We start from the raw sequence: 72,089 nt of genomic DNA on the forward strand, positions 1-72,089 counted from the left end.
CCTTAAGCCTTCACGTGAAGTTTCATAGCAAGAAGTCTGGTTTTATATTTTTCAGGATTTTTGAAACTTTTTGCGCTTCGAGATTTTTTAAAATTTTTTCGGAAGGAGTTTTTGCCCCAAACTTGGTAGACGTGATCCTTTTATTTTTTTTGGCATGCACAAAAACATTTAGCTAAAAACTCAAAGTGTACAAGATTTTGTGACTATTTGAAAAAAGTGTCCCCATTTCAGACACTTTAATGGCTACTGGTAGCAAACCTGTAAAATCTCAAATGCTCTTTAAGGGGGTGTGAGTTTTCAAGGTTTGATGATGGATAGAGGGCCAATATAAGGGCCAAGCACCAGCACCCATCGCACACCATGTGCGCACACCCCCCGGCCCCCCGATCGTCGGAACCTTAATACCACCGGTCAGGTTCTCCGGTGATGCTCCAGCGATGGTGCCCCGACAAAGAAAAAAGTGGTACCAGCACATGCCCGAGCCCAGCATGTGCTGCCGCAACCCTCAATCCAGTCCAATCATAGACTGGGAATGAACTCCGTATGCTTAGACTGGGAAAGAACTCCATATGCCTAAGTGAACCCACGAAACGAGGGTGAGGGCGTTCAGTCGGCCAGAGGGGCGGGGTGCGCAAGCCGAGGATCGGTCGGGTCCCCCTTTGCGTGCTGTCGATCCTGCTACTATAACCCTCGGTCTGATCTGATCTTAGACTGGGAATGAACTTCGTATGCCTAAGCCAACCGACAAAATGAGCGGGCGGGCGGGCGAGTGGGCACCTCACCGGCCAGAGAGACGGGATGCGCAAGCCATGGATCGATAGGGTGGTAGGTGGGTTTAGGCACATCTTTATATTTCTGCGTGCAAATTCCATTTTGATGGCTTGTAAATTCATACAATGGTCCTCTAAGCCTTCACGTGAAGTTTCATGGCAGGACGACTTGTTTTTTATTTTTCACGATTTTCGAAAGTTTTTGCGATTCGGGATTTTTTTAAAATTTTTTCAGAAGGAGTTTTTTTCCCCAAACATGGTGGACGTGATCTTTGTATTTTTATTGGCATGCATAAAAAAATTCAGCTAAAAACTTGAAGTGTACAAGATTTTGTGACCATTTGAAAAAAGTGTCTCCATTTCAGACACTTTAACGGCTTCTGGAAGCAAACCTGTAAAATCTCAAATGCTCTTTAAGGGGGTGTGAGTTCTCTAGGTTTGATGAGGGATAGGGGGCCAATATAAGGGCCAAGTACCAGCACCCATCGCACATCATGTCCGCACACCCCCCCGATCGTCGGAACCCTAATGCCGCCGGTCAGGTTCTCGGTGATGCTCCGACGATGGTGCCCCGGCGAAGAAAAATGCGGGACCAGCACATGCTCAAGCCCAGGATGTGCTGTCGCAACCCTCGGTCTGGTCGATCTTAGACTGGGAAAGAACATCGTATGCTTAGACGGGAATGAACTCTGTATGCCTAAGTCAACCCATGAAACGAGCGTGCGGGCACTCAGCCGGCCAGAGGGACGGGATGCGCAAGTCGAGGATCGGCCGGGTCCCCCTCTGTGTGCTACTGATCCAGCTACCATAACCCTCAGTCCGATCTGATCATAGACTGGGAATAAACTCCGTATGCCTAAACCAGCTGACGAAATGAGCGGGCAGGCAGGCGAGCGTCCACTACGCTGGCCAGAGAGACGGGATGCGCAAGTCGTGGATCGATAGGGTGGTAGGTGGGTTTAGGCACATCTTCATATTTCTGTGCACCAATGCCATTTTTATGGCTTGTAAATTCATAAAATGGTCCCTTAAGCCATCACGTGAATTTTTATGGCAAGATGACTCGTTTTTTATTTTTCACAATTTTTGAAACTTTTTACGCTTCGGGATTTTTTAAAATTTTTTCGGAAGGAGTTTTTGCCCCAAACTTGGTATACGTGATCGTGGTTTTTTTGTTGGCATGAATAAAAAACTTCAGCTAAAAATTCAAACTGTACAAGATTTTGTGACCATTTGAAAAAAGTGTCACCATTTTAGACACTTTAATGGCTACTGGCAGCAAACCTGTAAAATCTCAAATGCTCTTTAACGGGGTGTGAGTTCTCGAGGTTTGATGAGGGATAGGGGGCCAATATAAGGGCCATGTACCAGCACCCATCGCAAATCATGTGCGGACAACCCCCCAGCCCCCCGATCACCGGAACCCTAATGCCGTCGGTCAGGTTCTCCGGCGATGCTCCGACGATGATGCCCCGACGAAGAAAAATGCGGCACCAGCACATGCCCGAGCCCAGCATGTGCCATCGCAACCCTCGGTCTGATCGATCTTAGACTAGGAATGAACTCCGTATGCTTAGACTGGGAATGAACTCCGTATGCCTAAGTCAACCCATGAAACGAGTGTGCGGGCGCTCAGCTGGCCAGAGGGGCAGGATGCACAAGCCGGGGATCGGTCGGGTCACCCTCTGCATGCTGTCGATCTTTCTGCCACAACCCTCGGTCTGATCTAATCTTAGACTGGGAATGAACTACGTATGCCTAAGCCAACTGACGAAACGAGCGGGCGGGCGGGCACTACGTCGGCCAGAGAGACGGGTTGCGCAAGCTGTGGATCGATAGGGTGGTAGGTGGGTTTAGGCACATCTTCATATTTCTATGTGCTAATGCCATTTTTATGGCTTGTAAATTCATACAATGGTCCCTTAAGCCTTCACGTGAAGTTTCATGGCAAGATGACTCATTTTCTATTTTTCACGATTTTTGAAACTTTTTACGGTTCGGGATTTTTTAAAATTTTTTCGAAAAGATTTTTGGCCCCAAACCTTTTAGACGTGATCCTTGTATTTTTTTTTGCATGCACAAAAAAATTCAGCTAAAAACTTGAAGTGTACAAGATTTTGTGACCATTTGAAAAAAGTGTCCCCATTTCAAACACTTTAATTGCTACTGGCAGCAAACCTGTAAAATCTCAAATGCTCTTTAAGGGAGTGTGAGTTGTCGAGGTTTGATGAGGGATAGGGGGCCAATATAAGGGCCAAGTACCAGCACCCATCATGCATCATGTGCGTACACCCCCAGCCCCCCGATCATCGGAACCCCAATGTTGCCGGTCAGGTTCTCCGGGGATGGTGCCCCGACGAAGAAAAATGTGGCACCAGCACATGCCCAAGCCCAGCATGTGCTGCTGCAACCCTCGGTTCAGTCTGATCTTAGACTGGGAATGAACTCTGTATGCCTAAGTCAACCCACGAAACTAGCGTGCGGGAGCTCAGCCGGCCAGGGGGGCGTGATACGCAAGTCGGGGATCGACCAGGTCCCCCTCTACGTGCTATCGATCCTACCGCCACAGCCTTTAGTCTGGTCTGATCTTAGACTGGGAATGAACTCCGTATGCCTAAGCCAACCGACAAAACGAGCGGGCGGGCGGACGGGCACTACGCTGGCCAGAGAAATGGGATGCGCAAGCTGTGGATCGATAGGGTGGTACGTGGGTTTTGGCACATTTTCATATTTCTATGTGCCAATGCCATTTTTATGGCTTGTAAATTCATATAATGGTCCCTTAAGCCTTCACGTGAAGTTTCATGGCAAGACGACTCGTTTTCTATTTTTCATGATTTTTGAAACTTTTTACGGTTCGGGATTTTTCAAAATTTTTTCAGAAGGAGTTTTGGCCCCAAACTTGGTAGACATGATCCTTTTATTTTTGTTGGCATGCACAAAAACATTTGGCTAAAAACTCGAAGTGTACAAGATTTTGTGACATTTGAAAAAAGTGTCCCCATTCCGGACACTTTAATGGCTACTAGCAGCAAACCTGTAAAATCTAAAATGCTCTTTAAGGGAGTGTGAGTTCTCGAGGTTTGATGAGGGATAGGGGGCCAATATAAGGGCAGTACTAGCACCCATCACATATCATGTGCGCACACACCCCCGCCCCCCCCCGATCACCGAAAACTTGTTGCTGCCGGTCAGGTTCTCCAGGGATGCTGCCCCGACGAAGAGAAATGCGACACCAACACATGCCCAAGCCCAGCATGTGCTGCCGCAACCCTCGGTCCGGTCTGATCTTAGACTGGGAATGAACTCCGTATGCTTAGACAGGGAATGAACTCTGTATGCCTAAGTTAACTAGGGAAACAAGCGTGCGGGCGCTCAGCTGGCCAGAGGGGCGGGATGCGCAAGCTGGGGATCGGTCGGGTCCCCCTCTGCGTGCTATCGATCCTGCTACCGCAACCCTCGGTCTGGTTCGATCTTAGACTGGGAATGAACTTCGTACGCCTAAGCCAACCGACGAAACGAGCGGGCGGGCGGGCGGGCACTACGTCGGCTAGAGAGACGGGATGCGCAAGCCGTGGATCGATAGGGTGGTAGGTGGGTTTAGGCACATCTTCATATTTCTACATTCTGATGCCATTTTTATGGCTTGTAAATTCATACAATGGTCCCTTAAGCCTTCACAATAAGTTTCCTCACAATGCGACTCGTTTTCTATTTTTCACGATTTTTGAAACTTTTTACGTTGCGGGATTTTTTAAAATTTTTTTGGAAGGAGTTTTGGTCCCAAACCTGGTAGATGTGATCCTTGTATTTTTGTTGGCATGCACAAAATATTTCAGCTAAAAACTCGAAGTGTACAAGATTTTGTGACCATTTAAATAAGTGTCCCCATTTAAAATACTTTAATGGCGACTTGCAGCAAACCTATAAAATCTCAATTGCTCTTGGGGGTGGAGTTCTCGAGGTTTGATGAGGGATAAGGGGCCAATATAAGGGCCAAGTACCAGCACCCATCACACATCATGAGCGCACACCCCCCGGCCCCCCCGATTGCCGAAACCTCAATGCCACCGATCAGGTTCTCCGGCGATGCTCCGGTGATGGTGCCCCGACGAAGAAAAATACGGCACCAGCACATGCCCGAGCTCGGCATGTGCTGTTGTAAACCTCTGTTCGATGCGATCTTAGACTGGGAATGAACTCCGTATGCCTAAGTCAACCCACGAAAGGAATGTGCGGGTGCTCAGCCAGCCAGAGGGGTGGGATGCGCAAGCCGGGGATCGGCCGGGTCCCCTTCTACGTACTACCAATCCTGTTGCCACAACCCTTGGTCTGGTCCGATCTTAGACTGGGAATGAACTCCGTATGCCTAAGCCAACTTACGAAACAAGCGGGCGGGCACTACGTCGGCCAGAGAGACAGGATGCGCAAGCTGTGGATCGATAGGGTGGTAGGTGGGTTTAGGCACATCTTCATATTTCTGTGTTCTAATGCCATTTTTATGGCTTGTAAATTCATACAATGGTCCCTTAAGCCTTCACGTTAAGTTTCCTGGCAAGACGACTCGTTTTCCATTTTTCACGATTTTTGAAACTTTTTGCTTTGCGAGATTTTTTAAAATTTTTTCAGAAGGAGTTTTGGTCCCAAACCTAGTAGACGTGATCCTTGTATTTTTGTTGGCATGCACAAAAAAATTCAGCTAAAAATCGAAGTGTACAAGATTTTGTGACCATTTAAAAAAGTGTCCCCATTTAAGATACTTTAATGGCGACTGGCAGTAAACCTGTAAAATCTTAAATGCTCTTTAAGGGGGTGGAGTTCTCGAGGTTTGATGAGGGATAGGGGGCCAATATTAGGGCCAAGTACCAGCACCCATCGCACATCATGAGAGCACACCCCCCGGTCCCCCGATCGCCGGAACCTGAATGCCGCCGGTCAAGTTCTCCGACGATGCTCCGGCGGTGATGCCTCGATGAAGAAAAATACGGCACCAGCACATGCCCGAGCCCAGCATGTGCTATCGTAAACCTCTGTCTGATCCGATCTTAGACTGGGAATGAACTCCGTATGCCTAAGCCAACCCATGAAATGAGCGTGCGGGCGCTCAGCCAGCCAGAGGGCCGGGATGCGCAAGCCAGGGATCAGCCGGGTCCCCCTCTACGTACTACCAATCCTGTTGCCGCAACCCTTGGTCTGGTTCGATCTTAGACTGGGAATGAACTCCGTATGCCTAAGCCAACCGACGAAACGAGCGGGCGGGCGGGCGGGCACTACGCCGGCCAGAGAAATGGGATGCGCAAGCCCTGGATCGATAGGGTGGCAAGTGGGTTTAGGCACATCTTCATATTTCTGCGAGCCAATGTCCTTTTTTTGGCTTGTAAATTCATACAATGGTCCCTTAAGCCTTCACGTGAAGTTTCATGGCAAGACGACTCGTTTTCTATTTTTCACGATTTTCAAAACTTTTTATGGTTCAGGATTTTTTTAAATTTTTTCGGAAGGAGTTTTGGGCCCAAACCTGGTAGACGTGATCCTTGTATTTTTGTTGGCATGGACAAAAAAATTCAGCGAAAAACTCGAAGTGTACAAGATTTTGTGACCATTTGAAAAAAGTGTCCCCATTTTAGACACTTTAATGGCTACTGGCAGCAAACCTGTAAAATCTCAAATGCTCTTTAAGGGCATGTGAGTTGTCAAGGTTTGATGAGGGATAGGGGGCCAATATAAGGGCCAAGTACCAGCACGCATCGCACATCATGTGCGCACACCCCCCGGCCCCCCCGATCGCCAGAACCCCAATGCCGCCGGTCAGGTTCTCCAACGATGTTGCCCCGACAAAGAAAAATAAGGCACCGGCACATGCCCGATCCCAGTGTGTGCTACCGCAACCCTAGGTCCGATCTGATCTTAGACTGGGAATGAACTCCATATGCTTAGACTGGGAATGAACTCCGTATGCCTAAGTCAACCCACGTAACGAGCATGCGGGCGCTCAGCCGGACAGAGGGGTGGGATGCGCAAGCCAGGGATCGACCGAGTTTGCCTCTGCGTACTGCCGATCCTGCTATCGCAACCCTCGATCTAGTCCGATCTTAGACTGGGAATGAACTCCATTTGCCTAAGCCAACCGATGAAATGAACGGGATGGCGGGCGGGCACTATGCCGGCCAGAGAGACAGGATGCGCAATCCGTGTATCGATAGGGTGGTAGGTGGGTTTAGGCACATCATCATATTTCTGCATGCCAATGCCATTTTTATGGCTTGTAAATTCTTACAATGGTCCTTTAAGCCTTCACGTGAAGTTTCATGGCAAGATGACTCGTTTTCTATTTTTCACGATTTTCAAAACTTTTTACGGTTCGGGATTTTTTAAAATTTTTTTGGAAGGAGTTTTGGTCCCAAACTTGGCAGACGTGATCCATGAATTTTTGTTGGCATGCACAAAAAAATTCAGCTAAAAACTCGAAGTGTACAAGATTTTGTGACCATTTCAAAAAGTGTCCCCATTTCAGACACTTTAATGGGTACTAGCAGCAAACCTATAAAATCTCAAATGCTCTTTAAGGGGGTGTGAGTTCTTGAGGTTTGATGAGGGATAGGGGGCCAATATAAGGGCCAAGTACCAGCACCCATCTCACATCATGTGCGCCCACCCCCCCGGCCCCCCTGATCGTCGGAACCCCAATGCCGTCGGTCAAGTTCTCCGGGGATGGTGCCCCGATGAAGAAAAATGCGGCACCAGCACATGCCCGAGCCTAGCATGTGCTCTCGCAACCCTCGATCTGGTCCTATCTTATACTGGGAATGAACTCCGTATGCTTAGACTGGGAATGAACTCCGTATGCCTAAGTTAACCCGCGAAACGAGCATGCGGGCGCTCAGTCGGCCAGAGGGGCAGGATGAGCAAGCCGGGGATCGGTCGGGTCCCCCTCTGCGTGGTACCGATCCTGCTACCGCAACCCTCAGTCTGGTCCAATCTTAGACTGGTAACGAACTCCGTATGCCTAAGCCAACCGACCAAACGAACGGACGGGCGGGCGGCCACTATGCTGGGTAGAGAGACGGGATGCGCAGGCCGTGTGTCACGGACTAAGCTTTCTCTCAACAAGCACTAGCCCGCGAGGCACTTGAATGGACGCTTCCACCCAAGTCAGCCCTCAATAGATCGAGATCTGAACAAATAACCATAAACCATGGTTAGTCTCAAGCATTCACAGCAAGGCACAATATATCAATATCAATCTCATCCATACACACAACAAGGCACATTCACATCGAGAAAGAAAAGAAACACATCGAGGCAACAATCGGGCATTCAATCGAGGCGAATTTCATTAAAATCGAGAATCATACATCGGGACCTTCCACCATCACCAGGGCCAAGGGGGCAGCCCATGGTGGGTGGCCTAAGCTCGCATAGCACCCGGTGAGACAGCCCAACAATACCCTACCGGCTCACCCCCCCTAAAGAGCCTTAGAGATTTTAGAGCTATGCTACCAGTAACCGTTATAATGTTTGAAATGGGGACACTTTTCCTAACACAAGGGGTCTACCCAGCCATGGCCCTATACATGGGTGGCTTATGGCAACCTAAGTCCCGATCATGGCCTTATACAAGGTTGGCTCATGACATCCTCCCCCACCTATTCTAACGACGTCCTCGTCGACTTGCTGGCTTGAAATTCTTCGATCTTCCTTTGAAATCTCTGGAGGTCGTGCTCTCTCTCCCAGCTGGTTTCTTCTAGGCCTAGTCCCTCCCACTTTACTAAGTACTCCCGAACTAGTCTTCGAGATATCTTAGTTTCCTTGTCAGCTAAGATCTCTTGGACTCGACGCTCTGAGGGTGGTTTCATGGTGATGGCGGCTCTGGTTGGCTCTCTTCGACTAGCATCTGTAGGATCTGCATGGAATGGCTTCAAGTTGCTCACATGAAATACTGGGTGCACCTTCATCCACTTTGGAGGGTCGATTTTGTAGGAAGCATTCCCCACCTTGGAAAGGACCCTTACTGGACCTTCGTACTTGCGCACCAATCTACGATCTCTCTTCCTCAAGAACCTGGTTTGTTCAGGGACTAATCGAACAAGAACCAAATCCCCAACTTGAAATTGTTGAGCTTTACGACCCTTGTCTGCCCATTTCTTCATCTGTTTTGACGCTTTCTCTAAGTAGGCTTGTGCAATCTCCATGTTTTGTTTCCACTCCTTGCTGAGGTTGAATGCTCTGGGATTCTTTCCTCCATATTGTTCCAAGGAAGTGTGGGGTAGCCTTGGTAATTGTCCGGTGATCACCTCAAATGGGCTCTTGTTGGTGGAAGAGCTTTTGTTGGAATTAAAACAGAGTTGAGCAACGTCCAATAATGAGGGCCAGTTCTTTTGGTTGGCGTGGACAAAATACCTCAAGTATTCCTCTAACAATCCATTGAACCGCTCTGTTTGGCCATCAGTTTGAGGGTGATAGCTTGAGGAGATGTTGAGTTGGGACCCCAAAATCTTGAAAAGTTCTCTCCAAAAGGACCCCGTGAATCTAGGATCTCTATCGCTGACAATGTTTTGGGGGAGGCCCCAATACTTGACCACATGTTTGAACAATAGTCGAGCTGTGTCCTCCGCTGTACAGTACTTGAGAGCAGGAATGAATGTGGCATACTTCGAGAACCGATCAATCACTACCAAGATAGCTCCAAGATCGCCAACCTTGGGTAGGCTCGAGATGAAATCGAGGGAGATGCTTTCCCACAGTTTGGTAGGTACCGATAAAGGTTCAAGCATACCAGCAGGTTTCCTCTTCTTGACTTTGTCTTGTTGGCAAATGAGGCAAGTCTTCGTATATTCCATCACATCTTGTCGCATTTGAGGCCAATAATATCCTTGTTTCAATAACGCCAACGTGCGCTGCCAGCCCGGATGTCCCGCCCATGGGGTGTCATGACACTCCCTCATCAGTATCTGTCTCAGACCTCCTGCTCTTGGCACAAAGACTCGAGGTCCCTTGGTCCACAAGACCCCATTTTCTTTCCAGAAATGTTTGGACTTCCCTTCTTCCACTAGCTTCAAAATGGCACAGGCTTGCGGGTCTTTCCCTAAATGATCTCCAATCAACTTATGGATGTCTGTAGTGGCTCTGCTAGCCACCATTGGGGCCATTCTTCTGAGGGCCGCTAACTCTGGCCGCCTGCTCAAGGCATCCGCCACTTGATTAGTCTTTCCCGCGGTATGCTCAAAATAAAAGTCGAACTCAGCTAAAAATTCCTGCCACCTAGCTTGTTTCACCGTGAGTCTTGGTTGGGTGAGGAAGTGGCTAACGGCTGTGTTGTCTGTCTTCACGACAAAGTGCGCACCCAACAAGTAATGCCGCCAAGTCCTTAAGCAATGAACCACCGCAAGGAGCTCTTTCTCCTGGGCTGTGTATTTCCTTTCGGCTTCACTCAGCTTCCTACTTTTGAATGCTACTGGGTGATGTTGTTGTAAAAGCACACCTCCAATAGCAAAATTTGACGCATCCGTCTGGACTTCAAAAGGCTTTCCAATATCGGGAAGAGCTAAGATGGGATCTTTCATAATAGCATCCTTCAATCCCTCAAAGGCCTCTTGGCACTCGTTCGTCCAACACCATTTATGTTCCTTCTTCAGTAGCTCCGTGAGGGTCGTGGTCTTACGAGAGTACCCTTCCACAAACCTTCTATAATAGTTGGCTAGTCCCAAAAAGGAGCGGAGCTCACTAACATTCTTCGGTATCGTCCACTCTTTGATGGCCCTGACCTTTTTCATGTCCATTCGGATGTGGCCACGTTCGACAATGTGACCGAGAAAATGGATTTGGGTCTGAGCGAATGCACACTTCTCCCTTTTTACATATAACTGGTGGTCCTGTAACCTTTGAAATACCTGGCGCAGGTGTTCTTGATGTTCTTCCAACGTGGAGCTATACACCACTATATCGTCTAAATAAATGACTACAAACTTGTCCAGGTAGTCATGAAACACCTGATTCATCAATGTACAAAATGTGGCAGGAGCATTGGTTAGTCCAAAAGGCATAACAAGGAATTCAAATGCACCATACCATGTTACACAGGTGGTCTTCGGTTCATCTCCCTCGAGGATTCTGACCTGATGGTACCCCGATCTCAGGTCCAGTTTGGAGAAGTACTTGGCCCCGCTCAATTGATCAAACAAGTCTGCTATGAGCGGGATAGGATATTTGTTTCTTACAGTGACTTTGTTCAAAGCCCTGTAGTCGACACATAAGCGCAAGCTCCCATCATGCTTTTTCTGGAATAGCACTGGCGCTCCGAAAGGAGCCTTTGATGGTCGGATGAACTCGGCTTGTAGAAGCTCATCCAACTGTTTTCTCAGCTCGGCCAACTCTGGCGGGGCCATGCGATAGGGAGCTCTAGCAGGGGGTTTTGCCCCTGGGAGGAGTTCAATTTCGTGGTCCACTGCTCGTCGAGGGGGTAGAACCTTGGGCAACATCTCTGGCATCACCTCTCTGAATTCTTCTAACACTTTCTTCACGCCATTGGGTATTGGTTCTACTTTCGACCCTTCTTTGTAGATCGGCATGGCCACAAAAGAGGGTTCCCCTCTCTTTACCCCTTTCTTGAATTGCAAAGCTGAAATCATTTTCTTCCCACTCTTTGGCAAGATATTGGTTGGCACCACACATGGGTGTTCTCCTAAGAACAACAAGCAGCTAGCAGCGGGGATAGGGATCACCTGAGCCAACGTCATGAAGTCCAATCCTAGAACGACATCAAAGTCATCCATGGGGGAGACTGTGAAGTCTACCTTCCCTTCCCATGGCCCCAATTGGGTTGTCACACTTTTCGAGCTTCCACTGATTGCAAAGGCTGGCGAATTGACCGCCTTCATTCGCCCACACTCTTTACTAATCTGAAGACCACACCTTTTTGCCTCTTCTGGTGTGATGAAAGTGTCAGTTGCACCTGTATCCACCATGGCCTTGGTGGCTTTCCCATTGATCGTCAAGTTCACGTACATCAAGCCTCTGCTTTGCTCTTTCTTTATAGTGTTCAATTGGGTGCGAAGGGCACTGAGGAACCTTATTGAGCCCATCCTGGCTGGCTCCTCTTCAGCTTCTTCAATGCTCTCGGGCGCTTTTGCAGACTCTTGGGATGAGGTCCTTAAGGCATTAAGGGCTCCTCGGTGCGGGCACTCAGCCACTCGATGTGGCCCCTTGCAAAGGAAGCAAGCAAGCGGTTGCCTAGGCTTGAAAATCCTTGCGTTGTTTGTCCTAGGCTGGGTGCTATCTCACCCAAAGGATCTCCTGTCTGATCCCCAACTGAAGGGTCGGTCCAACCTAGTTATCTTTCCCCCACTCCCAAGATTAGAGCTACTGCCAGTTGGTGGAGGGTTCTTCCGTTTTAACGAACCATCATTAAAATCATGAAGACGTTCCGCTGCAGCCATGGCCGTCGTCACATCTTGCACTCTTTGCCTCTGTAGCTCTGTCCTCGCCCACGGCTTGAGGCCCTCAATAAAATGGAATAACTTGTCCTTTTCGGACATGTCCCTAATATCCAGCATCAGGGTAGAAAAGTTCCTCACGAACTCTTGCACCGTTCCGGTTTGCACCAACTCTCGAAGTCTCCTTCGAGCCATATAATCCACATTCTCCGGAAAAAACTGGTTTTTCAGTTCACGCTTCAGATCCGTCCAGGTCTTAATCGGGCACTCGTCATCGACAAACTTGGAGCGCCACCACAACTTGGCATCCCCTACGAGGTACATCGATGCCATTGTCACCTTGTCTTCCTCTGAACTTGTGTGTACAGCTCGGAAGTATTGTTCCATGTCGAACAGGAAATTCTCAAGTTCCTTAGCATCCCTTGCCCCCTCATAGCACCGAGGCTCCGGCACTTTGGGCCTTTATCCCCTGTCTGTCGAGCTTGAACTCGAACTGGCCACCGCCATTTGTAGGATGCTCATCTGGGCCCTGAGCTCCTCAAACTCCTTGTGGAGAATGTTCAAGGCATCTCTAGCCTCTTCGCTCACATTGTGGAGAGTATCGGACAACTCCCGCTGGGTTGTCTCGATCTCCCTCACTCGATCTTTTGTTACCATATGAGTTTTCATTGCGGCCATCGCGGCCTCAAGTTCCTCAATTCTCTGCTGATGATCCGGTCCACCACTTGTGGCCATCTCATCCATTTCTCTAGCACTTCTCAACCGTGCTCTGATACCACGTGTCACAGACTAAGCTTTCTCTCAACAAGCACTAGCTCGCGAGGCACTTGAATGGACGCTTCCACTCAAGTCAGCCCTCAATAGATTGAGATCTGAACAAATAACCATAAACCATGGTTAGTCTCAAGCATTCACAGCAAGGCACAATATATCAATATCAATCTCATCCATACACACAACAAGGCACATTCACATCGAGAAAGAAAAGAAACACATCGAGGCAACAATCGGGCATTCAATCGAGGCGAATTTTATTAAAATCGGGAATCATACATCGGGACCTCCCACCATCACCAGGGCCAGGGGGGCAGCCCATGGTGGGTGGCCTAAGCTCGCATAGCACCCGGTGAGACAGCCCAACAATACCCTGCCGGCTCACCCCCCCTAAAGAGCCTTAGAGATTTTAGAGCTATGCTACCAGTAACCGTTATAATGTTTGAAATGGGGACACTTTTCCTAACACAAGGGGTCTACCCGGCCATGGCCCTATACATGGGTGGCTCATGGCAACCTAAGTCCCGGTCATGGCCTTATACAAGGTTGGCTCATGACACCGTGCATCGATAAGGTGGTAGGTGGGTTTAGGCACATCTTCATATTTCTGCGTGCCAATGCCATTTTTATGGCTTGTAAATTCATACAATGGTCCCTTAAGCCTTCACGTGAAGTTTCATGGCAAGACGACTCATTTTCTATTTTTCATGATTTTCAAAACTTTTTACGGTTCGGGATTTTTTAAAATTTTTTCGGAAGGAGTTTTGGCCCAAAACTTGGTAGACATGATCCTTGTATTTTTGTTGGCATGCACAAAAGAATTCAGCTAAAAACTTGAGGTGTACAAGATTTTGTGACCATCTGAAAAAAGTGTCCCATTTCAGACTATTTAATGGCTACAGGTAGCAAACCTGTAAAATCTCGAATGCTCTTTAAGGGGGTGTGAGTTCTCGAGGTTTGATGAGGGATGGGGGGCCAATGTAATGGCCAAGTACCAATACCCATCACACCTCATGTGCGCACACCCCCCGGCCCCCCGATTGTCGGAACCCCAATGCCGCCGGTCAGGTTCTCCGATGATGCTCCGAGGATGGTGCCCCGGCGAAGAAAAATACGACACCAGCACATGCCCGAGCCTAGCATGTGCTCTCGCAATCCTCAGTCTGGTCCTATCTTAGACTGGGAATGAACTTCGTATGCTTAGACTGGGAATGAACTCCGTAAGCCTAAGTCAACCGACGAAATGAGGGGGTGGGAAGGCGGGCGAGCACTACGCCGACAAAAGAGACGGGATGCGGAAGCTGTGGATCGATAGAGTGGTTGTTGCGTTTAGGCACATCTTCATATTTCTGTGTGCCAATGCCATTTTTATGGCTTGTAAATTCATACAATGGTCCTTTAAGCCTTCACGTGAAGTTTCATGGCAAGACGACTCGTTTTCTATTTTTCATGATTTTCAAAACTTTTTACGGTTCGAGATTTTTTAAAATTTTTTCAGAAGAAGTTTTGGCCCCAAACTTGGAAGACGTGATCCTTGTATTTTTGTTGGCATGCACAAAAAAATTCAGCTAAAAACTTGAAGTGTACAAGATTTTGTGACCATGCAGCACCAGCACATGCCCGAGCCCAGCATGTGCTGCTGCAACCCTCGATCTGGTGTGATCTTACACTGGGAATGAACTCCGTATGCCTAAGTCAACCCACAAAATAAGCGTGCGGGCGCTCAGCCGGCCAGAGGGGCAGGATGCGTAAGCCGGGGATCGACCAGGTCCCCCTCTACGTGCTGCTGATCCCGCTGCCGATCCTGCTGCCGCAACCCTCGATCCGGTTCGATCTTAGACTGGCAATGAACTCCGTATCCCTAAGCCAACCGACGAAATGAGCAGGAGGGCGGGCGGGCAGGCACTACGTCGGCCAGAGAGACAGGATGCGCAAGCCGTGGATCAGTAGGGTGGTAGGTGGTTTACGCACGTCTTCATATTTCTGCATGCCAATGCCATTTTTATCACTTGTAAATTCATACAATGCTCTCTTAAGCCTTCACGTGAAGTTTCATGCCAAGACGACTAGTTTTTTATTTTTCATGATTTTTGAAACTTTTTACGGTTCGGGATTTTTTTAAATTTTTTCGAAAGGAGTTTTGGCCCCAAACTTGGTAGACGTGATCCTTGTATTTTTTTTGGCATGCCCAAAAAAATTCAGCTAAAAACTCGAAGTGTACAAGATTTTGTTACCATTTGAAAAAAATGTCCCCATTTCAGACACTTTAATGGCTACTGGCAGCAATCCTGTAAAATCTCAAATTCTCTTCAAGGGGGTGTGAGTTCTCGAGGTTTGATGAGTGATAGGGGCCAATATAAGGGCCAAGTACCAGCACCCATCACATATCATATGCGCACACCCCCCGGCCCCTCCGATCGTCAGAACCCCAATACCATCGATCAGGTTCTCCGGCGTTGATCTGACGATGGTGCCCCGACGAAGAAAAATGCGGCACCAGCACATGCCCGAGCCTAGCATGTGCTGCCATAACCCTCGGTCTGGTCCGATCTTAGACTGGGAATGAACTCTGCATGCTTAGACTGGTAATGAACTCTGTATGCTTAGACTGGTAATGAACTCTGTATGCCTAAGTCAACCCACGAAATGAGCGTACGGGCGCTCAGCCTGCCAGAGGGACGAGTTGCACAAGCCGAGGATCGATTGGGTCCCCCTCTCCATGCTGTCGATCCGGTTGCTGCAACCCTTGATCCGGTCTGATCTTAGATTGGGAATGAACTCCGTATGCCTAAGCCAACCGACGAAACGAATGGGCAGGCGAGCACTACGCCGGCCAGAGAGACGGGATGCACAAGCCGTGGATGGATAGGGTGGTACGTGGGTTTAGGTACATCTTCATATTTCTACATGCCAATGCCATTTTTATGGCTTGTAAATTCACACAATGGTCTCTTAAGCCTTCACGTGAAGTTTCATGGCAAGACGACTCGTTTTCTATTTTTCATGATTTTTGAAACTTTTTACTGTTCGGGATTTTTTAAAATTTTTTTGGAAGGAGTTTTGGCCCCAAACTTGGTAGACGTGATCCTTGTATTTTTGTTGGCATGCACAAAAAAATTCAGCTAAAAACTCGAAGTGTAAAAGATTTTGTGACAATATGAAAAAAGTGTCCCCATTTCAGGCACTTTAATGGCTACTGGCAGCAAACCTGTAAAATCCCAATGCTCTTTAAGGTGTGTGAGTTCTCGAGGTTTGATCAGGGATAGGGGGCCAATGTAATGGCCAAGTACCAATACCCATCACACCTCATGTGCGCACACCCCCCGGCCCCCCCGATTGTCGGAACCCCAATGCCGCCGGTCAGGTTCTCCGATGATGCTCCGAGGATAGTGCCCCGACGAAGAAAAATGCGGCACCAGCACATGCCCGAGCCTAGCATGTGCTGCCGCAACCCTCGGTCCAGTTCGATCTTAGACTGGGAATGAACTCCATATGCCTAAGTCAACCCACGAAATGAACGTGCAGGCTTTCAGCCGGCCAGAGGGGCAGGATGCGCAAGCCGGGGATTGGCCAGGTCCCCCTCTGCGTGCTGTGGATCCTGCTGCCACAACCCTCGGTTGGGTTCGATCTTAGATTGGGAATGAACTCCGTATGCCTAAGCCAACCGACGAAAAGAGCGAGCGGGCGGGCGGGCACTACGTCGACTAGTGAGACGGGATGCGCAAGCCGTGGATCGATAGGGTGGTAGGTGGGTTTAGGCACATCTTCATATTTCTACGTGCCAATGCCATTTTTATGGCTTGTAAATTCAAACAATGGTCCCTTAGGCCTTCACGTCATGTTTCATGGCAAGACGACTCGTTTGTTATTTTTCACGATTTTTGAAACTTTCTGCGGTTTGAGATTTTTTAAAATTTTTTTGGAAGGAGTTTTGGCCCTAAAGTTGGTAGACGTGATCCTTGCATTTTTTTTGGCATGCACAAAAATATTCAGCTAAAAACTCGAAGTGTACAAGATTTTGTGACCATTTGAAAAAAGTGTCCCCATTTCAGACACTTTACTGTCTACTGGCAGCAAACCTGTAAATTCTCAAATGCTCTTTAAGGGGGTGTGAGTTCTAGAGGTTTGATGAGGGATAGGGGGCCAATATAAGGGCCAAGCACCAGCACCCATCGCACATCATGTGCGCACACCCCCCGGCCCCCCGATTGTCGGAACCCCAATGCCACCGGTTAGGTTCTCCGGCGATGGTGCCCCGACGAAGAAAAATGCGGCACCAACACATGCCCGAGCCTAGCATGTGCTACCGCAACCCTCGGTCTGGTCCGATCTTAGACTGGGAATGAATTTCGTATGCTTAGACTGGGAATGAACTCCGTATGCCTATGTCAACCCACGAAACAAGCGTGCGGGCGCTCAGCAAGCTAGAAGGGTAGGATGCACAAGCCGGGGATCGACCAGGTCCCCCTTTACGTGCTGCCGATCCTGCTGCCACAACCGTCAGTTCTGCTCAATCTTAGACTGGGAATGAACTCCGTATGCCTAAGCCAACCGACGAAATGAGCGGGCGGGCGGACGGGCAGGCACTACGTCGGCCAGTGAGACGGGATGCGCAAGCCGTGGATCGATAGGGTGGTAGGTGGGTTTAGGCACATCTTCATATTTTTGAGAGCCAATGCCATTTTTATGGCTTGTAAATTCATACAATGGTCCCTTAAGCCTTCACGTGAAGTTTCATGGCAAGATGACTCGTTTTCTATTTTTCATGATTTTCAAAATTTTTACGGTTCGGGATTTTTTAAAATTTTTTCGGAAGGAGTTGTGGCCCCAAACTTGGTAGACATGATCGTTGTATTTTTGTTGGCATGCCCAAAAAAATTCAGCTAAAAACTCGAAGTGTACAAGATTTTGTGACCAATTGAAAAAAGTGTCCCCATTTCAGACACTTTAATGGCTACTAGCAGCAAACCTGTAAAATCTCAAATTCTCTTTAAGGGGTTGTGAGCTCTTGAGGTTTGATGAGGGATAGGGGGGCCAATATCAGGGTGAAGTACCAGCACGCATCGCACATCATGTGCGCACACCCCCACCCCCGGCCCCCCGATCGCCGGAACCCCAATGCCGTCGATCAGGTTCTCCGACGATGCTTCGACGATGGTGCCCCGACGAAGAAAAATGTGGCACCAGCACATGCCCAAGCCCAGCATGTCCTATCGCAACCCTCAGTCTGGTCCGATATTAGACTCGGAATGAACTCCGTATGCTTAGACTGGGAATGAACTCCGTATGCCTAAGTCAACCCACGAAACGAGCGTGTGGGCGGTCAGCCGACCAGAGGGGCAGGATGCGTAAGCTGGGGATCAGCCGGGTCCCCCTCTGCGTGCTGCCGATCCTACTACTGTAACCCTCAGTCCGGTCTGATCTTATACTGGGAATGAACTTCGTATGCCTAAGCCAACCGACGAAACGAGCGGGCGGGCGGGCACTACGTCGGCCAGAGAGACGGGATGCGCAATCCGTGGATTGATAGGGTGGTCGGTGGGTTTAGGGACATCTTCATATTTTTGCATGCCAATGCCATTTTTATGGCTTGTAAATTCATACAATGGTCCCTTAAGCCATCACGTGAAGCTTCATGGCAAGACGACTCATTTTTAATTTTTCTCGATTTTTGAAACTTTTTACGGTTCAGGATTTTTTTAAATTTTTTCAGAAGGTGTTTTGGCCCCAAACTTGGTAGACGTGTTCCTTTTATTTTTGTTGGCATTCACAAAAAAATTCAGCTAAAAACCCAAAGTGCACAGGATTTTGTGACCATTTGAAAAAAGTGTTCCCATTTCAGACACTTTAATGGCTATTGGTAGCAAACCTGTAAAATCTAAAATGCTCTTTAAGGAGGTGTGAGTTCTCGAGGTTTGATGAGGGATAGAGGGCCAATAAAAGGGCCAAGTATAAGCACCCATCGCACATCATGTGTGCACACCCCCCGGCCCCCCGATCGCCAGAACCTCAATGCCGTCGGTTGGGTTCTCCTGGGATGCTCCGACGATGGTGCCCCGACGAACAAAAATGCGGCACCAGCAGATGCCCAACCCAGCATGTGCTGTTGCAACCCTCGATCGAATCTGATCTTAGACTGGGAATGAACTTCGTATGCTTAGATTGGGAATGAGCTCTGTATGCCTAAGTCAACCGACGAAATGAGCGTGCAAGCGCTCAGTCGGCCAGAGGGGCAGGATGCGTAAGCCGAGGATCAGTCGGGTCCCCCTCTATGTGCTACCGATCCTACTACCACAACCCTCGGTCCGATCTAATCTTAGACTGGGAATGAACTTCGTATACCTAAGCCAACCGACGAAACGAGCGGGCGGGCGGGCGGGCACTACGCCAGCCAGAGAGATGAGATGCGCAAGCCGTGGATCGATTGGGTGGTAGGTGGGTTTAGGCACATCTTCATATTTCTGCATGCCAATACAATTTTTATGGCTTGTAAATTCATACAATGGTCCCTTAAGCCTTCACGTGAAGTTTCATGGCAAGATGACTCGTTTTCTATTTTTCACTATTCTCAAAACTTTTTGTGGTTCGGGATTTTTTAAAATTTCTTTGGAAGGAGTTTTGGCCCCAAACCTGGTAGACATGATCCTTGTATTTTTGTTGGCATGCATAAAAAAATTCAGCTAAAAAGTTTAAGTGTACAAGATTTTGTGACCATTTGAAAAAAGTGTCCCCATTTCAGACACTTTAATGGCTAGTGGCAGCAAACCTGTAAAATCTCAAATGCTCTTTAAGGGGGTGTGAGTTCTCGAGGTTTGATGAGGGATAGGGGGCCAATATAAGGGCCAAGTACCAGGACCCATCGCACATCATGTGCGCACACCCCCCGGCCCCCCCGATCGCCGGAACCCCAATACCGTCGGTCAGGTTCTCCGGCTATGCTCCGGTGATGGTGCCCCGACGAAGAAAAATGCGGCACCACCACATGCCCAAGCCTAGCATGTGCCGCCGTAACCCTCTGTATGCAGTCCCTTAAGCCTTCACGTGAAGTTTCATGGCAAGACGACTCATTTTCTATTTTTCATGATTTTTAAAACTTTATATGATTCGGGATTTTTTAAAATTTTTTTGAAAGGAGTTTTGGCCCCAAACTTGGTAGACGTGATCCTTGTATTTTTTTTGCATGCACAAAAAAATTCAGCTAAAAACTCAAACTGTACAAGATTTTGTAACCATTTGAAAAAAATGTCCCCATTTCAGATACTTTAATGGCTACTGGCAGCAAACCTGTAAAATCTCAAATGCTCTTTAAGGGGGTGTGAGTTCTCGAGGTTTGATCAGGGATAGGGGGCCAATATAGGGGCCAAGTACCAGCACCCATCACACATCATGTGCGCACACCCCCCGGCCCTCCGATCGCCGAAACCCCAATGCCGCCGGTCAGGTTCTCCAGTGATACTCCGGAGATTGTGCCACGACGAAGAAAAATGCGGCACCAGCACATGCTCGAGCCCAGCATGTGCTGTCACAACCCTTGGTCTGATTCGATCTTAGACTGGGAATGAACTTCGTATGCTTAGACTGGGAATGAACTCGTATGCCCAAGTCAACCCATGAAACGAGCGTGCGTGCGCTCAGCCGGCCAGAGGGGCGGGATAAGCAAGCCGGGGATCGGCCGGGTCCCCCTCTGTGTACTGCCAATTCTGCTACCACAACCCTCGGTTTGGTCTGATCTTAGACTGGGAATGAACTCTGTATGCCTAAGCCAACCGACGTAATGAGCGGGTGGGCTGGCGGGCGGGCAGTACACCGGCCGGAGAGACGGGATGCACATGCCATGGATCGATTGGGTGGTAGCTGGGTTTAGGCACATCATCATATTTCTGCATGCCAATGCCATTTTTATGGCTTGTAAACTCATACAATGGTCGCTTAAGCCTTCACGTGAAGTTTCGTGGCAAGACGACTCGTTTTTTATTTTTCATGATTTTTGAAACTTTTTACTGTTCTGAATTTTTTAAAATTTTTTCTGAAGGAGTTTTGGCCCCAACTTGTTAGACATGATCCTTGCATTCTTTTTGGCATGCACAAAAAACTTCAGCTAAAAACTCGAAGTGTACAAGATTTTGTGACCATTTGAAAAAAATGTCCCCATTTCAGATATTTTAATTAATATTGGCAGCAAACCTGTAAAATCTGAAATGCTCTTTAACGGGGTGTGAGTTTTTGAGGTTTGATGAGGGATAGGGGGCCAATATAAGGGCCAAGTACCAGCACCCATTACACATCATGTGCGCACACCCCCCGGCCCCCCGATCGTCGGAACCCCAATGCCGCAGGTCAGGTTCTCCGACGATGCTCTGACGATGGTGCCCCGGCGAAGAAAAATGCGACACCAGCGCATGCCCGAGCCTAGCAAGTGCTGCCTCAACCCTCGGTCTGATCCGATCTTAGACTGAGAATGAACTCCATATGCTTAGACTAGAAATAAACTCCATATGCCTAAGTCAACCCACGAAACGAGCGTGCAGGTGCTCAGCCAGCCAGAGGGGTGGGATGCGTAAGCCGAGGATCGATCGAGTCCCACTCTGCGTGCTACTGATCCTACTACCGCAACCTTCGGTCTGATCTGATCTTAGACTGGGAATGAACTCCGTATGCCTAAACCAATGGACGAAACGAGCGGGTGGGCGAGCGGGCAGGCACTATGCCAGCCAGAGAAACGGGATGCGCAAGCCGTGGATCGATAGGGTGGTAGGTGGGTTTAGGCACATCTTCATATTTCTGCATGCCAATGCCATTTTTATGCCTTGTAAATTCATACAATGGTCCCTTAAGCCTTCACGTGAAGTTTTATGGCAAGATGACTCGTTTTCTATTTTTCATGATTTTTGAAACTTTTTACGGTTCAGGATTTTTTAAAATTTTTTCGGAATGTGTTTTGGCCCCAAACATGGTAGACGTGATCCTTGTATTTTTTTTGGCATGCACAAAAATATTTAGTGAAAAACTCAAAGTGTACAAGATTTTGTGACCATTTGAAAAAAGTGTCCCCATTTCAGACACTTTAATGGCTACTAGCAGCAAACCGGTAAAATCTCAAATGCTCTTTAAGCGGGTGTGAGTTCTTGAGGTTTGATGAAGGATAGGTGGCCAATAAAAGTGCCAAGTACCGGCACCCATCGCACATCATGTGAGCACACCCCCCGGCCCCCCCGATCATCGGAACCCTAATGCTGCCGGTCAAGTTCTCTGACGATGCTCCGGTGATGGTGCCTTGATGAAGAAAAATGCGGCACCAGCACATGCCAGAGCCTAGCATGTCCTGTCGTAACCCTCGGTCCGATCCGATCTTAGACTGGGAATGAACTCCATATGCTTAGACTGGGAATGAACTCCGTAGGCCTAAGTCAACCCATGAAACGAGCGTGCGGGCACTGAGCCGACCAGAGGGGCGGGATACGCAAGCTAGGGATTGGCTGGCTCCCCCTCAGCGTGCTGCCGATCCTACTACTGCAACCCTTGGTCTGTCTGATCTTAGACTGGGAATGAACTCCGTATGCCTAAGCCAACCGACAAAACGAGCAGGCGGGTACTACGCCGGCCAGAGAGACGGGATGGGCAAGCCGTGGATCGATAGGGTGGTAGATGGGTTTAGGCACATCTTCATATTTCTGCGTGCCAATGCCATTTTTGTGGCTTGTAAATTCATACAACGGTCCCTTAAGCCTTCACGTGAAGTTTCATGGCAAGACGACTCATTTTCTATTTTTCATGATTTTTGAAACTTTTAGCTGTTCAGGATTTTTTAAAATTTTTTGGAAGGAGTTTTGGCCCCAAACTTGGTAGACGTGATACTTGTATTTTTGTTGGCAAGCATAAAGAAATTCAGCTAAAAACTCAAAGTGTACAAACCTGTAAAAAATTCAGACACTTTAATGGCTACTGGCAGCAAACTTGTAAAATCTCAAATGCTCTTTAAGGGGGTGTGAGTTCTCTAGGTTTGATGACGGATAGGTGGAAAATATAAGGGCCAAGTACCAGTACCCATCGCACATCATGTGTGCACACCCCCCCTCAGTTCCCTCGATCGCCGAAACTCCAATACCGTCGGTCAGGTTCTCCGGTGATGCTCCGACGATGGTGCCCCGGTGAAGAAAAATACGGCACCAGCACATGCTCAAGCCCAGCATGTGCTATCGCAACCCTTGGCCTGGTCTGATCTTTGACTGGGAATGAACTCCGTATGCTTAGACTGGGAATGAACTTCGTATGCCTAAGTCAACCCACAAAACGAGCGTACAGGCGCTCAGCCGGGCCAGATGGGCGGGATGCGCAAGCCGGGGATCGATCGGGTCCCCCTCTACGTGCTATCGATCCTGCTGCTGCAACCCTCGATTCGGTCTGATCTTACACTAGGAATGAACTCCGTATGCCTAAGCCAATCGACGAAACGAGTGGGCGGGCGGGCGGGCACTACGCCGGCCAGAAAGACAGGATGCGCAAGCCGTCGGTCGATAGGTTAGTAGGTGTGTTTAGGCACATCATCATATTTCTGCATGCCAATGCCATTTTTATGGCTTGTAAATTCATACAATGGTCTCTTAAGCCTTCACGTGAAGTTTCATGGCAAGATGACTTGTTTTCTATTTTTCATGATTTTTGAAACTTTTTACGATTCGAGATTTGTAAAAATTTTTTCGGAAGTAATTTTGGCTCTAAACTTGGTAGACGTGATCCTTGTATTTTTGTTGGCATGCACAAAAACATTCAGCTAAAAACTCGATGTGTACAAGATTTTGTGACCATTTGAAAAAAGTGTCCCCATTTCAGACACTTTAATGGCTACTGGCAGCAAACCTATAAAATCTCAAATGCTCTATATGGGGGTGTGAGTTCTCGAGGTTTGATGAGGGATAGGGAGCGAATATAAGGGCCAAGTACCAGCACCCATCGCACATCATTTGCGCACACCCCCCGGCCCCCCCGATCGTCGGAACCCCAATGCCGTCGGTCAGGTTCTCCGACGATGCTCTGGTGATGGTGCCCCGATGAAGAAAAATGCGGCACTAGCAAATGCTCGAGCCCAGCATGTGCTGCCGTAACCCTCGGTCTGGTCCGATCTTAGACTGGGAAGAACTCCGTATGCTTAGACTGGGAATGAACTCCATATACCTAAGTCAACCCACGAAACGAGCATGCAGGCGCTCAGCCGGCCAGAGGGGCGGGATGCACAAGCCGGGGATCGACTAGGTCCCCCTCTACGTACTGTCGATCCTACTACCGCAACCCTCAATCCAGTCTGATCTTAGACTGAGAATGAACTCCGTATGCCTAAGCCAATCGACGAATTGAGCGGGCAGGCGGTCGAGCGGGCACTACGTCGGCCAGAGAGACGGGATGCGCATGCCGTGGATCGATAGGTTGGTAGGTGAGTTTGGGCACATCATCATATTTCTGCACGCCAATGCCATTTTTATTGCTTGTAAATTCATACATTGGTCCCTTAAGCCTTCACGTGAAGTTTCATGGCAAGACGACTCGTTTTTTATTTTTCATGATTTTTGAAACTTTTTGCGGTTCGGGATTTTTTAAAATTTTTTCAGAAGGTGTTTTGGCCCCAAACTTGGTAGACGTGATCCTTGTATTTTTTTTGGCATGCACAAAACAATTCAGTGAAAAACTCAAAGTGTACAAGATTTTGTGACCATTTGAAAAAAGTGTCCCCATTCCAGACACTTTAATGGCTACTGGCAGCAAACCTGTAAAATCTCAAATGCTCTTTAAGCGGGTGTGAGTTCTCGAGGTTTGATGAGGGATAGGTGGCCAATAAAAGTGCCAAGTACCAGCACCCATCGCACATCATGCTACTGATCTTGCTTTCACAACCGTCGATTTGGTCCCATCTTAGACTGGGAATGAACTCCGTATGCCTAAGCCAACCGACGAAATGAGTGGGTGGGCGAGCGGGCATTACGCCGGCCAGAGAGACGGGATGCGCAAGCCGTGGATCCATAGGATGGTAGGTGGGTTTAGGCACATCTTCATATTTCTACGTGCCAATGCCATTTTCTATGGCTTGTAATATGGCTTGTAAACTCGTACAATGGTCCCTTAAGCCTTCTCGTGAAGTTTCATGGCAAGACGACTCGTTTTCCATTTTTCATGATTTTTGAAACTTTTTGCGGTTTGAGATTTTTTAAAATTTTTTCAGAAGGAAGTTTGGCCCCAAACTTGGTAGACATGATCCTTCTATTTTTGTTGGCATGCACAAAAAAATTCAGCTAAAAACTCGAAGTGTACAAGATTTTGTGACCATTTGAAAAAAGTGTCCCCATTTCAGACACTTTAATGGCTACTGGCAGCAAACCTGTAAAATCTCAAATGCTCTTTATGGGGGTGTGAGTTCTCAAGGTTTGATGAGGGATAGGGGGCAAATATAAGGGCCAAGTACCAGCACCCATCGCACATCATTAGCGCACACCCCCCGGCCCCCCCCGATCGTCGGAACCCCAATGCCGTCGGTCAGGTTCTCCGACGAAGCTCCGGTGATGGTGCCCCGATGAGGAAAAATGTGGTACCAGACATGCCCGAGCCCAGCATGTGCTGTTGGAACCCTCGATCCGGTCTGATTTTAGACTGGGAATGAATTTCGTATGCTTAGACTGGGAATGAACTCCGTCTGCCTAAGTCAACCCATGAAACGAGCGTGCTAGCGCTCAGCCGGCCAGAGGGGCGGGATGAGCAAGCCAGGGATCGGTCGGGTCCCCCTCGACGTGCTATCGATCCTTCCACCACAACCCTTGGTCTGGTCTGATCTTAGACTGGGAATGAACTCTATATGCCTAGGCCAACCGATGAAACGTGCGGGCGGGCGGGCACTACGTCATCCAGGGAGACGGGATGCGCAAGCCGTAGATCGATAGGGTGGCAGGTGGGTTAAGGCACATCTTCATATTTCTATGTGCCAATACCATTTTTATGGCTTGTAAATTCATACAATGGTCCCTTAAGCCTTCACGTGAAGTTTCATGGCAAGACGACTCATTTTCTATTTTTCATGATTTTTGAAACTTTTTGCGGTTTGGGATTTTTTAAAATTTTTTCGGGGGGAGTTTTGGCCCCAAACTTGGTAGACATGATCCTTGTATTTTTTTGGCATGCACAAAAAATTTCAGCTAAAAAATTGAAGTGTGCAGGATTTTGTGACCATTTGAAAAAAGTGTTCCCATTTTAGACACTTTAACGGCTACTGGCAGCAAACCTGTAAAATCTCAAATGCTCTTTAAGGGGGTGTGAGTTCTTGAGGTTTGATGAGGGATAGGGGGCCAATATAAGGGCCAAGTACCAGCACCCGTTGCACATCATGTGCGCACACCCCCCTCGATCGTCGAAACCCCAATGCCGCTGGTCAGGTTCTCCGACGATGCTCCAGTGATGGTGCCCCGGCAAAGAAAAACGCGGCACCAGCACATGTTTGAGCCCAGCATCTGCTGCCGCAACCCTCGATCTGGTTTGATCTTAGATTGGGAATGAACTCTGTATGCTTAGACTGGGAATGAACTCTGTATGCTTAGACTGGGAATGAACTCCGTATACTTAGGTCAACCCACGAAACGAGCGTGCAGGTGCTCAGCCAGCCAGAGGGGCGGGATTCGCATGCCAAGGATCGACCGAGTCCCCTCTACGTGCTGCCAATCCTGCTGCCACAACCCTCGGTCCGGTCCGATCTTAGACTTGGAATGAACTCTGTATGCCTAAGCCAACCGACGAAACGAGCGGGTAGCCAGAGAGACGGGATGAGCAAGCCGTCGATCGATAGGGTGGTAGGTGGGTTTAGGCACATCTTCATATTTCTATGTGCCAATGCCATTTTTAGGGCTTGTAAATTTATACAATGGTCCCTTAAGCCTTCACGTCAAGTTTCATGGCGAGATGACTCATTTTCTATTTTTCGTGATTTTTGAAACTTTTTACGGTTCGAGATTTTTTAAAATTTTTTCAGAAGGAGTTTTCGCCCAAACTTGGTAGACGTGATCCTTGTATTTTTATTGGCATGCACAAAGCAATTCAGCTATAAACTTGAAGTGTACAAGATTTTGTGACCATTTGAAAAAAGTGCCCCCATTTCAGACACTTTAATTGCTACTGGCAGCAAACCTGTAAAATCTGAAATGCTCTTTAAGGGGCTGTGAGTTCTCGAGATTTGATGAGGGATAGGGGGCCAATATAAGGGACAAGTGCCAGCACCCATCGCACATCATGTGCGTACACCCCCCCGGCCCCCCCGGTCGCTGAAACCCTAATGCCGTCGATCAGGTTCTTCAACGATGCTCCGACGATGGTGCCCCGACAAGAAAAATGCGGCACCAGCACATGCCCGAGCCCAGCATGTGCTGCCATAACCCTCGGTTCGATCTGATCTTAGACTGGGAATCAACTCCGTATGCCTAAGTTAACCCATGAAATGAACGTATGGGCGCTCAGTCAGCCTGAGGGGCGGGATGCGCAAGCCGGGGATCGGTCGGGTCCACCTCTACGTGCTACCGATCCGACTGCTGCAACACTCGGTCTGGTTCGATCTTAGACTGGGAATGAACTTCGTATCCGTAAGCCAACCGATGAAATGAACGGGCGGGCGGGTGGGCGGGCAAGCACTAGGCCGGCCAGAGAGACGGGATACGGAAGCCGTGGATCGATAGGGTGGTAGGTGGATTTAGGCACATCTTCATATTTCTACGTGCCAATGCCATTTTTATGGCTTGTAAATTCATACAATGGTCCCTTAAGCCTTCACATGAAGTTTCATGGCAAGACGACTCGTTTTATATTTTTCACGATTTTTAAAACTTTTTGTAGTTCGAGATTTTGCAAAATTTTTTCGAAAGGATTTCTCGCCCCAAACTTGGTAGACGTGATCCTTGTATTTTTGTTGGCATGCACAAAAAAATTTAGCTAAAAACTCGAAGTGTACAAGATTTTGTGACCATTTGAAAAAAGTGTCTGCATTTCAAACACTTTAATGGCTACTGGCAGCAAACCTATAAAATCTCAAATGCTCTTTAAGGGGGTGTTTGTTCTCTAGGTTTGGTGAGGGATAGAAGGCCAATATAAGGGCCAAGTACCAACACCCATCACACATCACGTGCGCACACCCTCCCCGGCCCCCCGATCGTCGGAACCCCGAAGCCACCGATCGAGTTCTTCGGTGATGCTCCAGCGATGGTGCCCCGGTGAAGAAAAATACGGCACCAGCACATGCCCGAGCCCAGCATGTGCTGCCGTAACCCTCGGTCCGGTCCGATCTTAGACTGGGAATAAACTCCATATGCTTAGACTGGATATAAACTCCGTATGCTTAGACTGGGAATGAACTTCGTATGCCTAAGTCAACCCACGAAACGAGCGTGCGGGCGCTCAGCCGGCCAGAGGGGCGGGATGCGCAAGCCGGGTATCGACCGGGTCCCCTTCTATGTGCTGTCGATCCTACTACCACAACCCTCAGCTCGGTCCAATCTTAGACTGGGAATGAACTCCGTAAGCCTAAGACAACCGACGAAACGAACGGGCGGGCGGGTGGGCACTACGTCGACCAGAGAGACGGGATGTCCAAGTCGTGGATCGATAGGGTGGTAGGTAGGTTTAGGCACATCTTCATATTTCTGTGTGCCAATGCCATTTTTATTTCTTGTAAATTCATACGATGGTCCCTTAAGCTTTCACGTGAAGTTTCATGGCAAGACGACTCGTTTTCTATTTTTCACGATTTTCAAAACTTTTTACGGTTCAGGATTTTTTAAAATTTTTTTGAAAGGAGTTTTGGCCCCAAACTTGGTAGACGTGATCCTTGTACTTTTGTTGGCATGCACAAAAAAATTCAGCAAGAAAATCAAAGTGTACAAGATTTTGTGACCATTTGAAAAAAGTGTCCCCATTTCAGACACTTTAATGGCTACTACTGGCAGCAAACCTGTAAAATCTCAAATGCTCTTTAAGGGGGTGTGAGTTCTCGAGGTTTGATGAGGGATAGGGGACCAATATAAGGGTGAAGTGCCAGCACCCATCGCACATCATGTGCACAGACCCCTCCGGCCCCCCCGATCGCCGAAACCCCAATACCGTCGGTCAGGTTCTCCGATGATGCTCCGGCGATGGTGCACCAGGAAGAAAAATGCGACACCAACACATGCCCGAGCCCAGCATCTGCTGTCGTAACCCTTGGATCGGTCGGATCTTAGACTGGGTATGAACTCCGTATGCTTAGACTGGGATTGAACTCCATTTGCCTAAGTCAACCCATGTAACTAGTGTGCGCGCGCACAGTCGGCCAGAGGGGCGGGATAAGCAAGTCGGGGATTGGTCGGGTCCCCCTCTGCGTGCTTTCCATCCTGCTGCCACAACCCTCAGTCCGGTCCGATCTTAGATTAGGAATGAACTCCGTAAGCCTAAGCCAACTGACGAAACGAGCGGGCGGGTGGGCACTACGCTGGCTAGAGAGACGAGATGCGCAAGCCGTGGATCGATAGGGTGGTAGGTGGGTTTAGGCACATCTTCATATTTCTGCATGCCAATGCCATTTTTATGGCTTGTAAATTCATACAATGGTCCCTTAAGCCTTCACGTGAAGTTTCATGGCAAGACGACTCGTTTTCTATTTTTCACGATTTTCGAAACTTTTTGCCGTTTGAGATTTTTTTAAAATTTTTTCGAAAAGAGTTTTGGCCCCAAACTTGGTAGACATGATCCTTGTATTTTTTTTGGCATGCACAAAAAAATTCAGCTAAAAAATTGAAGTGTACAAGATTTTGTAACGATTTGAAAAAAGTGTCCCCATTTCAGACACTCAAATGGCTACTACTGGCAGCAAACCTGTAAAATCTCAAATGCTCTTTAAGGGGGTGTGAGTTCTCAAGGTTTGATGAGGGATAGGGGGCCAATATAAGGGCGAAGTGCTAGCACCCATCACACATCATGTGCACAGACCCCCCGGCCCCCCGATCGCCGGAACCCCAATACCACCGATCAGGTTCTCCGGCGATACTCCGACGATGGTGCCCCAGAAAGAAAAATGCAGCACCAACACATGCCCGAGCCCAGCATGTGCTGCTGTAACCCTCGGTCCGGTCCGATCTTAGACTGGGTATGAACTCCGTATGCTTAGACTGGGAATGAACTCCGTTTGCCTAAGTAAACCCACGTAACGAGCGTGCAGGCGCACAGTCGACCAGAGGGGCGCGATAAGCAAGTCGGGGATCGGCCGGGTCCCCCTCTACGTGCTGTCGATCCTACTACCACAACCCTCAGTCTGGTCCCATCTTAGATTGGGAGAGAACTCCGTATGCCTAAGCCAACCGACGAAACGAGCGGGCGGGCGAGCGGGCGGGCGGGCACTACGCTGGCTAGAGAGACGGGATGCGCAAGCCGTGGATCGATAGGGTGATACGTGGGTTTAAGAACATCTTCATATTTCTGCATGCCAATGCCATTTTTATGGCTTGTAAATTCATACAATTGTTCCCTTAAGCCTTCACGTGAAGTTTCATGGCAAGACGACTCGTTTTCTATTTTTCACGATTTTCGAAACTTTTTGCGGTTCGAGATTTTTTAAAAGTTTTTTTGGAAAGAGTTTTAGCCCTAAACTTGGTAGACGTGATCCTTGTATTTTTATTGGCATGCACAAAAAAATTCAGCTAAAAACTCGAAGTGTCCTCATTTTAGACACTTTAATGGCTATTGGTAGCAAACCTATAAAAACTCAGATGCTGTTTAAGGGGGTGTGAGTTCTCGAGTCTTGATGAGGGATAGGGGGCCAATAAAAGGGCCAAGTACCAGCACCCATCGCACATCATGTGCGCACACTCTCCGGCCCCCTCGATCGCTAGAACCCCAATGCCGTCGGTCAGGTTCTCCGGCGATGGTGCCCCGGCGAAGAAAAATATGACACTAGCACATGCTCGAGCCAAGCATGTGCTGTCGCAACCCTCAGTCTGGTCTGATCTTAGACTGGGAATGAACTCCATATGCCTAAGCCAACCGATGAAACGAGCGGGTGGGTGGGCGGGCACTATGCCGACTAGAGAGATGGGATGCACAAGCCGTAGATCGATAGCGTGCTAGGTGGGTTTAGGCACATCTTCTTATTTCTGCATGCCAATGCCATTTTTATCGCTTGTAAATTCAAACAATGGTCCCTTAAGCCTTCACGTGAAGTTTAATGGCAAGACGACTCATTTTCTATTTTTCATGATTTTTGAAACTTTTTACGGTTTGGGATTTTTTAATATTTTTTTGAAAATGAGTTTCGGCCCCAAACTTGGTAGACGTGATCCTTGTATTTTTGTTGGCATGAATAAAAAATTCAGCCAAAAACTCGAAGTGTACAAGATTTTGTGACCATTTGAAAAAAGTGTCCCCATTTCGGACACATTAATGGCTACTGGCAGCAAACCTATAAAATCTCAAATGCTCTTTAAGGGGGTGTGAGTTCTCGAGGTTTGATGAGGGATAGGGGGCCAATATAAGGGCCAAGTACCAGCACCCATCGTACATCATGTGCGCACAACCCCCCCGGCCCCCCGATCGCCGGAACCATAATGCCACCGATCAGGTTCTCCGACAATGCTCTGGCGATAGTGCCCTGACGAAGAAAAATGTGGCACCAGCACATGCTCGAGCCCAGCATGTGCTGCCGCAACCCTCGGTTCGGTCTGATCTTAGACTGGGAATGAACTCCGTATGCTTAGACTGGGAATGAACTCCGTATGCCTAAGTCAACCCACGAAACGAGCGTGCGGGTGCTCAGCCAGCCAGAGGGGCGGGATGCGCAAGCTAGGGATCAGTTGGGTCCCGCTCTACGTGCTGTCGTTCTTGCTATCACAACCCTCGGTCTAGTCTGATCTTAGATTGGGAATGAACTCTGTATGCCTAAGCTAACTGATGAAATGAGCGGGCGGGCAGGCACTACGTCGGCCAGAGAGACGGGATCTGCAAGCTGTGGATCGATAGGGTGGTGGGTGGGTTTAGGGACATCTTCATATTTCTACATGCCAATGCCATTTTTATGGCTTGTAAATTCATACAATGGTCTCTTAAGCCTTCACGTGAAGTTTCATGGCAAGATGACTCGTTTTCTATTTTTCATGATTTTTGAAACTTTTTGTGGTTCGGGATTTTTTTAAATTTTTTTGGATGGTGTTTTGGCCCCAAACTTGGTAGACGTAATCCTTGTATTTTTTTTGGCATGCAGAAAAAAATTCAGCTAAAAACCTGAAGTGTACAAGATTTTGTGACCATTTGAAAAAAGTGTCCCCATTTCAGATACTTTAATGGCTACTGGCAGCAAACCTGTAAAATCTCAAATGCTCTTTAAGGGGTGTGAGTTCTCAAAGTTTGATGAGGGATAGGGGGCCAATATAAGGGCCAAGTACCAGTACTCATCGCACATCATGTGCGCACACCCCCCCGGCCCCCTCGACCGTCAGAACCCCAATGCCAACGGTCAGGTTCTCCGACGATGCTCTGGCGATGGTGCTCCGACAAAGAAAAATGCATCACCAGCACATGCCCGAGCCCAGCATGTACTGCCACAACCCTCGGTCTGGTCCGATATTAGACTGGGAATGAACTCCGTATGCTTAGACTGGGAATGAACTACGTATGCCTAAGTCAACCCACGAAATGATCGTGTGGGCGCTCAGTCAGCCAGAGGGGCGGGATGCGAAAGTCGGGGATCGGCCGGGTCCCCTTCCGCATGCTGCCCCTCCTGCTGTCATAACCCATCGCGCATAATGTGCGTACACCCCCTCGATCGCCGAAACCCCAATGCCGCCGGTCAGGTTCTCCCCCGATGCTCCGGTGATGGTGCCCTGACGAAGAAAAATACGACACCAGCACATGCTCGAGCCCATCATGTGCTACCGCAACCCTCTGTTTGGTCCTATCTTAGACTGGGAATGAACTCCGTATGCCTAAGTCAACCCACGAAACGAGCATGTGGGCGCTCAGCCGGTCAGAGGGGCGGGATGCGTAAGGTCGGGTCCCCCTCTACGTGCTGCTGATCCTACTCCGCAACCCTCGATCTGGCTTGATATTAGACTGGGAATGAACTTCGTATGCCTAAGCCAACTGACAAAACGAGCGGGTAGGTGGGCGGGCAAGCACTACACCGGCTAGAGAGACGGGATGTGCAAGTCGTGGATCGATAGGGTGGTAGGTGAGTTTACTCACATCTTCATATTTCTGGATACCAATGCCGTTTTTATGGCTTGTAAATTCATAAAATGGTCCTTTAAGCCTTCACGTGAAGTTTCATGGCAAGACGACTCATTTTCTATTTTTCATGATTATTGAAACTTTTTGCAGTTCAAGATTTTGTAAAATTTTTTTGGAAGGAGTTTTGGAACCAAACTTGGTAGACGTGATCCTTGTATTTTTTCTGCCATGCACAAAAAAATTCAGCTAAAACCTCGAAGTGTACAAGATTTTGTGACCATTTGAAAAAAGTGTCCCCATTTCAGACACTTTAATGGCTACTGGCAGCAAACCTGTAAAATCTCAAATGCTTTTTAAGGGTGTGTGAGTTCTCGAGGTTTGATGAGGGATAGCTAGCCAATATAAGGGCCAAGTACCAGCACCCATCACAAATATGTGCGCACAACCCCCCCGACCACCCCGATCGTCGGAACCCCAATGCCGCCGGTAAGGTTTTTCGGTGATGCTCCGACAATGGTGCCCCGACAAAGAAAAATGTGGCTCCAGCACATGCCCGAGCCCAGCATGTGCTACCACAACCCTCAGTTTGGTCTGATCTTAGGCTGGGAATGAACTCCGTATGCTTAGACTGGGAATGAACTCTGGATCCCTAAGTCAACCCATGAAACGAGCATGTGGGCGCTCAACCGGCCAGAGGGGTACGATGCGCAAGCCGAGGATCGACTCGGTCCCCCTCTACGTTATGCCGATCCTGCTATTGCAACCCTCGGTCTGGTCTGATCTTAGACTGGGAATGAACTCCGTATACCTAAGCCAACCGATGAAACGAGCGGACGGGTGGGCTGGCGGGCACTACGCCGGCTAGAGAGACGGGACGCACAAGCCGTGGATCGATAGGGTGGTAGGTGGGTTAGGCACTTCTTCATATTTCTGCGTGCCAATGCCATTTTTATGGCTTGTAATTTCATACAATGGTCCCTTAAGCCTTCACGTGAAGTTTCATGGCAAGATGACTCGTTTTCTATATTTCATGATTTTTGAAACTTTTTGCGGTTCGGAATTTTTAAAAATTTTTTCGAAAGGAGTTTTGGCTCCAAACTTGGTAGACGTGATCCTTGTATTTTTGTTGGCACGCACAAAACAATTCAGCTAAAAACTCAAAGTGTACAAGATTTTGTGACCATTTGAAAAGAATGTCCCCATTTCAAAGACTTTAATTGCTACTGGCAGCAAACCTGTAAAATCTCAAATGATCTTTAAGGGGGTTTGAGTTCTTGAGGTTTGATTAGGGATAGGGGGCCAATATAAGGCCCAAGTACCAGCACCCATTGCACATCATGTGCGCGCAGCCCCCCAACCCCCCCGATCGCCAGAACCCTAATGCCGCCGGTCAAGTTCTCCGGTGATGGTGCCCCGACGAAGAAATATGCGGCACCAGCACATGCCCGAGCCCAGCATGTGCTACCAGAACCCTCGGTTCAATCCGATCTTAGATTGGGAATGAACTTCGTATGCTTAGACTGGGAATGAACTCCGTATGCCTAATTTAACCCATGAAACGAGCGTGCGGGCACTCAGCAGGCCAGAGGGGCAGGATGCGCAAGCTCGGGTCCCCCTCTACGTGCTGTCGATCCTGTTGCTGCAACCCTCAGTTCGATCCAATGTTAGATTGGGAATGAACTTCGTATGCCTAAGCCAACCTACGAAATGAGCAGGCGGGCGGGCATTACGCCAGCAAGATGGGCGGGATGCGCAAGCCGAGGATCGTCCGGGTCCCCCACTACGTGCTGGCGATCTTGCTACCGCAACCCTCGGTCCGGTCTAATCTTAGAATGGGAATGAACTCCGTTTGCCTAAGCCAACCGATGAAACGAGCGGGCGGGCGGGCGGGAGGGCGGGCGGGCGGGCGGACGGGCACTACGTCAGCCAGAGAGACGGGATGCGCATGCCGTGGATCGATAGGGTGGTAGGTGGGATTAGGCACATCTTCATATTTCTACGTGCCAATGCCATTTTTATGGCTTGTAAATTCATACAATGCTCCCTTAAGCCTTCACGTGAAGTTTCATGGCAAGAGGACCCGATTTCTATTTTTCACGATTTTTGAAACTTTTTACGGTTCGAGATTTTTCAAAATTTTTCGAAAGGAGTTTTGGCCCCAAACTTGGTAGACGTGATCCTTGTATTTTTGTTGGCATGCGTAAAAAAATTTAGCTAAAAACTCGAAATGTACAAGATTTTGTGACCATTTGAAAAAAGTGTCCCCATTTTAGACACTTTAATGGCTACTGGCAGCAAACCTATAAAATCTCAAATGCTCTTTAAGGGGGTGTGAGTTCTCGAGGTTTGATGAGGAATAGGGGGCTAATATAAGGGTAAAGTACCAGCACCCATTGCACATCATGTGCGCACACCCCCCGGCCCCCCGGATCGTCGGAACCCTAATGCTACCGGCCAGGTTCTCCGACGGTGCTCCGGTGATGCTGCCCCGATGAAGAAAAATACGGCACCAGCACATGCATGAGCCCAGCATGTGCTACCACAACCATCGGTCCGGTCCGATCTTATACTGGGAATGAATTGCGTATGCTTAGACTGGGAATGAACTCCGTATGCCTAAGTCAATCGACGAAATGAGCGGTTGGGCAGGCGAGCGGGCACTACGCCAGCCAGAGAGATGGGATGCGCAAGCCGTGGGTCGATAGGGTGGTAGGTGGGTTTAGGCACATCTTCATATTTCTGCATGCCAGTGCCATTTTTATGGCTTGTAAATTCATAAAATGGTCCCTTAAGCCTTCACGTGAAGTTTCATGGCAAGACGACTCGTTTTCTATTTTTCTTGATTTTTAAAACTTTTTACGGTTCGAGATTTTTTAAAATATTTTTGAAAGGAGTTTTGGTGTCAAACTTAGAAGATGTGATCCTTGTATTTTTGTTGGCTTGCACAAAAAAATTCAGCCAAAAACTCGAAGTGTACAAGATTTTGTGACCATTTGAAAAAAGTGTCCTCTTTTCAGACACTTTAATGGCTACTGGCAGCAAACCTGTAAAATCTCAAATGCTCTTTAAGGGGGTGTGAGTTCTTGAGGTTTAGTGAGGGATAAGGTGCCAATATAAGGGCCAAGTACCAGCACCCATCGCACATCATGTGCGCACACACCCCCGAGCCCCTGATCGTCGAAACCCCAATGCCGCCAGTCAGGTTCTCCAGCGATGCTCCGACGATGGTGCCCCGATGAAGAAAAATGCGGCACCAGCACGTGCCCAAGCCTAACATGTGCTGTTGTAACCCTCGGTCTATGATGATCATAGATTGGGAATGAACATCATATGCTTAGACTGGGAATGAACTCCGTATGCCTAAGTTAACCCACGAAACAAGCGTACGGGTGCTCAACCGACCAGAAGGGCAGGATGAGCAAGCTGAGGAACGGTCGGGATCCACTCTGCGTGCTACTGATCCTACTACCGCAACCCTCAGTCTGGTCTGATCTTAGACTGGGAATGAACTACGTATGCCTAATCCAACCGACGAAACGTGCGGGCGGGCGGGCGGGCACTATGCCAGCTAGAGAGATGGGATGCGCAAGCCATGGATTGATAGGGTGGTAGGTGGGTTTAGGCACATCTTCATATTTCTGCATGCCAATGCCATTTTTATGGCTTGTAAATTCATACAATGGTCCCTTAAGCCTTCACGTGAAGTTTCATGGCAAGATGACTCGTTTTTCTATTTTTCATGATTTTCAAAAATTTTTGCGGTTCGGGATTTGTTAAAATTTTTTCGGAAGGAGTTTTGGCCCCAAACTTGGTACACGTGATGCTCTTATTTTTTTGGCATGCACAAAAAAATTCAGCTAAAAACTTGAAGTGTACAAGATTTTGTGTCCATTTCAAAAAAGTGTCCCCATTTCAGACACCTTAATGGCTACTGGCAGCAACCCTGTAAAATCTCAAATGCTCTTTAAGAGGGTGTAAGTTCTCGAGGTTTGATGAGGGATAGGGGGCCAATATAAGGGCCAAGTACAGCACCCATCGCACATCATGTGCGCACACCCCCTGGCCGCCCCGATCACCGGAACCCCAATACCGTCGGTCAGGTTCTCTGACAATGGCGCCCCGATGAAGAAAAATGCAGCACCAGCACATGTCTGAGCCCAGCATGTGCTGCCGCAACCCTCGGTCCGGTCTGATCTTAGACTGGGAATGAACTCCGTATGCCTAAGTCAACCCACGAAACGAGCATGCGGGTGCTCAGCCGGCCAGAGGTACGGGATGCGCAAGCCAGGGATCGGTCGGGCCCCCATCTACGTGCTACCGATCCTGCTGCCTTAACCCTCTGTCCAGTCTGATCTTAGACTGGGAATGAACTCAGTATGCCTAACCAACTGACGAAACGAGCGGGCAGGCTGGCAAGGACTACTCCAGCCAGAGAGACGTGATGCGCAAGCCGTGAATCGATAGAGTGGTAGGTGGGATTAGGCACATCTTCATATTTCTGTGTGCCAATGCCATTTTTATGGCTTGTAAATTCATACAATGGTTCCTTAAGCCTTCACGTGAAGTTTCATGGCAAGATGACTCGTTTTCTATTTTTTACGATTTTTGAAAATTTTTACGGTTCGAGATTTTTTAAAATTTTTTCGGAAGGTGTTTTCGCCCCAAACTTGGTAGACGTGACCCTTTTTATTTTTGTTGGCATGTACAAAGAAATTCAGCTAAAAACTTAAAGTGTACAAGATTTTGTGACCATTTGAAAAAAGTGTCCCCATTTTAGACATTTTAATGGCTACTGGCAGCAAACCTGTAAAATCTCAAATGCTCTTTAAGGGGGTGTGAGTTCTCGAGGTTTGATGAGGGATAGGGGGCCAATATAAGGGTCAAGTACCAGCACCCATCGCACATCATGTGCGCAAACCCCCCAGCCCCCCCGATCACCGGAACCCCAATGCCGCCGGTCAGGTTCTTCGACGATGCTTCGACGATGGTGCCCCGACGAAGAAAAATGAGGCACCAGCACATGCCTGAGCCCAGAAAGTGCTGCCGCAACCCTCGGTCTAGTCCGATCTTAGACTGGGAATGAACTCCATATGCTTAGACTGGGAATGAACTCCATATGCCTAAGTCAACTCACGAAACGAGCGTGCGGGTGCTCAGCCAGCCAAAGGGGCAGGATGCGCAAGCCGGGGACCGATAGGGTGGTAGGTGGGTTTAGGCACATCTTTATATTTCTGCATGCCAATGCCATTTTTATGGCTTGTAAATTCATACAATGGTCCCTTAAGCCTTCACGTCAAAGTTTCATGGCAAGACGACTCATTTTCAGGATTTTTTTAAATTTTTTCGGAAGGATTTTTGGCCCCAAACTTAGTAGATGTGATCTCGTATTTTTGGTGGCATGCATAAAAAAATTCAGCTAAAAACTCGAAGTGTACAAGATTTTTGTGACCATTTGAAAAAAGTGTCCCCATTTCAGACACTTTACTGGCTACTGGCAGCAAACCTGTAAAATCTCAAATGCTCTTTAAGGGGGTGTCTGTTCTCGAGGTTTGATGAAAGATAGGGGGCCAATATAAGGGCCAAGTACTAGCACCCATCGCACATCATGTGCGCACACCCCCCTGGCCCTCCGATCGCCGAAACCCCAATGCCGTCGATTAGGTTCTCCGATGATGCTCAGGCGATGGTGCCTCGACGAAGAAAAATGCGGCACCAGCACATGCTCGAGCCCAGCATGTGCTGCCACAAGCCTCAGTCTGGTCCAATCTTAGACTGGGAATGAACTCCGTATGCGCCTAAGTCAACCAACGAAATGAGCGTGCGGGCGCTCAGTCGGCCAGAGGGGTGGGATGCGTAAGCCAGGGATCGGCCCAGTCCCCTTCTACGTGCTATCGATCCTACTGTCGCAACCCTCGGTCTGGTGTGATCTTAGACTGAGAATGAATTTCATATGCCTAAGCCAATCGACGAAACGAGCGGGTGGGCAGGCGGGCTCTACGCTGGTCAGAGAGACGGGATGCACAAGCCGTGGCTCGATAGTGTGGTAGGTGGGTTTAGGCACATCTTCATATTTCTGCATGCCAATGCCATTTTTATGGCTTGTAAATTCATACAATGGTCCTTTAAGCCTTCACGTGAAGTTTCATGGCAAGACGACTCGTTTTCTACTTTTCATGATTTTTAAAACTTTTTGCAGCTCAAGATTTTTTAAAATTTTTTTGGAAGGTGTTTTGGCCCCAAACATGGTAGACGTGATCCTCGTATTTTTATTGGTATGCACAAAAAAATTCAGCTAAAAAATCGAAGTGTACAAGATTTTGTGACCATTTGAAAAAAGTGTCCCCATTTCAGACACTTTAATGGCTACTGGCAGCAAACCTGTAAAATCTCAAATGCTCTTTAAAGGGGTGTGGGTTCTTGAGGATTGATGAGGGATAGGGGGCTAATATAAGGGCCAAGTACCAGCACCCATCACATATCATGTGCGCCCAACCCCCCCGGCCTGCTCGATCGCTGGAACCCCAATGCCGCCAGTCAGGTTCTCCGACGATGCTCCGGCGATGGTGCCCCGACGGAGAAAAATGTGGCACTAGCACATGCCCAAGCCCACCATGTGCTGTCGCAACCCTCGGTCTGGTCCGATCTTAGATTAGGAATGAACTCCGTATGCTTAGACTGGGAATGAACTCTGTATGCCTAAGTCAACCCACGAAATGAGCGTGCGGGCGCTCAAACGACCAGAGGGGCGGGATGCGCAAGCCGGGGATCGATCGAGTCCCCCTCTACGTACTTTCGATCCTGTTGCTGTAACATTTGGTTCGGTCTAATCTAACACTGGGAATGAACTCCGTATGCCTAAGCCAACCGACGAAACGAGCTGGCGGGCGGGCGGGCACTACGCCTGCCAGAGAGACGGGATGCGCAAGCCGTGGATCGATAGGGTGGTAGGTGGGTTTAGGCACATCTTCATATTTCTGCATGCCAATGCCATTTTTATGGCTTGTAATTTCATACAATGGTCCCTTAAGCCTTCACATGAAGTTTCATGGCAAGACGACTTGTTTTCTATTTTTCACGATTTTTAAAACTTTTTGCAGTTTAGGATTTTTTAAAATTTTTTCAGAAGGCGTTTTGGCCCCAAACTTGGTAGTCGTGATCCTTGTAATTTTTTTGGGGCACACAAAAAAATTCAGCTAAAAACTCGAAGTGTACAAGATTTTGTGATCATTTGAAAAAGTGTCCCCATTTCAGACACTTTAAAGGCTACTGGCAGCAAACCTGTAAAATCTCAAATGCTCTCTAAGGGGGTTTGAGTTCTCAAGGTTTGATGAGGGATAGGGGGCCAATATAAGGGCCAAGTGCCAGCACCCATCGCACATCATGTGTGCACACCCCCCGGCCCCCCCGATCATCGGAACCCCAATGCCACCGGTCTAGTTCTCCGATGATGGTGCCCCGACGGAGAAAAATGCGGCACCAGCACATGCTCAAACCCAGCATGTGCTGCCGTAACTCTCGGTTTGGTCTGATCTTAGACTAGGAAAGAACTCCGTATGCTTAGCCTGGAATGAACTCCGTATGCCTAAGTCAACCAACGAAACGAGCGTGCAGGCGCTCAGCCGGCTAAAGGGGCGGGATGCACAAATCGGGGATCGGTTGGGTCCCCTTCTACGTGCTGTCGATCCTGCTGCAGCAACGCTCGGTCCGGTGTGATCGTAGACTAAGAATGAACTCCGTATGCCTAAGCGAATCGATGAAATGAGCGAGCGGGCGGGCGGGCGAGCACTACGTCGGCCAGAGAGACGGGATGCGCAAGCTGTGGATCGATAGGGTGGTAGGTGGGTTTAGGCACATCTTCATATTTCTGCATGCCAATGCCATTTTTATGGCTTTAAAATTCACACAATGATCCCTTAAGCCTTCACGTGAAGTTTTATGGCAAGACGACTCGTTTTCTATTTTTCATGATTTTTGAAACTTTTTGCAGTTCGAGATTTTTTTAAATTTTTTTGGAAGGAGTTTTGGCCCCAAACTTGGTAGTGGTGATCCTTGTATTTTTTTTTGGGACACACAAAAAAATTCAGCTAAAAACTCGAAGTGTACAAGATTTTGTGACAATTTGAAAAAATTGTTTGCATTTTAGACACTTTAATGGCTACTGGCCGCAAACCTGTAAAATCTCAAATGCTCTTTAAGGGGGTGTGAGTTCTCAAGGTTTGATGAGGGATAGGGGGCCAATATAAGGGCCAAGTACCAGCACCCATCGCACATCTTGTGCGCTCACCCCCCCGACCACTTCGATCATCGGAACCCCAATGCTGCCGGTTACATTCTTTGGCGATCCTCCGACGATGGCGCCCCGACGAAGAAAAATGCGGCACCAGCACATGCCCGAGCCCAGCCTGTGCTGCTGCAACCCTTGGTCTAGTCCGATCTTAGACTACGAATGAACTCCATATGCCTAGACTGGGAATGAACTCCGTATGCCTAAGTCAACCAACGAAATGAGCGTGCGGGCGCTCAGCCGGCCAGAGGGGCGGGATGCGCAAGCCGGGGATTAGTCGGGTCACCCTGTGTGTGCTGTTGATCATGCTGCCGCAAGCCTCGGTCTGGTCAAATCTTAGACTGGGAATGAACTCTATATGCCTAAGCCAACCGACGAAACGAGCGGGCAGGCGGGCACTATACCGGCCAAAGAGACGGGATGTGCAAGCCGTGGATCGATAGGGTGGTAGGTGGGTTTAGGCACATGTTCATATTTCTACATGCCAATGCCATTTTTATGGCTTGTAAATTCATACAATGGTCCCTTAAGCGTTCACGCGAAGTTTCATGGCAAGACGACTCGTTTTCTATTTTTCATGATTTTTAAAACTTTTTACGATTTGGGATTTTTTAAACTTTTTTTGGAACGAGTTTTGGCCCCAAACTTGGTAGACGTGATCCTTGTATTTTATTGGCATGCACAAAAAAATTCAACTAAAAACTCGACGTGTACAAGATTTTGTGGCCATTTGAAAAAAGTGTCCCTATTTCAGACATTTTAATGGCTACTGGCAGCAAACTTGTAAAATCTCAAACGCTCTTTAAGGGGGTGTGAGTTCTCGAGGTTTGATGAGGGATAGGGGGCGAATATAAGGGCCAAGTACCAGCACCCATCGCACATCATGTGCGCACAACATCCTCCCCGGCCCCCTTGATCGTCGGAACCCCAATGCCTCCAGTCAGGTTCTCCGGCGATGCTCCGACGATGGTGCCCCGACAAAGAAAAATGCAGCACCAGCACATGCCTGAGCCCAGCATGTGCTGTCGCAACCCTCGGTCCGATCTGATCTTAGACTGGTAAAGAACTTCGTATGCTTAGACTGTGAATGAACTCCGTACGCCTAAGTCAACCCACGAAAAGAGGGGCAGGATGCGCAAGCCGGGGGTCGGCCGAGTCCCCCTCTGCATGCTGGCCATCCTGCTGCCGCAACACTCGATCCGATATGATCTTAGACTGGGAATGAACTCTGTATGCCTAAGCCAACCAACGAAACGAGCGGGCTGGCAGGCGGGCGGGCACTACGCCGGCCAGAGAGACGGGATGCGCAAGTCGTGGATCGATAAGGTGGTAGGTGGGTTTAGGCACATCTTCATATTTTTGCATGCCAATGCCATTTTTATGGCATGTAAATTCATAAAATGGTCCCTTAAGCCTTCACGTGAAGTTTCCTGGCAAGACGACTCGTTTTCTATTTTTCATGATTTTTAAAACTTTTTACAGTTTGAGATTTTTTAAAAGTTTTTCGAGGGGAGTTTTGGCCCCCAACTTGGTAGACGTGATCCTTGTATTTTTTTGGCACGCACATAAAAATTCAGCTAAAAACTCGAAGAGTATAAGATTTTGTGACCTTTTGAAAAAAGTGTCCCCATTTTAGACACTTTACTAGCTACTAGCGGTAAACCTGTAAAATCTCAAATGCTCTTTAAGGGGTGTGAGTTCTCGAGGTTTGATGAGGGATAGGGGGCCAATATAAGGGCCGAGTACCAGCACCCACCGCACATCATGTGCGTACACCCCCCTGGCCCCGCCGATCGTTGGAACACCAATGCCATCGGTCAAGTTCTCCGGCGATGCTCCGGCGATGGTGCCCCGATGAAGAAAAATACGGCACCAGCACATGCCCGAGCCTAGCATGTGCTGTCATAAACCTCTAACCGATCTGATCTTAGACTGGGAATGAACTCCGTATGTTTAGACTGGGAATGAACTCCGTATGCCTAAGTCAACCCACGAAATGAGCGTGTGGGTGCTCAGCCAGCTAGAGGGGTGGGATGCACAAGCCAGGGATCGGTCGGGTCCCCCTCTGCGTGCTGCCGATCCTACTACCGTAACCCTGACTCTGGTTCAATCTTAGACTAGGAATGAACTCCGTATGCCTAAGCCAACCGACGAAATGAGCGGGCGGGTGAGCACTACGCTGGCCAGAGAGACGGGATGCGCAAGCCGTGGATCGATAGGGTGGTAGGTGGGTTTAGGCACATCTTCATATTTTTGCATGCCAATGCCATTTTTATGGCTTGTAAATTCATACAATGGTCCCTTAAGCCTTCACGTGAAGTTTCATGGCAAGACGACTCGTTTAAGGGGGCCAATATAAGGGCCAAGTACCAGCACCCATCGTACATCATGTGTACACACCCCTCCCCAGCCCCCCCGATCGTCAGAACCCCAATGCCGCCAGTTAGGTTCTTTGATGATGCTCCGACGATGGTACCCCGACGAAGAAAAATATGGCACCAGCACATGCCTGAGCCAAGCATGTGCTGTCGCAACCCTCGATCTGGTCTGATCTTAGACTGGGAAAGAACTTCGTATGCTTAGACTGCGAATGAACCCACGAAATGAGCATGCGGGCGCTTCACCTGCCAGAGGGGCGGGAAGCGCAAGCAAAGGATCGATCAGGTCCCCCTCGATCCGAGCGTGCGAAAGTTCAACCGACCAGAAGGGTGGGATGCGCAAGCCGGGGATCGGCCAGGTCCCACTCTGCGTGCTATCGTTCCTACTGTCGCAAACCTCGGTCTGATCCGATCTTAGACTAGGAATGAACTCCATATGCCTAAGCCAACCGACGAAATGAATGGGCGGACGGGCGTGCAGGCACTATGCCGGCCAGAGAGACGGGATGCGCATGTCGTAGATCGATAGGTTGGTAGGTGGGTTTAGGCACATCTTCATATTTCTACATGCCAATGCCATTTTTATGGCTTGTAAATTCATAAAATGGTCCCTTAAGCCTTCACGTGAAGTTTCATGGCAAGACGACTCGTTTTCTATTTTTCACTATTTTTGAAACTTTTTGTGGTTCGGGATTTTTTAAAATTTTTTTGCAAGGCGTTTTGGTCCCAAACTCGGCTGACGTGATGCTTGTATTTTTGTTGGCATGCAAAAAAAAATTCAGCTAAAAACTCAAAGTGTACAAGATTTTGTGACCATTTGAAAAAAGTGTCCCCATTTCAGACACTTTAATGGCTATTGGCAGCAAACCTAAAAAACTCAAATGCTCTGTAAGGGGGTGTGAGTTCTTGAGGTTTGATGAGGGATAGGGGGCCAGTATAAGGGCCAAGTACCAGCACCCATCGCACATCATGTGCGCACACCCCCCCGACCCCCCCGATCGTCGAAACCCCAATGCCGTCGGTCAGGTTCTCCGACGATGGTGCCCCGACGAAGAAAAATACGGCACCAGCACATGCTCGAGCCCAGCATGTGCTACCACAACCCTCGGTTCGGTCCGATCTTAGACTGGGAATGAACTCCATACGCTTAGACTGGGAATGAACTTCGCATGCCTAAGTCAACCCACGAAACGAGCGTGCTGGTGCTCAACCGACCAGAGGGGTGGGATGTGCAAACCGGGGATCGGTCGGGTCCCCCTCTCCGTGCTGTCGATCCTACTATCGTAACCCTCGATTCGGTTTGATGTTAGACTGGGAATGAACTCCGTATGCCTAAGCCAACCAACGAAACGAGGGGGCGGGCGGGCGGGTAAATTCATATTTCTACATGCTAATGCCATTTTTATGGCTTGTAAATTCATACAATGGTCCCTTAAGCCTTCACATGAAGTTTCATGGCAGGACGACCCGTTTTCTATTTTTCACGATTTTTTGAACGTTTTGTGGTTCGGGATTTTTTAAAACTTTTTTGGAAGGAGTTTTGGTCCCAAACTTGGTAGACGTGATCCACTTATTTTTGTTGGCATGCACAAAAAACTTCAGCTAAAAACTCAAAGTGTACAAGATTTTGTGACCATTTGAAAAAAGTGTCCCCATTTCAGGCACTTTAATGGCTACCGGCAGCAAACCTATAAAATCTCAAATGCTCTTTAAGGGGGTGTGAGTTCTCGAGGTTTGATGAGGGATAGGGGGCCAATATAAGGGCCAAGTACCAGCACCCATCGCACATCATTTGCGCACACCCCCTGGCCCCCTTGATCTCCGAAACCCCAATGTCGCCGGTCAGGTTCTCCGACGATGGTGCCCCGACGAACATAAATGCGGCACCAGCACATGCTCGAGCCCAGCATTTGCTACCACAACCCTCGGTCCAGTCCGATCTTAGACTGGGAATGAACTCCATAGGCTTAGACTGGGAATGAACTCCGTATGCCTAAGTCAACCCATGGAACGAGCGTGCGGGCGCTCAGCTGGTCAAAGCGATGGAATACGCAAGCCGAGGATTGATCGGGTCCCCCTCTGCGTGCTACCGATCCTGTTGCCACAACCCTCGGTCTGGTCTGATCTTAGACTGGGAATGAACTCTGTATGCCTAAGCCAACCGACGAAACGACCAGGCGGGCACTACGTCGGCCAGAGAGAGAAGATGCGTAAGCCGTGGATCGATAGGGTGGTAGGTGGGTTAGGCACATCTTCATATTTCTACATGCCAATGCCATTTTTACAGCTTGCAAATTCATACAATGGTCCCTTAAGCCTTCACATGAAGTTTCATGGCAAGACGACTCGTTTTCTATTTTTCATGATTTCTGAAACATTTTGTAGTTTGGGATTTTTTAAAATTTTCTCGGAAGGAGTTTTCACCCCAAACTTGGTAGACGTGATCCTTGTATTTTTGTTGGCATGCACAAAAAAATTCAGCTAAAAATTTTAAGTGTACAGGATTTTGTGACCATTTGAAAAAAGTGTCCCCATTTCAGACACTTTAATGGCTACTGGCAGCAAACCTGTAAAATCTCAAATGCTCTTTAAGGGGGTGTGAGTTCTTGAGATTTGATGAGGGATAGGGGGCCAGTATAAGGGCCAAGTACCAGCACCCATCGCACATCATGTGCCCACGGCCCCCCAATTGTCGAATCCCCAATGTTGCCGATCAAGTTATCCGGTGATTTTTCGACGATGGTGCCCCGACGAAGAAAAAGGCAGCACCAGCACATGCCTGAGCCCAGCATGTGCTGTCGCAACCCTCGGTCCGGTCTGATCTTAGACTGGGAAGGAACTCTGTATGCTTAGACTGGGAATGAACTCCGTATGCCTAAGTCAACCCACGAAACTAGCGTGCGGGCGCTCAGCTGGCCAGAGGGGAGGGATGCGCAAGTCAGAGATTGGTCGGGTCCCCCTCTGCATGCTGCCGATCCTACTGCCTCAACCCTCGGTCCGGTCTGATCTTAGACTAGGAATGAACTCCGTATGCTTAAGCCAACCGACAAAATGAGCGGGCGGGTAGGCGGGCGGGTACTACGCCGGCCAGAGAGACGGGATGCGCAAGCTGTGGATCGATAGGGTGGTAGGTGGGTTTATCCACATCTTCATATTTCTACATGCCAATGCCATTTTTATGGCTTGTAAATTCATACAATGGTCCCTTAAGCCTTCATGTTAAGTTTCATGGCAAGACGACTCGTTTTCTATTTTTCACGATTTTTAAAACTTTTTATGGTTCAGGATTTTTTAAAATTTGTTCAGAAGAAGTTTTGGCCCCAAACTTGGTAGACGCAATCCTTGTATTTTTTTGGGCGTGCACAAAAAAATTCAGCTAAAAACTCGAAGTGTACAAGATTTTGTGACCATTTGAAAAAAGTGTCCCCATTTTAGACACTTTAATGGCTACTGGCAGCAAACCTGTAAAATCTCAAATGCTCTTTAAGGGGGTGTGAGTTCTCGAGGTTTGATGAGTGATAGGGGGCCAATATAAGGGCCAAGTACCAGCACCCATCGCACATCATGTGCGCGCACCCCCCCGGGCCCCCCGATCATCGGAACCCCAATGCCGCTGGTCAGGTTCTCCGGTGATGCTCTGGCGATGGTGCACCGACAAAGAAAAATGCTCGAGCCCAGCATGTGCTGTCACAACCCTCGGTCCAGTCTGATCTTAGACTGGGAAGGAACTCCGTATGCTTAGGCTGGGAATGAACTCCGTATGCCTAAGTCAACCCACGAAACCAGCGTATGGGCGCTCAGTCGGCCAGAGGGGCGGGATGCACAAGTCGAGGATCGGCCAGGTCCCCATCTGTGTCCTGCCGATCCTGCTGCCGCAACCCTCAGTCCGGTCTGATCTTAGACTAGGAATGAACTTTGTATGCCTAAGCCAACCGACGAAACGAGCGAGTGGGCAGGCGAGCGGGCACTACGTCGGCCAGAGAGACGGGATGCGCAAGCCGTGGATCGATAGGGTGGTAGGTGGGTTTATCCACATCTTCATATTTCTACATGCCAATGCCATTTTTATGGCTTGTAAATTCATACAATGGTCCCTTAAGCCTTCACGTCAAGTTTCATGGCAAAATGACTCGTTTTCTATTTTTCACGATTTTTAAAACTTTTTACGGTTTGGGATTTTTTAAAATTTGTTCGAAAGGAGTTTTGGCCGCAAACTTGGTAGACGTGATTCTTTTATTTTTGTGGGCGTGCACAAAAAAATTCAGCTAAAAACTCGAAGTGCACAAGATTTTGTGACCATTTGAAAAAAGTGTCCCCATTTTAGACACTTTAATGGCTACTGGTAGCAAACCTGTAAAATCTCAAATGCTCTTTAAGGGGGTGTGAGTTCTCGAGGTTTGATGAGGGATAGGGGGCCAATATAAGGGCCAAGTACCAACACCCATCGCACATCATGTGCGCACACCCCCCCCGGCCCCCCGATCGCCGGAACCCCAATGCCGCGGGTCAGGTTCTCCGACGATGCTCCAACGATGGTGCCCCGGTGAAAAAAAATGCAGCACCAGCACATGCCTGAGCCCAACATGTGCTGCTACAACCCTCAGTCTGGTCCGATCTTAGACTGGGAATGAACTCCGTATGCTTAGACCGAGAATGGACTCCGTATGCCTAAGTCAACCCATGAAACGAGCGTGTGGCCGCTCAGTCGGCCAGAGGGGCGGGATGCGTAAGCCAGGGATCGGTCGGGTCCCCCTCTGCGTGCTGTCGATCCTGCTACTACAACCTTCAGTCTGGTCCAATCTTAGACTGGGAATGAACTCCGTATGCCTAAGCCAAGCGACAAAACAAGCGGGCGGGCGGGCACAACGCCGGCTAGAGAGACAGGATGCGCAGGCTGTGGTTCGATAGGGTGGTAGGTGGGTTTGGGGACATCTTCATATTTCTGCATGCCAATGCCATTTTTATGGCTTGTAAATTCATACAATGGTCCCTTAAGCATTCACGTGAAGTTTCATGGCAAGAGGACTCGTTTTCTAAGTTTCGGGTGCTCAATCGGCCAGAGGGACGGGATGCGCAAGCCAGGGATCAATCGGGTCCCACTCTGGGTGCTGCCAATCTTGCTGTCGTAACCCTTAGTCCGGTCAAATTTAAGACTGGGAATGAACTTCGTATGCCTAAGCCAACCGACGAAACGAGCGGGCGGGCGGGCACTATGCCGACCAGAGAGACGGGATGCACAAGTCGTAGATCGATAGGGTGGTAGGTGGGTTTAAGAACATCTTCATATTTCTGCATGCCAATGCCATTTTTATGGCCTGTAAATTCATACAATGGTCCCTTAAGCCTTCACATGAAGTTTCATGGGAAGATGACTCGTTTTCTATTTTTCAAGATTTTTTAAACTTTTTACGGTTCGGGATTTTTTAAAATTTTTTCGAAAGGAGTTTTGGCCCCAAACTTGGTAGACGTGATCCTTGTATTTTTTTTGGTATGCACAAAAAACTTCAGCTAAAAATTCGAAGTGTACAAGATTTTGTGACCATTTGAAAAAAGTGTCCCCATTTCAGACACTTTAATGGCTACTGGCAGCAAACCTGTAAAATCTCAAATGCTCTTTAAGGGGGTGTGAGTTCTCGAGGTTTGATGAGGGACAGGGGGCCAATATAAGTGCCATGTACCAGCACCCATCGGACATCATGTGTGCACACCCCCCGGCCCCCCCGATCATCGGAACCCCAATGCCGCCGATCAGGTTCTTTGGCGATGCTCCGACGATGGTGCCCCGAAGAAGAAAAATGCAGCACCAACACTTGCCCGAGCCCAGCATGTGTTGCCGCAACCCTCGGTCCGGTCCGATCTTAGACTCGGAATGAGCTCCGTATGCTTAAACTGGGAATGAACTCCGTATGCCTAAGTCAACCCACGAAACGAGCGTGCGGGCGCTCAGCCGGCCAGAGGGGCGGGATACGCAAGTCGGGGACCGACTGGGTCCCCCTCTGCGTACTGTCGATCCTGCTACCGCAACCCTCAGTCCGGTCTGATCTTAGACTGGGAATGAGCTCCGTATGCCTAAGCTAACTGATGAAACGAGCGGGCGGGCAGGCAGGCGGGCGCTACGTCGGCCTGGGAGTCGGGATGCGTAAGCCGTGGATCGATAGGGTGGTAGGTGGGTTTAGGCAGATCTTCATATTTTTGCGTGCCAATGCCATTTTTATGGCTTGTAAATTCATAAAATGGTCCCTTAAGCCTTCACGTGAAGTTTCATGGCAAGACGAGTCATTTTTTATTTTTCACGATTTTTGAAACTTTTTGTGGTTCGAGATTTTTTAAAATTTTTTGGGAAGGAGTTTTGGCCCCAAACTTGGTAGACGTGATCCTTGTATTTTTTTCGGTATGCACAAAAAACTTCAGCTAAAAACTCGAAGTGTACAAGATTTTGTGACCATTCGAAAAAAGTGTCCCCATTTCAGACACTTTAATGGCTACTGGCAGCAAACCTGTAAAATCTCAAATGCTCTTTAAGGGGGTGTGAGTTCTTGAGGTTTGATGAGGGATAGGGGGCCAATATAAGGGCCAAGTACCAGCACCCATTGCACATCCTGTGCACAGACCCCCAGCCACCCCGATCGTCGGAACCCCAATGCCACGGTCAGGTTCTCCGGCGATGATGCCCCGACGAAGAAAAATACAGCACCAGCAGATGCCCGAGCCCAGCATGTGCTACCACAACCCTCAGCCCGTATGCTTAGATTGGGAATGAACTCCATATGCTTAGTTTGCGAATAAACTCCGTATGCCTAAGTCAACCCACGAAACGAGCGTGCAGGCACTCTGCCGGCCAAAGGGGGGTTCCGAATTTTGTAAAATTTTTTGGAAAGGCGTTTTGGTACCAAACTTGGTAGACGTGATCCTTTTATTTTTTTTGGCATGCACAAAAAAATTCAGCTAAAAACACGAAGCGTACAAGATTTTGTGACCATTTGAAAAAAGTGTCCCCATTTCAAACACTTTAATGGCTACTGGCTTCAAACCCGTAAAATCTCAAATGCTCTTTAAGGAGCTGTGAGTTCCTGAGGTTTGACGAGGGATAGGGGGCCAATATAAGGGCCAAGTACCAGCACCCATCGCACATCATGTGCGCACACCCCCCGACCCCCCCGATCGTCGGAACCCTAATGCGGCCGTTCAGGTTCTCCGACGATGCTCCGACGATGGTGCCTCGGCGAAGAAAAATGTGGCACCAGCACATGCCCGAGCCCAACATGTGCTACCGCAACCCTCGGTTCTGTCTGATCTTAGACTGGGAATGACTCCGTATGCTTAGGCTGGGAATGAACTCCGTATGCCTAAGTCAACCCATGAAACGAGCGTGCGGGTGCTCAACCGGCCAGAGGGGCGGGATGCGCAAGCCGGGGATCGATCGAGTCCCCCTCTGTGTGCTATCGATCCTGCTACCGCAACCCTCAGTCCGGTCCAATCTTACACTTGGAATGAACTCTGTATGCCTAAGCCAACCGACGAAACGAGCGGGCGGGCGAGTGGGCTCTACGTCGGCCAGAGAAACGGGATGCGCAAGCTGTGGATCGATAGGGTGGTAGGTGGGTTTAGGCACATCTTCATATTTCAGCATGCCAATGTCATTTTTATGGCTTGTAAATTCATACAATGGTCCCTTAGACTAAGAATGAGCTCCATATGCCTAAGCCATTTTTTTGGCTTGCAAATCTGATCTTAGACTAGGAATGAGCTCCATATGCCTAAGCCAACCGATGAAACGAGTGGACGGGCGGACGGACGGGCTCTACGCCGGCCAGAGAGACGGGATGCACAAGCCTTGAATCAATAGCGTGGCAGGTGGGATTAGGTACATCTTTATATTTCTACGTGCCAATGCCATTTTTATTGCTTGAAAATTCATACAATGGTCCCTTAAGCCTTCACGTGAAGTTTCATGGCAAGATTACTCGTTTTCTATTTTTCACGATTTTTGAAACTTTTTGCGGTTCAGGATTTTCTAAAATTTTTTCAGAAGGAGTTTTGGGCCCAAACTTGATAGACCTGATCCTTGTATTTTTGTTTGCATGCACAAAAAATTCAGCTAAAAACTCGAAGTGTATAAGATTTTGTGACCATTTGAAAAAAGTATCCCCATTTCAGACACTTTAATTGCTACTGACAGCAAACCTGTAAAATCTCAAATGCTCTTTAAGGGGGTGTGAGTTCTCAAGGTTTGATGAGGTATAGGGGGCCAATATAAGGGCCAAGTACCAGCACCCATCCCACATCATGTGCGCACACCCCCACCCCCCGACCCGCCCGATCACCGAAACCATAATGCCATCGGTCAGGTTCTCTGACGATGCTCCAATGATGGTGCTTCGATGAAGAAAAATGCGGCACCAGCACATGCCCGAGCCCAGCATGTGCTGTCGTAACCCTTGGTCCGGTCTGATCTTAGACTGGGAATGAACTGCGTATGCTTAGGCTAGGAATGAACTCCGTATGCCTAAGTCAACCCACGAAACAAGTGTGCGGGCGCTCAGCCGGCCAGAGGGGCGGGATGCGCAAGCCGGGGATCGGCCTGGTCCCCCTCCACGTGCTACCGATCCTGCTGCAACAACCCTATGTCCGGTCTGATCTTAGACTGTAAATGAACTCCGTATGCCTAAGCCAACCGATGAAACAAGCGGGTGGGCGGGTGGGAGGGCAAGATGCGCAAGCTGGGGTCCGATCGGGTCCCCCTCTACGTGCTGCCGATCCTACTGCCACAACCCTCAGTCCGATCTGATCTTAGACTGGGAATGAACTCTGTATGCCTAAGCCAACCGACGAAACGAGAAGGCAGGCGGGCGGGCGGGCGGGCGGGCAATACGCCAGCCAGAGAGATGGGATGGGCAAGCCGTGGATCGGTAGGGTGGTAGGTGGGTTTAGGCACATCTTGATATTTCTGCATGCCAATACCGTTTTTATGGCTTGTAAATTCATACAATGGTCCCTTAAGCCTTCATGTGAAGTTTCATGGCAAGACGACTCGTTTTCTATTTTTCATAATTTTTGAAACTTTTTACGATTTGGGATTTTTTAAAATTTTTTCGGAAGGATTTTTGACCCCAAACTTGGTAGACATGATCCTTGTATTTTTTTTGGCGCGCACAAAAAAATTCAGCTAAAAACTCGAAGTGCACAAGATTTTGTGACCATTTGAAAAAAGTATCCCCATTTTAGACACTTTAATGGCTACTGGCAGCAAACCTGTAAAATCTCAAATGCTCTTTAAGGGGGTGTGAGTTCTCAAGGTTTGATGAGGGATAGGGGGCCAATATAATGGCCAAGTACCAGCACCCATCGCACATCCTGTGCGCACACCCCCCCGACCCCCCCGATCGCCGAAACCCAAATGCCGTCGGTCAGGTTCTCCGGCGATGCTCCGACGATGGTGCCCCGACGAAGAAAAATACGGCACCAGCACATGCCTGAGTCTAGCATGTGCTGCCGCAACCGTCGGTCTGGTCCGATCTTAAACCGGGAATGAGCTCTGTACGTCGAAGTCAACCCACGAAACTTGCGTGGGAGTGCTTAACCGGCCAGAGGGGCGGGATGTGCAAGCCGGGGATCGATCGGGTCCCCTTCTAGGTGCTACCGATCTTGCTGCCGCAACCCTCGGTTCGATCCGATCTTAGACTTGGAATGATCTCTGTATGCCTAAGTCAACCCACAAAATGAGAGTGCGAGCGCTCAGCAGACCAGAGGGGCGGGATGCGCGAGTCGAGGATCGGTTGGGTCCCCCTCTGCGTGCTACCAATCTTGCTGCCACAACCCTCAGTCTGGTTTGATCTTACACTGGGAATGAACTCCGTATGCCTAAGCCAACCGACGAAATGAGCTGGCAGGCGGGCGGGCGGGCACTATGCCGGTCAGAGAGACGAGATGCACAAGTCGTGGATCGATAGGTTGGTAGGTGGGTTTAGGCACATCTTTAAATTTCTGCATTCCAATGCCATTTTTATGTCTTGTAAATTCATACAATGGTCCCTTAAGCCTTCACGTGAAGTTTCATGGCAAGACGACTCGTTTTCTATTATTCACGATTTTTGAAACTTTTTACGGTTCGAGATCTTTTAAAATTTTTTTGAAAGGAGTTTTGGCCCCAAACTTGGTAGACGTGATCCCTGTATTTTTGTTGGCTTGCACAAAAAAATTCAGCTGAAAACTCAAAAGGGTACAAGATTTTGTGATCATTTCAAAAAAGTGTCCCCATTTCAGACACTTTAATAGCTACTGGCAGCAAACCTGTAAAATCTCAAATGCTCTTTAAGGGGTGTGAGTTCTCAAGGTTTGATGAGGGATAGGGAGTCAATATAGGGGCCAAGTACCAGCACCCATCGCACATCATGTGCACACAACCCCCCCCCCCCCGCCCCCCCCGATCGTCGGAACCCCAATGCCGTCGGTCAGGTTCTCTAGCGATGCTCTGGCGATGGTGCCCCGACGAAGAAAAATACGACACCAGCACATGCCCGAGCGTAGCATGTGCTACTGCCACCCTTGGTCCAGTCCGGTCTTAGACTGGGAATGAATTCCGTATGCCTAATTCAACCCACGAAACGAGCGTATGGGTGCTCAGCTGGCCAGAGGGGTGGGTTACGCAAGTCGGGGATCGGTCGGGTCCCTCTCTGCGTGCTGTTGATCCTGCTGCTTCAACCCTCGGTTCGGTCTGATCTTAGATTGGGAATGAACTCCGTATGCCTAAGCCAACCGACGAAACGAGCGGGCGGGTGGGCAGGCAGACACTACGCCTGCCAGAGCGACGGGATGCGCAAGCGATGGATCGATAGGGTGGTAGGTGGGTTTAGGTACATCTTTATAATTTTGGGTGGCAATGCCATTTTTATGGCTTGTAAATTCATACAATGGTCCTTTAAGCCTTCACGTGATGTTTCATGGCAAGACAACTCGCTTTCTATTTTTCATGATTTTTGAAACTTTTTGTGGTTCGGGATTTTTTAAAATTTTTTCAGAAGGAGTTTTGGCCCCAAACTTGGTAGGCATGATCCTTGTATTTTTGTAGGCATGCATAAAAAAATTTAGCTAAAAACTCAAAGTGTACAAGATTTTGTGACCATTTGAAAAAAGTGTCCCCATTCTAGACACTTTAATGGTACTGGCAGCAAACCTGTAAAATCTCAAATGCTCTTTAAGGGGGTGTGAGTTCTCAAAGTTTGATGAGGGATAGGGGACCAATATAAAGGCCAAGTACCAGCACCCATCGCACATCATGTGCGCACACCCCCCCGGCCCCCCCGATCGTCGGAACCCCAATGCCGCCGGTCAGGTTCTCCGGCGATGCTCCGACGATGGTGCCCCGGGGAAGAAAAATGTGGCACCAGCACATGCCTAAGCCTAGTATGTGCTGCCACCACCTTCGGTGTGGTCCGATCTTAGACTGGGAATCAACTCCGTATGCTTAGACTAGGAATGAACTCCGTATGCCTAAGTTAACTCATGAAACGAGTGTACGGCACTCAGCCGGCCAGAGGGGTGGGATGCGCAAGCCGGGGATCGGTCGGGTCCCCCTCTGTGTGCTGCTGATCTTGCTGCTGCAACCCTCAATCCAGTCCAATCTTAGACTGGGAATGAACTTCGCATGCCTAAGCCAACCGACAAAACGAGGGGGCAAGCGGGCTGGCGGGCACTACGCCGGCCAGAGAGAGGGGATGCGCAAGCCGTGGATTGATAGGGTGGTAGGTGGGTTTAGGAACATCTTCATATTTCTGCGTGCCAATGCCGTTTTTATGGCTTGTAAATTCATACCATGCTCCCTTAAGCCTTCACGTGAAGTTTCATGGCAAGACGACTCGTTTTCTATTTTTCACGATTTTTGAAACTTTTTGCGGTTCGGGATTTTTTAAAATTTTTTCGGATGGATTTTTGGCCCCAAACTTGGTAGATGTGATCCTTGTATTTTTGTTGGCATGCACAAAAAAATTCAGCTAAAAACTCGAAGTGTATAAGATTTTGTGACCATTTGAAAAAAGTGTCCCCATTTCAGACACTTTAATGGCTACTGGCAGCAAACCTGTAAAATCTCGAATGCTCTTTAAAGGGGTGTGAGTTCTCGAGGTTTGATGAGGGATAGGGGTCCAATATAAGGGCCAAGTACCAGCACCCATCGCACATCATGTGCGGACACCCCCGCGGCCCCCCCAATCGCCGGAACCCCAATGCCGTCGGTCAGGGTCTCCGGCGATGGTGCCCCGGTGAAGAAAAATCCGGCACCAGCACATGCCCAAGCCCAGCATGTGCTGCTGCAACCCTCGGTCTGGTCCGATCTTAGATTGGGAATGAACTCCGTATGCTTAGACTGGGAATCAACCCGTATGCCAAAGTCAACCCACGAAATGAGCGAGCGGGCGCTAAGCCAGCTAGAGGGGTGGGATGCGCGAGTCGACGATCAGCCGGGTCCCCCTCTGTGTGCTGTCGATCCTGCTGCCGCAACCTTTGGTCTGATCTGATCTTAGACTGGGAATGAACTCCATTTGCCTAAGCCAACTGACAAAACGAGCGGGCGGGCAGACAGGCGGGCACTACGTCGGCCAAAGAGGCGGGATGCGCAAGCCGTGGATCAATAGGGTGGTAGGTGGGTTTAGGCACATCTTCATATTTCTGCATGCCAATGCCATTTTTATGGCCTGTAAATTCATACAATGGTCCCTTAAACCTTCACGTGAAGTTTCATGGCAAGACGACTCGTTTTCTATTTTTGAAGATTTTCGAAACTTTTTGCGGTTCGAGATTTTTTAAAATTTTTTCGGAAGGGTTTTAGCCCCAAACTTTGTAGACGTAATCCTTGTATTTTTGTTGGCATGCATAAAAAAATGCAGCTAAAAACTCGAAGTGTACAAGATTTTGTGACCATTTGGAAAAAGTGTCCCCATTTTAGACACTTTAATTCCTACTGGAAGCAAACCTGTAAAATCTCAAATGCTCTTTAAGGGGGTGTGAGTTCTCGAGGTTTGATGAGGGATAGGGAGCCAATATAAGGGCCAAGTATGAGCACCCATCGTACATCATGTGCGCACACACCCCCCCGGCCCCTCCGATCGTCGGAACCCCAATGCCGTCGGTCAGGTTCTCCGGCGATGATGCCTCGGTGAAAAATAATACGGCACCGGCACATGCCTAAGCCCAACATTTGTGGCCGCAACCCTCGGTCCGGTCTGCTCTTATACTGGGAATGAACTCTGTACGCTTAGACTGGAAATGAACTCCATATGCCTAAGTCAACCCATGAAACGAGCGTACGGGCGCTCAGTCGACCAGAGGGGTGGGATGCGCAAGCCGAGGATCGGTCAGGTCCAACTCTACGTACTACCGATCCTACTGTCATAACCCTCAGTCCGGTCTGATCTTAGACTGGAATGAACTCCGCATGCCTAAGCCAACCGACGAAACGAGCGGGCGGGCGGGCGGGCAGGCACTATGCCGGCCAGAGAGACGGGATGCGCAGGCCGTGAATCGATAGGGTGGTAGGTGAGTTTAGGCACATCTTCATATTTCTACGTGCCAATGCCATTTTTATGGCTTGTAAATTCATACAATGGACCCTTAAGCCTTCACGTAAAGTTTCATTTCAAGATGACTCATTTTCTATTTTTCACGATTTTTGAAACATTTTACGGTTCGGGATTTTTTAAAATTTTTTGGAAGGAGCTTTGGCCCCAAACTTGGTAGACGTGATCCTTGTATTTTTGTTGGCAAGCATAAAAAAATTCAACTAAAAACTCGAACTGTACAAGATTTTGTAACCATTTGAAAAAGTGTCCCCATTTCAGACACTTTAATGGCTACTGGCAGCAAACCTGGAAAATCTCAAATGCTCCTTAAGGGGGTGTGAGTTCCCGAGGTTTGATGAGGGATAGGTGGCCAATATAAGGGCCAAGTACCAGCACACTTCGCATATCATGTGCGCACACCCCCCCGCCCCCCGATCGCCGGAACCGCAATGCCGTCGGTCAGGTTCTCCGACGATGCTCCGGTGATGGTGCCCTAGCGAAGAAAAATGCGACACCAGCACATGCCCGAGCCCAGCATGTGCTACCGTAACCCTCGGTCCGATTCGATCTTAGACTGGAAATGAACTCCGTATGCTTAGACTGGGAATGAACTCCATATGCCTAAGTCAACCCACAGAAATAGCATGCGGGTGCGCAGCTGCCAGAGGAGTGGGATGCGCAAGTCGGGGATCGGTCGGATCCCCCTTTACGTGCTATCGATCCTACTGCCACAACCCTCAGTCCGGTCTGATCTTAGACTGGGAATGAACTCCATATGCATAAGCCAACCGACAAAACGAGCGGGCGGGCACTACGTCGGCCAGAGAGATAGGATGCGCAAGCCGTGGATCGATAGGGTGGTAGGTGGGTTTAGGCACATCTTCATATTTCTGTGTGCCAATGCCATTTTTATGGCTTGTAAATTCATACAATGGTCCCTTAAGCCTTCACGTGAAGTTTCATGGCAAGACGACTCGTTTTCTATTTGTCACGATTTTCAAAACTTTTTACGGTTCAGGATTTTTTAAAATTTTTTCGGAAGGATTTTTGGCCCCAAACTTGGTATCTTTGATCCTTGTATTTTTTTTTGCATGTACAAAAAAATTCAGCTAAAAACTCGAAGTGTACAAGATTTTGTGACCATTCAAAAATAGTGTCCCCATTTCAGACACTTTAATGGCTACTGGCAGCAAACCTGTAAAATCTCAAATACTCTTTAAGGGGGTGTGAGTTCTCGAGGTTTGATGAGGGATAGGGGGCCAATATAAGGGCCAAGTGCCAGCACCCATCACACATCATGTGCGCACACCCCACCGGCCCCCCCGATCGCCGAAACCCCAATGCGGCTAGTCTGGTTCTCCGACAATGCTCCAGCGATGGTGCCCTGGCGAAGAAAAATGCGGCACCAGCACATGCCCGAGCCCAGCATGTGCTGCAGCAACCCTCAATCCGGTCCAATCTTAGATTGGGAATGAAATCGGAATGCTTAGATTGGGAATGAACTCCGTATGCCTAAGCCAACCCATGAATGAGCGTGCGGGCGCTCAGTCGGCCAGAGGGGCGGGATGCGTAAGCCGGGGATCAGCTGGGTCCCCCTCTGCATGCTGCTGCAACGCTTGGGCTGGTCCAATCTTAGACTGGGAATGAACTCCGTATGCATAAGCCAACTGACGCAACGAGCGGGTGGGCACTACGCCGGCCAGAGAGACGGGATGCGCAAGCGGTGGATTAATAGGGTGGTAGGTGGGTTTAGGCACATCTTCATATTTCTACATGCCAATGCCATTTTTGTGGCTTGTAAATTCATACAATGGTCCCTTTAGCCTTCACGTGAAGTTTCATGGCAAGACGACTCGTTTTCTATTTTTCACGATTTTCAAAAGCTTTTACGGTTCAAGATTTTTTAAAAATTTTTCGGAAGGAGTTTTGGTCCCAAAATTGGTAGCCGTGATCCTTGTATATTTGTTTGCATGCACAAAAAAATTCAGCTAAAAACTCGAAGTGTACAGGATTTTGTGACCATTCAAAAATAGTGTCCCCATTTCAAACACTTTAATGGCTACTGGCAGCAAACCTGTAAAATCTCAAATACTCTTTAAGGGGGTGTGAGTTCTCCAGGTTTGATGAGGGATAGGGGGCCAATATAAAGGCCAAGTACCAGCACCCATCGCACATCATGTGCGCACACCCCACCGGCCCTCCCGATCGCCGAAACCCCAATGCGGCCAGTCAGGTTCTCCGACAATGCTCTAGCGATGGTGCCCCAGCGAAGAAAAATGCGGCACCAGCACATGCCCGAGCCCAGGATGTGCTGCAGCAACCCTCAGTCTGGTCCAATCTTAGACTGGGAATGAACTCCGTATGCTTAGATTGGGAATGAACTCCGTATGCCTAAGCCAACCCACTAAACGAGCGTGCGGGCGCTCAGTCGACCAGAGGGGCGGGATGCGCAAGCCGGGGATCAGCTGGGTCCCCCTCTATGTGCTGCCGCAATGCTCGGTCTGGTCCGATCTTAGACTAGGAATGAACTCCGTATGCATAAGCCAACTGACGAAACGAGCGGGCAGGCACTACGCCGGCCAGAGAGACGGGATACGCAAGCTGTGGATCGATAGGGTGGTAGGTGGGTTTAGGCACATCTTCATATTTCTACATGCCAATGCCATTTTTGTGGCTTGTAAATTCATACAATGGTCCTTTTAGCCTTCACGTGAAGTGTCACGGCAAGACGACTTGTTTTCTATTTTTCATGATTTTTGAAACCTTTTGCGGTGCGGGATTTTTTAAAATTTTTTCGAAAGTAATTTTGGCCCCAAACATGGTAGACGTGATCCTTGTATTTTTTTTGGCATGCACAAAACAATTCAGCTAAAAACTCGAAGTGTACAAGATTTTGTGACCATTTGAAAAAAGTGTCCCCATTTCAAACACTTTAATGGCTACTGGCAGCAAACCTATAAAATCCCAAATGCTCTTTAAGGGGGTGTGAGTTCTCGTGGTTTGATGAGGGACAGGGGTTAATATTAGGGCCAAGTACAAGAACCCATCGCACATCATGTGTGCACACCCCCCGGCCCCCCCGATCGCCAGAACCCCAATGCCATCGGTTAGGTTCTCCAGTGATGCTCCGGTGATTGTGCCCCGGTGAAGAAAAATGTGGCACCAGCACATGCTCGAGCCCAGCATGTGCTGCCACAACCCTCAGTCTGATCCGATCTTAGACTGGGAATGAACTCTGTATGCTTAGACTGGGAATGAAGTCATATGCCTAAGTCAACCCATGAAATGAGCTTGCGGGCACTCAGCCGGCCGAAAGGATGTGCAAGCCGGGGATCGACCGGGTCCCCCTCTACGTGCTGTCGATCCTACTGCTGCAACCCTCAGTTCGGTCTTATCTTAGACTGGGAATGAACTCCGTATGCCTAAGCCAGTCGAACAAACGAGCGGGGGGACGGGATGCGCAAGCTGTGGATCGATAGGGTGGTAGGTGGGTTTAGGCTCATCTTCATATTTCTGCATGCCAATGCCATTTTTATGGCTTGTAAATTCATACAATGGGCGCTTAAGCCTTCACATGAAATTTCATGGCAAGACGACTCGTTTTCTATTTTTCACGATTTTTGAAACTCTCTGTGGTTCGGGATTTTTTAAAATTTTTTCAGAAGGAATTTTTGCCCCAAACTCGGTAGACGTGATCCTTGTATTTTTGTTGGCATGCACAAAACATTTCAGCTAAAAACTCGAAGTGTACCAGTTTTTGTGACCATTTGAAAAAAGTGTCCCCATTTTAGACGCTTTAATGGCTACTGGCAGCAAACCTGTAAAATCTAAAATGCTCTTTAAGGGGGTGTGAGTTCTCAAGGTTTGATGAGGGATAGGGGGATAATATAGGGGCCAAGTACCAGAACCCATCGCACATCATGTGCGCACACCCCCCGACCCCCCGATCGTCAAAACCTCAATGCCGTCGATCAGGTTCGCTGGTGATGCTCTGGCGATGCTCTGGCGATGATGCCCCGACGAAGAAAAATTCGGCACCAGCACATGCCCGAGCCCAGCATGCACTATCGCAATCCTCGGTCTGGTCCGATCTTAGACTGGGAATGAACTCCATATGCTTAGACTGGGAATGAACTCCGTATGCCTAAGTCAACCCACGAAACGAGCATGCAGGCGATCAGTCGGCTAGAGGGGTGGGATGCGTAAGCCGAGGATCGATCGGGTTCCTCTCTGCATGCTGTCGATCCTACTACCGTAACCCTTGATCCGGTCTGATCTTAGACTGGGAATGAACTCCGTATGCCTAAGCCAAACCGACGAAACGAGCGGGCGGGCAGGCACTATGCCGGCCAGAGAGACGGGATGCGCAAGCCGTGGATCGATATGGTGGTAGGTGGGTTTAGGCACATCTTCATATTTCTACGTGCCAATGCCAATTTTATGGCTTGTAAATTCATACAATGGTCCCTTAAGCCTTCACATGAAGTTTCATTGCAAGACGACTCGTTTTCTATTTTTCACGATTTTTGAAACTTTTTACGGTTCGAGAATTTTTAAAATATTTTTAGAAGGAGTTTTGGCCCCAAACATGGTAGACGTGATCCTTGTATTTTTGTTGGCATGCACAAAACAATTCAGCTAAAAACTCGAAGTGTACAAGATTTTGTGACCATTTGAAAAAAGTGTCCCCATTTCAGACAATTTAATGGCTACTGGCAGCAAACCTGTAAAATCTCAAATGCTCTTTAAGGGGGTGTTAGTTCTCGCAATTTGATGAGGGATAGGGGGCCATTATAAGGGCCAAGTACAAGAACCCATTGCACATCATGTGCCACACCCCCCCGACCCCCCGATCGTCGAAACCTCAATGCCGCCGGTCAGGTTCTCCTGTCATGCTCCAGCGAAGAAAAATGCGACACCAGCACATGCCCGAGCCCAGCATGTGCTGCCCAACCCTCGGTCCGGTCCGATCTTAGATTGGGAATGAACTCCATATGCCTAGACTAGGAATGAACTCCGTATGCCTAAGTCAACCCATGAAACGAGCGTGCGGGCGCTCCGCCGACCAGAGGGGTGGGATGCGCAAGCCGGGGATCGACCAAGTCCCCCTTTGCATGCTACCGATCCTGTTACCGCAACCCTCAGTCCGATCCGATCTTAGACTGAGAATGAACTCCGTATGCCTAAGCCAACCGACGAAACGAGCAAGCGGGCGGGTGGGCAGGTGGACGGTCGGGCACTATGTCGGCCAGAGAGACAGGATGCGCAAGCCATGGATCGATAGGGTGGTAGGTGGGTTTAGGCACATCTTCATATTTCTATGTGCCAATGCCAGTTTTATGGCTTGTAAATTCATACAATGGTCCCTTAAGCCTTCACGTGAAGTTTCATTGCAAGACGACTCGTTTTCTATTTTTCACGATTTTTGAAACCTTTTGCGGTTTCAGATTTTTTAAAATTTTTTCGGAAGGATTTTTGGCCCCAAACTTGGTAGACGTGATCCTTGTATTTTTTTTGGCATGCACAAAAAAATTCAGCTAAAAACTCGAAGTGTAAAAGATTTTGTGACCATTAGAAAAAAGTGTCCCCATTTCAGACACTTTAATGGCTGCTGGCAGCAAACCTGTAAAATCTCAAATGCTCTTTAAGGGGGTGTGAGTTCTCACAGTTTGATGTGGGATAGAGGGCCAATATAAGGGCCAAGTACCAGCACCCATCGATCATCATGTGCGCACATCCCCCGACCCCTCGATCACAGGAACCCCAATTTCGTCGGTCAGGTTTTCTGGCAATGGTGCCCCGGTGAAGAAAAATGCGACACCAGCACATGCCCGAGCCCAGCATGTGCTGCCGCAACCCTCGTCTGGTTCGATCTTAGATTGGGAATGAACTCTGTATGCTTAGATTGGGAATGAACTCCGTATGCCCAAGTCAAATTACGAAACGAGCGTGCGAGCGCTCAGCCGGCCAATGGGGTGAGATGCGTAAGCCGGGGATCGGTCGGGTCCCCCTCTACGTGCTGCCAATCCTACTGCCGTAACCCTCGGTCTGGTTCAATCTTAGACTGAGAATGAACTTCGTATACCTAAGCCAACCGACAAAACAAGCGAGCAGGCAGGTGACGGGATGCGCAAGCCGTGGATTGACAGGGTGGTAGGTGGGTTTAGGCACATCTTCATATTTCTGTGGGCCAATGGCATTTTTATGGCTTGTAAATTCATACAATGGTCCCTTAAGCCTTCACGTGAAGTTTCATGGCAAGACGACTCATTTTTTATTTTTCATGATTTTTGAAACTTTTTGCGGTTTGGGATTTTTTTAACTTTTTTCGGAAGAATTTTTGGCCCCAAACTTGGTAGACATGATCCTTGTATTTTTATTGGCATGCATAAAAAAATTCAGCTAAAAACTCGAAGTGTACAACATTTTGTGACCATTTGAAAAGAGTGTCCCCATTTCAGACACTTTAATGGCTACTGGCAGCAAACCTGTAAAATCTCAAATGCTCTTTAAGGGGGTGTGAGTTCTCGCAGTTTGATGTGGGATAGGGGGCCAATATAAAGGCCAAGTACCAGCACCCATTGCTCATCATGTGTGCACACCCCCTCGGCCCCCCCGATCGCCGGAACCCCAATTTTGCCGGTCAGGTTCTTCGACGATGATGCCCCGATGAAGAAAAATGCGGCACCAGCACATGCCCGAGCCCAGCATGTGCTGCCATAACCCTCGGTCCAGTCCGATCTTAGATTGGGAATGAACTCTATATGCTTAGATTGGGAATGAACTCCGTATGCCCAAGTCAAATTACGAAACGAGCGCGTAAGCGCTCAGCCTGCCAGTGGGGTGAGATGCGTAAGCCGGGGATCGGCCGGGTCCCCCTCTGCGTGCTGTCGATCCTATTGCCGTAACCCTTGGTCCGGTCTGATCTTAGACTGGGAATGAACTCCGTATGCCTAAGCCAATCGATGAAACAAGCGGGCGGGCGGGCGGGAGGGCACTATGCCGACCAGAGACACGGGATGCGCAAGCCGTGGATCGACAGGGTGGTAGGTGGGTTTAGGCACATCTTCATATTTCTGTGCACCAATGGCATTTTTATGGCTTGTAAATTCATACAATGGTCCCTTAAGCCTTCACGTGAAGTTTCATGGCAAGACGACTCATTTTTTATTTTTCATGATTTTTGAAACCTTTTGCGGTTTGGGATTTTTTAAAATTTTTTTGAAGGGATTTTTGGCCCCAAACTTGGTAGACATGATCCTTGTATTTTTGTTGGCATGCACAAAAACATTCAGCTAAAAACTCGAAGTGTACAAGATTTTGTGACCATTTGAAAAGAGTGTCCCCATTTCAGACACTTTAATGGCTACTGGCAGAAAACCTATAAAATCTCAAATGCTGTTTAAGGGGGTGTGAGTTCCCGAGGTTTGATGAGGGATAAGGGGCCAATATAAGGGCCAAGTACCAGCGCCCATCGCACATCATGTGCGCGCACCCCCCCGGGCCCCCCGATCATCGGAACCCCAATGCCACTGGTCAGGTTCTCCGGTGATGCTCTGGCGATGGTGCCCCGACAAAGAAAAATGCATCACCAGCACATGCCCGAGCCCAGCATGTGCTCTCGCAACCCTTGGTCTGGTCCGATCTTAGACTGGGAATGAGCTCCGTATGCTTAGACTGGGAATGAACTCTATATGCCTAAGTAAACCCACGAAATGAGCGTACGGGCACTCAGCCGGCTAGTGGGACGGGACGCACAAGCCGGGGATCGACTCGGTTTCCCCTCTACGTGCCGTCAATCCTACTGCCGCAACCCTCGGTCTGGTCTGATCTTAGACTGGGAATGAACTCCGTATGCCTAAGCCAATTGACGAAACAAGCGGGTGGGCGAACGGGCACTACGCCAGCCAGAGAGACGGGATACGCAAGCCGTGGATCGATAGGGTGGTAGGTGGGTTTAGGCACATCTTCATACTTCTATGTGCCAATGCCATTTTTATGGCTTGTAAATTCATACAATGGTCCCTTAAGCCTTCACGTGAAGTTTCATGGCAAGACGACTCGTTTTCTATTTTTCACGATTTTTGAAACTTTTTACGGTTTGGGATTTTTTTTAATTTTTTCAGAAGGATTTTTGGTTCCAAACTTGGTAGACGTGATCCTTGTATTTTTTTTTGCATGCAAAAAAAAATTCAGCTAAAAAATCGAAGCGTACAAGATTTTGTGACCATTTGAAAAAAGTGTCCCCATTTCAGACACTTTAATGGCTACTGGCAGCAAACCTGTAAAATCTCAAATGCTCTTTAAGGGGGTGTGAGTTCGAGGTTTGATGAGGGATAGGGGGCCAATATAAGGGCCAAGTACCAGCACCCATCGCACATCATGTGCGCACACCCCCCAGCCCCCCGATCTTCGGAACCCAAATGCTGTCGGTCAGGTTCTCCGGCGATGCTCCGACGATGGTGCCCCGACAAAGAAAAATACGTCACCAGCACATGCCCGAGCCCAGCATATGCTATCGCAACCCTTGGTCTGGTCCGATCTTAGACTGGGGATGAACTCCATATGCTTATACTGGGAATGAACTCCGTATGCCTAAGTCAACCCACGAAACGAGCGTGCGGGCACTCAGCCGGCTAGAGGGGCGGGATGCGCAAGCCGGGGATTGGTCGGGTTCCCCCTCTGCGTGCTGTCTATCCTGCTACCACAACCTTCGGTCTAGTCTGATCTTAGACTGGGAATGAACTCCGTATGCCTAAGCCAACCGACGAAACGAGAGGCAGGCGGGCGGGTGGGCGAGCGGGCACTACGCCGGCCAGAGAGACGGGATGCGCAAGCCGTGAATTGATAAGGTGGTAGGTTGGCTTAGGCACATCTTCATATTTCTGCATGCCAATGCATTTTTATGGCTTGTAAATTCATACAATGGTCCCTTAAGGCTTCACATGAAGTTTCATGGCAAGACGACTCGTTTTCTATTTTTCATGATTTTTGAAACTTTTTGCGGTTCGGGATTTTTTTAAAATTTTTTCTGAAGGATTTTTGGCCCCAAACTTGGTGGACACGATCCTTGTATTTTTGTTGGCAAGCACAAAAAAATTCAGCTAAAATCTCAAAGTGTATAAGATTTTGTGACCATTTGAAAAAAGTGTCCCCATTTCAAACACTTTATTGGCTGCTGGCAGCAAACCTATAAAATCTCAAATGCTCTTTAAGGGGGTGTGAGTTCCCGAGGTTTAATGAGGGATAGGGGGTGAATATAAGGGCCAAGTACCAGCACACATCGCACATCATGTGTGCAAACCCCCCCGCCCCCCCGATGGCCGAAACCTCAATGTCGCCGGTCAAGTTCTTCGGCGATGGTGCCACTGCGAAGAAAAATGCGGCACTAGCGCATGCCCAAGCCCAGCATGTGTTGCCGCAACCCTCGGTCTGGTCCGATCATAGACTGGGAATGAACTCCGTATGCTTAGACTGGAATGAACTCCGTATGCCTAAGTCAACCCACGAAACGAGCGTGCGGCCGCTGTACCGGCTAGAGGGACGGGATGCGCAATCCAGGGATCGGTCGGGTCCCCCTCTGCGTGCTGCCGATCTTGCTGCCGCAACCCTCATTCTGGTCTGATCTGAGACTGGGAATGAACTCCGTATGCCTAAGCCAACCGACAAAACGAGCGGGCAGGCACTACGTCGGCCAGAGAGATGGGATAAGCAAGCCGTGGATCGATAGGGTGGTAGGTGGGTTTAGGCACATCTTCATACTTCTGCGTGCCAATGCCATTTTTATGGCTTGTAAATTCATACAATGGTCCCTTAAGCCTTCACGTGAAGTTTCATGGCAAGACGACTCGTTTTCTATTTCTCACGATATTTGAAACTTTTTGCGGTTCGGGATTTTTTAAAATTTTTTCGGAAGGAGTTTTGGCCCCAAGCTTGGTAGACGTGATCCTTGTATTTTTGTTGGCATGCAAAAAAAAATTCAGCTAAAAACTCGAAGTGTACAAGATTTTGTGACCATTTGAAAAAAGTGTCCCCATTTTCAGACACTTTAATGGCTATTGGCAGCAAACCTGTAAAATCTCAAATGCTCTTTAAGTGGGTGTGAGTTCTCAAGGTTTGATGAGGGATAGGGGTCCAATATAAGGGCCAAGTACAAGCACCCATCGCACATCATGTGCGCACACCCCGCCGGCCCCCCCGACCGTCGGAACCCCAATGCCACCGGTCAGGTTCTTTGGTGATGCTCCGACGATGGTGCCCCGATGAATAAAAATGCGTCACCTGCACATGCCTGAGCCCAGAATGTGCTGCCGTAACCCTCGGTCTGGTCCGATCCTAGACTGGGAATGAACTCTGTATGCTTATACTGGGAATGAACTCCGTATGCCTAAGTCAACCCACGGAACGAGTGTGCGGGCGCTCAGCCGGCCAGAGGGGCGGGATGCGCAAGGCGGGGATCGGTCGGGTCCCCCTCTGCGTGCTGCCGGCCCTACTGCCACAACCCTCAGTTTGGTCCAATCTTAGATTGGGAATGAACTCCGTATGCCTAAGCCAACCGATGAAATGAACGGGCGGGCAGGCGGGCAGGGACTACGCCGACCGAGAGACGGGATGCGCAAGCCGTTGATCGATAGGGTGGTAGGTGGGTTTAGGCACATCTTCATATTTCTACATGCCAATGCCATTTTTATGGCTTGTAAATTCATACAATGGTCCCTTAAGCCTTCACGTGAAGTTTCATGGCAAGACGACTCATTTTCTATTTTTCACGATTTTTAAAACTTTTTACTGTTCGGGATTTTTTAAAATTTTTTCGGAAGGATTTTTGGCCCCAAACTTGGTAGACACGATCCTTTTTTTTTTGTTGGCATGCACAAAAAAATTCAGCTAAAAACTCGAAGTGTACAAGATTTTGTGACCATTTGAAAAAAGTGTCCCCATTTCAAACACTTTATTGGCTACTGGCAGCAAACCTGTAAAATCTCAAATGCTCTTTTAGGGGGTGTAAGTTCTCAAGGTTTGATGAGGGATAGGGGGCCAATATAAAGGCCAAGTACCAGCACCCATCACACATCATGTGCGCACACCCCCCCCGGACCCCCGATCGCCGGAACCCCAATGTCGCCAGTCAGGTTCTCCGACGATGCTCTGATGATGGTGCCCCGACGAAGAAAAATGCGGCACCAGCACATGTCCGAGCCCAGCATGTGCTGCCACAACCCTCGGTCCTGTCCCATCTTAGACTGGAAATGAACTCCGTATGCTTAGACTGGGAATGCACTCCGTATGCCTAGTCAAACCACAAAACGAGCGTGCGAGCGCTCAGCCGGCCAGAGGGGCGGGATGCGCAAGTCGGGGATCGATCGGGTCCCCCTCTGTGTGCTACCATAACCCTCGATCTGGTCCGATCTTAGACTAGGAATGAACTCCCTATGCCTAATCCAACCGACGAAACGAATGGACGGACGGACGGGCACTACGTCGGTTAGAGAGTTGGGATGCGCAAGCCGTGGATCGATAGGGTGGTAGGTGGGTTTAGGCACACCTTCATATTTCTGCATGCCAATGCCATTTTTATGGCTTGTAAATTCATACGGTGGTCCCTTAAGCCTTCATGTGAAGTTTCATGGCAAGACGACTCGTTTTCTATTTTTCATGATTCTCAAAACTTTTACAGTTCGGGATTTTTTTAAATTTTTCGTGAGGAGTTTTTACCCCAAACTTGGTAGACGTGATCCTTGTTTTTTTTTTTTGGCATGCACAAAAAATTTCAGCTAAAAACTCGAAGTGTACAAGATTTTGTGACCATTTGAAAAAAGTGTCCCCATTTCAGACACTTTAATGGCTACTGGCAGCAAACCTGTAAAATCTCAAATGCTCTTTAAGGGGGTGTGAGTTCTCGAGGTTTGATGAGGGATAGGGGGCCAATATAAGGGCCAAGTACTAGCACCCATCGTACATCATGTGCGCACACCCCCCTTGGCCCCCCCGATCATCGGAACCCCAATGCGGTCGGTCAGGTTCTCCGGTAATGCTCCGACGATGGTGCCCCTGCGAAGAAAAATGCATCACCAGCACATGCCCGAGCCCAGCATGTGCTACCACAACCCTCGGTCAAGTCCAATCTTAGACTAGGAATGAACTCTATATGCTTAGACTGGGAATGAACTCCGTATGCCTAAGTCAACCCATGAAACAAGTGTGCAGGCGCTGAGCCAGCTAGAGGGATGGGATGCGTAAGTCGGGGATGGGCTGGGTCCCCCTCTAAGTGCTACCGATCCTGCTGCCGCAACCCTCAGTCTGATCCAATCTTAGACTGGGAATGAACTCTGTATGCCTAAGCCAGCCGACGAAACGAGCGAGCAGGTGGGCGGGCACTACGCCGGCCAGAGAGACGGGATACACAAGCCATGGATTGATAAGGTGGTAGGTGGGTTTGAGCACATCTTCATATTTCTGCGTGCCAGTGCCATTTTTATGGCTTGTAAATTCATACAATGGTAACTTAAGCCTTCACGTGAAGTTTCATGGCAAGACGACTCATTTTTTATTTTTCACGATTTTTGAAACTTTTTGCGGTTCGAGATTTTTTAAAATTTTTTTGGGAGGAGTTTTGGCCCTAAACTTGGTAGACGTGATCCTTGAATTTTTTTTGCCAAGCACAAAAAAATTCAGCTAAAAACTCGAAGTGTACAAGATTTTGTGACCATTTGAAAAAAGTGTCTCCATTTCAGACACTTTAATGGCTACTGGCAGCGAACTTGTAAAATCTCAAATGCTCTTTAAGGGGGTATGAGTTCTCGAGGTTTGATGAGGGATAGGGGGCCAATATAAGGGTCAAGTACCAGCACCCATCGCACATCATGTGCGCACACCCCCCCGGCCCGCCCGATCGTCGGAACCCCAATGCTGCCGGTCAGGTTCTCCGGCGATGCTCCGGCGATGGTGCCCCGATGAAGAAAAATGCGGCACCAGCACATGCCCGAGCCTAGCATGCACTGCCGCAACCCTCGCTTCGATCCGATCTTAGACTGGGAATGAACTCTGTATGCTTAGACCGAGAATGAACTCCGTATGCCTAAATCAACCCATGAAACGAACGTGCAGGCGCTCAGCCGGCCATAGGGGCGGGATGCGCAAGCTGGGGATCGGCCGGGTCCCCTCTGCATTTTATCGATCATGCTATCGCAACCCTTGGTCCGGTCCAATCTTAGGCTGGGAATGAACTCCCTATGCCTAAGCCAACCGACGAAACGAGTGGGCGGGCGGGTGGGCACTACGCCGGCCAGAGAGACGAGATGCACATGCCATGGATCGATAGGGTGCTAGGTGGGTTTAGGCACATCTTCATATTTCTGCATGCCAATGCCATTTTTATGGCTTGTAAATATATATAATGGTCCCTTAAGCCTTCACGTGAAGTTTCATGGCAAGACAACTCGTTTTTTATTTTTCACGATTTTTGAAACTTTTTGCGGTTCAGGATTTTTTAAAATTTTTTTGGAAGGAGTTTTGGCCCCAAACTTGGCAGAAGTGATCCTTGTATTTTTGTTGGCACGCACAAAACAATTCAACTAAAAATTCGAAGTGTACAAGATTTTGTGTCCATTGAAAAAAGTGTCCCCATTTCAGACACTTTAATGGCTACTAGCAGCAAACCTATAAAATCTCAAATGCTCTTTAAGGGGGTGTGAGTTCTCGAGGTTTGATGAGGGATAAGGTGCCAATATAAGGGCCAAGTACTAGCACCAATCGCACATCATGTGCACAACCCCCCCGGCCCCCCCGATCACCGAAACCCCAATGCCATCGGTCGGGTTCTCCGATGATACTCCGACGATGGTGACCCGACGAAGAGAAATACGGCGCCAGCACATGCTCGAGCCTAGCTTGTGCTGTCGCAACCCTCGGTCCGGTCCGATCTTAGACTGGCAATGAACTCCGTATGCCTAAGTCAACCCATGAAATTAGCGTGCGGGCGCTCAGCCGGTCAAAGGGGAGGGATGCACAAGCTGGGGATCAACCGGGTCCCCCTCAGTCTGGTCCGATCTTAGACAGGGAATGAACTCCGTATGCCTAAGACAACCGATGAAACAAGCGGGTGGGCGGGCAGGCACTACGCCGATCAGAGAGACGGGATGCGCAAGTCGTTGATCGATAGGGTGGTAGGTGGGTTTAGGCACATCTTCATATTTCTACGTGCCAATGCCATTTTTATGGCTTGTAAATTCATACAATGGTCCCTTAAGCCTTCATGTGATGTTTCATGGCAAGACGAATCGTTTTCAATTTTTCATGATTTTTGAAACTTTTTACTGTTCGGGATTTTCTAAAATTTTTTCGAAAGGAGTTTTGGCCACAAAATTGGTAGATGTGATCCTTCTACTTTTATTAGCACGCACAAAAAAATTCAGCTAAAAATTCGAAGTGTACAAGATTTTGTGACCATTTGAAAAAGGTGTCCCCATTTCAGACACTTTAATAGCTACTGGCAGCAAACCTGTAAAATCTCAAGTGCTCTGACGAAGAAAAATGCACCGAAACAAATGGGCGGGCGGGCGGGGATCAACCGGGTCCCCCTCTACGTGTTGCCGATCTTGCTGCCGCAACCCTCGGTCTGGTGTGATCTTAGACTGGGAATGAACTCCGTATGCCTAAGCCAACCGATGAAACGAGCGGGCGGGCGGGCG

Source organism: Durio zibethinus, chromosome 2 (assembly GCF_047325235.1).
Source record: "Durio zibethinus cultivar Kanyao isolate XHJ-2024 chromosome 2, ASM4732523v1, whole genome shotgun sequence".
In the NCBI taxonomy this organism is placed as follows: Eukaryota; Viridiplantae; Streptophyta; class Magnoliopsida; order Malvales; family Malvaceae; genus Durio; species Durio zibethinus.